The 72089-nt window shown below is 36.7% G+C and overlaps 1 pseudogene; it reads left to right on the plus strand.

Moving 5' to 3' along the window:
• The first annotated feature begins 36791 nt into the window (after positions 1–36791).
• On the plus strand, positions 36792–38811 carry LOC101122130 (tRNA (guanine(37)-N1)-methyltransferase-like; annotated as a pseudogene).
• Positions 38812–72089: the final 33278 nt, after the last annotated feature.

A 72089-nucleotide genomic window follows, 5' to 3' on the forward strand; every position in this document is an offset into this window, starting at 1 on the left:
GCTGGTGTATACAGAATTAGAAATAGGTATATAAATATATGTATAGGTATGATCACATAGATTATCAAACGAAAGATCAATTCTTAAGTTAATCTGACCCATTATTCTCTTTGTCTCTCTCTCTCTTTTTTTTTTTTTTTTTTTCATCTAAAGGAGTTTGGGTAAGCAGAGATAACAGCTAACTATGATCATAAACACACACACAAACACAAAAAAAATATATAGCCATAGAAACTATTATCTTTCATCACCAGTTCCCCAAACTCCAGTTCCCTCAGGGCAAGGTAAAGAGGAAAAAGTGATACCTGTGTATACAGTGGACAGTATAACAGAAAAATATTCTTTAGATTAGGAAATATCTATATTTTATAATAGACAGTAAGCATGCCAACCTTTTCGGAGGAGAAAATGGCAAGCCATTCCAGTATTCCTGTCAGGAGAATCCAATGGACAGAGGGGCATGTTAGTCCACAGTCCATGGAACACAAAGAGTCAGACATGACTGAGCAACTAACATACACAGGCCAACTCTTTAGTCTGAAATGAGACGTTAATTTATTACAACACAGTACTATTATTTTAAATTTATTGGAGTGTAGCTATTTAAAGTGTGTCCTAGTTTCTGCTCTACAACAAAGTGAATCTTTTATACATATATACACCCTTAAAAAATTCTTTCACCATATATGTCTATGCAGTTATAATACCTTCACCTTGTTCCAAGGGAATAAACTATCATTTTCTTCTCAGGGATTTTGCTGTACCAGTATTCTTGAAAAAAATAGTTTGCATCAATTGGCTATTAATGCCTCCTTCATGGATGTGCAGAAGTTTACAGATAATTATCTCACATTAATATGCACATTACAGGGGACTGGAATGCAAAAGCAGGAAATCAAGAAACACCTGGATTAACAGGCAACTTTGGCCTTGGAATATGGAATGAAGAAGGACAAAAGCTAATAGAGTTTTGCCAAGAGAATGCACTGGTCATAGCAAACATCCTCTTCCAACAACACAAGACATCCACTCTACACAAGGACATCACCAGATGATCAACACCGAAATCAGATTGATTAAATTCTTTGCAGCCAAAGATGGAGAAGCTCTATACAGTCAGCAAAAACAAGACTGGGAGTCGACTGTGGCTCAGATCATGAGCTCCTTATTGCCAAATTCAGACTTAAGTTGAAGAAAGGAGGGAAAAACACTAGACCATTCAGGTATGACCTAAATCAAATCCCTTATGACTATACAGTGGAAGTGAGAAATAGATTGAAGGGACTAGATCTGATAGATAGAGTGCCTGATGAACTATGGATGGAGGTTCATGACATTGAACAGAAGACAGGGATAAAGACCATCCCCATGGAAAAGAAATGCAAAAAGCAAAATGGCTATCTGGGGAGGCCTTACAAGTAGCTGTGAAAAAGAAGAGAAATGAAAAGCATAGGAGAAAAGACAAAATATAAGCATCTGAATGCAGAGTTCCAAAGCATAGCAAGGAGAGATAAGAAAGACTTCCTCAGTGATCAATGCAAAGAAATAGAGGAAAACAACAGAATGGGAAAGATTAGAGATCTCTTCAAGAAAATTAGAGATACCAAGGGGGCATTTCATGCAAAGATGGGCTCAATAAAGGACAGAAATGGTATGCACCTAATGGAAGCAGAAGGTATTAATAAGAGGTGGCAAGAATACAGAGAAGACCTGTACTAAAAAGATCTTCACGACCCATATAATCACGATGGTGTGATCACTCACCTAGAGCCAGTCATCCTGGAATGTGAAGTCAAGTGGGCCTAAGAAAGAATCACTACAAACAAAGCTAGTGGAGGTGATGGAATTCCAGTTGAGCTGTTTCAAATCCTGGAAGATGATGCTGTGAAAGTGTTGCACTCAATATGCCAGCAAATTTGGAAAACTCAGCAGTGGCCACAGGACTGGAAAAGGTCAGTTTTTATTCCAATCCCAAAGAAAGGTAATGTGAAAGAGTGGTCAAACTACTGCACAATTGCACTCATCTCACACACTAGTAAAGTAATGCTCAAAATTTCCAAGCCAGGCTTCAGAAATATGTGAACCGTGAACTTCCAGATGTTCAAGCTGATTTTATAAAAAGAAGAGGAACCAGAGATCAAATTGCCAACATCTGCTGGATCATCAAAAAAGCAAGAGAGTTCCAGAAAAAACATCAATTTCTGCTTTATTGACTATGCCAAAGCCTTTGACTGTGTGGATCACAATAAACTGTGGAAAATTCTGAGAGAGATGGAATATCAGACCACCTGACCTGCCTCTTGAGAAATTTGTATGCAGGTCAGGAAGCAACAGTTAAAACTGGACATGGAGCAACAGACTGGTTCCAATAGGAAAAGGAGTATGTCAAGGCTGTATATTGAAACTCTGCTTATTTAACTTATACGCAGAGTACATCATGAGAAACACTGGGCTGGAAGAAACACAAGCTGAAATCAAGAATGTTGGGAGACATATCAATAACCTCAGATATGCAGATGACACCACCCTTATGGCAGAAAGTGAGGAGGAACTAAAAAGCCTCTTGATGAAAGTGAAAGAGGAGAGTGAAAAGTTGGCTTAAAGCTCAACATTCAGAAAACGAAGATCATGGCATCCGGCCCCATCACTTCATGGGAAATAGATGGGGAAACATTTATTTTGGGGGCTTCAAAATCACTGCAGATGGTGATTGAAGCCCTGAAATTAAGAGACGCTTAGTTCTTGGAAGGGAAGTTATGACCAACCTAGATAGCATATTGAAAAACAGAGACATTACTTTGTCCACAAAGGTCCATCTAGTCAAGGCTGTTGATGGATGTAAATGTTGGTCTGTGAAGAAAGCTGAGTGCCTAAGAGTTGATTCTTTTGAACTGTGGTGTTGGAGAAGAGTCTTGAGAATCCCTTTGACTGCAAGGAGATCCAACCAGTCCATCCTAAAGGAGATCAGTCCTGGGTGTAAAGGACTGATGCTAAAACTGAAACTCCAACACTTTAGCCACCTCATGCGAAGAGGATGCTCATTGGAAAAGACTCTGATGCTGGGAGGGATTGAGGGCAGGAAGAGAAGAGGATTACAGAGGATGAGATGGCTGGATGGCATCACTAACTCGATGGACATAAGTTTGGGTGAACTCTGGGAGTTGGTGATGGACAGGAGGCCTGGCGTACTGCAATTCATGGGGTCGCAAAGAGTCGGACATGACTCAGTGACTGAACTGAATTGAACTGAATATGCAAAGATGCTCAGGACTTTAAAATCATAGGAAGATTAAAATGCTAGATAAGTAAGACACTGAGAAATATATTAAAAAATACTTCTGCATGTGGAACAACTTTTGCTGAAAACCATGTGGAAACTGGCACAAAATCTCTTCTAACACCAAGGCTGTGAAGAAAGATCCACATAGAGTCAGGTAGGATAAATAATGAGATCAGGACCCATGTCCCTATCAGAAGACTCAGAATAGGAGTGGGATAACACAGGTTCAGGGATCTTTCCTGGGGTGGAAGGAATTTGTAAGCCACATGTTTGGTATTTCAGCCTTGGGAATCTGACACCAAAGAGATGACTTCTTTTTAGCTAATTTGAAAATCAGAAGGATTTATCAGAAGAAGAACTGCAAAATACTAAGACTTTAATCATGAAGAATAAACACACTATTGCTTACTCCAAATAATAAGGTGGAGAAAGTAGACTGAAACTGGTTAAAGTTCTGATGGACTTGCAAGGACCTTCTTATCATGCATTTTGGCCAACACGAGGCACTGCACCAGCCCCTCTTCAGCCACTGAAGCTATCCTTTGTACTAGGGGTCATACGGAGTGTTGCTCACTTAGACACAATAAAATCAATTTGCACCCAAACTTAAGGCTTCTGCTCTAGCATCTCAGGCCCCAATCACACCCTTGATAGGACAGTGATTGACATAGAGCGAGCATCAGAGAAGCCATAGCTCAACTCTGGCTCAGATTCTAGCCTTCTGTTTCCAACCTACCAAAGTGGCAGCTGCCAGCACACACTGAAAAAAGATATAGCAAATTCTCACTTAAGATCCAGGTCTCCCACCACAGCTATTTGATCACAGGCAGGTTAAAAAGGGATGCTCCCTCAGAGAGACATGCCTTCAAGACAGTATTCATAACCATTTCACATAATTTCACAGAGAAAGAGAATGTCAGATAAAACAAGAAGACAGAAGAATGTTGCAAATGAAAGAATAAGGAAAAATTCTAATGAAACAGAAATAAATAATTTGCCAGATTAAGAGTTCAAAGTATTACCAATAAGAATGCTAATGAAACTTGGGAAAAAAATAGATGAACACAGTGAGGTTTTTAACAAAGAACTAGAAAGTATGAAAAAGAACCTGTCAGATCTGAAGAATACAATAACTGAAATAAAAAAATACACTAGAAGAAATTAACAGAAGACTAGGTGATACAGAAGGATGTATAGGTGATCTAGAAGATAAAGTTATGGAAATCACCCAATCAAAACAATAAAGGTAAACCAGTTTTTTTTTTTTTTTAATGAAGATAGTTTTAAGGGACTTCTGTAATAATACCAAGCCTATGAACATTTGCAATATAGGGGATCCAGAAGTAGATGAAAGAAGGGAGTAGAAAATATATTTTACAAAACTATGATTAAAAGCTTCCTGAATCTGAAGAAAGAAACAGTTCTCCAGGTACAGAAATGAGAATCTCAAACAACGAGACAATGATCAACACCAAGACATATCAGAATTAAAATGGTGAAAGTTGAATACAATGAGAACACTTTAAGGGCAGCAAGAAAAAAAAAAAAAAAGCCACATACACGGGAACCCCCATAAGATATCTACTGAATTTTCTGCCAAAAAACTGATGACAAGAAAAGACTGCAATGATATATTTAAGTGCTGATATGGAAAAACAACATAGGAGGCTCTACCTAGCAAGATTATCATCCAAAATTGAAGGAGAAATAAAAAAATTTTCAGACAAGCAAGCAAAAACTAACAGTCCATCAATACTAAACCTACTTTATAAGAACTATTAAAGTCTTTTTAAATTAGAGAATAATAGCTATAATAATAAGTTAAGAATTTATAGAAAATGAAAAATCCCAGTTATAAGGACAAATAGTAAAGGCTGTGAATCAACCTCATAAATAAGCTACTATGAAGTTTAAAAGATTGCATAATCACCTTTAACTACAATAAATTGTTAATTATAAACATTAAAATATAAAATATGACATCAAAAACACAAAATGTTGAGAAGAGTAAAAATGTGAATGAGAGCTCTTAGAGAATGTTTGAACTTAAATGAGTACACATATTCACCCATACTAACCACATATCAAAAACCTACATTAGAATTAGAGAGAAAGAACACAAGGATAACACTAAAAAAAAAAAAAAAATCAAATCACAAGGGAAGCAACTCAGTAGGGAAAAAAGAGAGAACTACAAAACAACCAAAACATAAGTTCCAAAATGGCAATAAATACATGTCTATTAATAATCACTTTAAATGTCAATATGTTAGAAGCTCCAAGTAACAGATGTTTGTGAGGGAAATGGAAAATAATATTTCCTGCAAACTGCAAATGCAAATGAAAAGAAGGCTCTAATAGCAATGTTGACATCAGACAAAGTATACTTAAAGGCTGTAAAAAAAAGACAAAATATTATATAATGGTAATGGCATCAATATGAGTAGAAGATATAACCTTTCTTATAAAATACATTTGCACTTAATGTAAGAGCAACTACATATATAAAAAATATTAATATACATTATGGGAAAAAATGACTATAATATTAGGAGATTTCAACACACTACTTCAAAGTGGTGTCAATAAATCACTTTGCCAACAAACATTCACATAGTAGTTGCTGAAGCTGCAGCTCCAATACTTGGCTGCCTAATGCAAAGAGTCAACACATTGGAAAAAACTATGATGCTGGGAAAGATTTAAGAAGAAGGGAGTGGCAAAGGATGAGATGTTTACATAGCATCACCAACTCAGTGGATATGAGTTTGTGCAAACTCTGGGAAATAATGGAAGACAGGGAAGTGTGGCATGCTACAGTCCATGGGTCTCAAAGAGTATAATATGATTCTTGACAGAACAACAACAACAACTATTCAGCCATAAAATAAATAAATAAATAAAATTTGCCACTTGTAACAATGTGAATAGATCTGGGGGACATTATGCTTAATGAAATAAGTCAGATGGAGAAAGACAAATACTTTATATTATCACATATATGTGCAATTAAAAAAAAGAGAAAGCAAATGCATGAATATAACAAAACAGAAGCAGACTCATATATAGTAAACAAACTAGTGGTTAACAGTTGGAAGAGAGATGTGAGAGGGGCAGGATTTGGGAAGAGTATAAAGAAATTCAAAATGCTATGTAAAATAAATAAGATAGGGACTTCTTTGTTGGCCCAGTGTTTAAGAATCTGCTTGGCATTGTAGGGGACATGGGTTCGATTCTGGTCAGGGAACTAAGATGGCACATGCCGTGTAGCAACTAAGCCTGCTACCACAAGTAGAAAGCCTGTGTGCTGTAACTAAAACCTGACACAGCCAAACAAATAAATAAATATACATGTATTTAAAGAAATAAGATACAATGATGTACAGCATAGATAATATAGCCAATAATTCATAACTTTGAATGGAGTATAATCTATAAAAATATTGATTCATTATGTTTTAAACCTTAAACTAATACAATGCTATAAACTACAATAAAATATGCAAACATGCTTACTAAAATTTGAGATAAATATAAATATTATGATATAAATGTCTAATAACTTAGAAAACACCTAAATTTAGAAGGTTTTCATATAAAATACTTAAAAGTGTGAAAGAAAGTACAGCCAGTGAGCACCAAGGTGGGATTAGTGGTTGAATATGTGCTTTCATTTTTAACATTTCTTTCTTTCTCTGTTTAGAGGCATCAATGACTTAATGGATGAGGAAGCTTATGGATTTGAAGCAAAGTCCTGGAGTCACATCCTACCATGTGTGGTACATGGCAGGCAGGACATGGTGGCAGTCTTTGCTCTTGTGGGGGAAGGGGAGATTACCTGTTATAGGAAAATTAAAGTCAGGTGGGCTTGTTATTTATTAGGGGAGCCAATATAGGGGCATGCTCTTTACCACCCCATTGATTAGCTAGTATTAGTTAATCCCTGGGGCACGTAAGTAGGATGGTCAGTTATGTGAATAGGGCATAGGTAAAGCAGGCACTGGTCAGACAGGGGATATACAGAGAGCAAGAAAACTGCCATCTTGAATAACCTGACCATACAATCCACCCTTGAACATTATGCATGATCCTTTAATCTTGATCCATTCCTGTTCTCTGCTATCTCTAAGGTGAGGTATGTTGGGGACACTGAAACCAGATATCACAAATAAAATACAGATAGCTGCAGGCAAAGAGTATCAAGAGTAAGTTACACCTTGTATGCTCAGATTGCCCAGGATATGGGCAAATTTTGGAGCCAAGTGCTTACTAGGTCAATGGAAAGAGGGCCAATAGCAGCAGTGCCTTCCCCTGTTTTAAGGGAGGAAAGCCAGCCCTGGTTTTCACAAGCCCAGAGCAACCCACACAGGGAGGGGAAGCTCAGCTTTAAAAGAAACATCTTAGTGGCCTAGCCAGGAGTCAGCAGTCACAGTATAGGTCTGCCAAAGCAGATATACAATACACGTGTGAAAGATGATGAAACAAGCTTTTCTGGTCAGTAAAATTTAAGTTAAGCCAAGCTGACTTTCCATACCTCAATACATGCAGATTTTTTTTTTCCCCCTTTTGATTTCAACTCTTCCAATAGAAAGTATTGATGACCTCAATGCTGGAGTGCTGGCTTTTAAGAAAATTAAATGTGCATTAATTTTTTTTTCTTCCTTGTAGAGAAGGGGAACCAAAAGAAACAAATGTAGAAAAATATGGGAAACCTACTGAAAATGTGTTCATTTCCCCCATACCCCTCAACTCGCCCATCATAAAACACAAAATTAGTGCAGCTCATGTTTTCATCAAAATTGCACTGTAACTCAAAGAGCAATATGACTGGAAGTCTCCTGGTCCCTACATGGGAGTGTAGTTTTAATAGATACTAAACAAAAATCTCTAAATTAAGTTTGCCTTTATATATTCTTTTAAAATATAAAAGCCTCTGGCCCCAGGCAGCTGCCCTCCAAGGCCTTCAATGTCGGTAATGTGACAGTCTACTTCTTGGTTCAAGTTTTAACAAAAATAAAACTCTAGTCCCATGGTTAATTGCACTTTGTAATTTAGAGGAGCATTCTTCAAATAACCAGGTTCAGCTGGTTAGGCAGTTAGAATAGGAAAAAAAGGTCTAAGATGGGAGGTAGACAAAGTGGCAAGTAGAAGAACCATGTGGAGGTCAAACAAAGGAGAGAAAACCCATGAAAGAGGAAACCACAGACTGGAATGAAAGCCTCTGGGCATGAAAACGCTCAGGCGCACCAACTTCCATGATTGGCCTGAGCATACGTTCTCTTTGAGTTCCTTTCACTGTTTGGTCTTGGGTACAAGCCCAATTTTGCATGTACTAGCTCCACCAATTGTTGGGCTGCACCCCACAGGCCTACAAGGCCAGTACTTGCCCAGTTTTATGACTGAAGAGAGAGTCTGGAATTGGCAGTAGCAATATCAGTGGTGTAATGGACCAGTAACCACCTTGTGTGGTGGACAGCAGGCAAGACATGGTGACAGTGTTCCCTGTAAATTTCCCTATATGGAAATCAGTATAGAGACAATTTACAGGATTATTTCACAATTGTTTCTTTGTCTCTCTAACACTTCTGCCACCACTGGAAATTTTAATCTGTTTATTTTTAATCTTTAAATTAAACAAAATTAATCCCTTAATTTGTAATTGTTTAATGCAGCCATATGTCAATCAAGAAAGATGTCATATTCTTATATGACTCCTAACTTCTGGGCTTTAGGTTATTTTTGTAAGCATAACAGTTTAAGCTACTTTGAATAATCACCACTTCCAAAGACTCTCTCTCCTGGCTTCAAGAGGCTAACAAAATATAGAGATCTATTTACCACAGAATAGTATGGCCTGAGGATATAATGAATACTGACTGTGAGCAACGGTATTTGTCAATTGGAAATTTATCAGTTCTACAGAGAAAGCTGCTTCTCAGTAAGTGATGAAATGTCTCGCTCCATTTTTAATGTTTGATTGCTGACAGTTTTCAGCACTCATTTCTCCCCCTTTTCCACTCGGCCCATATCTGGAAAGAGTACACCTGGACAATCTGATAGAAAAATCCCATTGCTCCCTTTTTGATACATTTTTGTTGTTGCTGTCATGTCTGATTACTTGCAACCCCATGGACTGCAGCACAGCAGGCTTCCCTGTCCTCCACTATCTCCTTGAATTTGCTGAAATTCATCTGCATTGAGCCAGTGATGCCATCCAACCATCTCATCCTCTGTTGCCCCCTTCTCCTCAGTCTTTCCCAGCATCAGTGTCTTTTCTAATGAGTCTATTCTTCGCATCAGGTGGCCAGCATTTTGCAAACCCCATCAATCCCAAACCCATGTAGGAATCCTAACTCCAGCAACCAGTGGAATATAAGCAAAATAAAATTTGAAACCTCTTGATTCTTCTTTCACTTAAGTTTGCTGATTACACTCTCCCCAGAATGCCTCAGGTGATATCTTTTCAAATTATTTTGGGCTGCGTGCTATGTCATCAGGCTGAACATCTAAATGAATTTTCAGTGAGAAAGTGATCTGTCCTCCAGCAAACTGCAAGACACATTATAGTAAAGATGGAAGCCATACTAATAGGATTAAGAACACAAAATAGGTAGTGAGGCAGTAGAGAAGTAAAGAAAAATCTGGGAATAAATCTTGAGGTGAAGTGAAAAATAGGAGATACAGTGCAATATCTGTGAAAAGCTAGTCATATTACAGGCATCTGTTTTAAAAGGATGGAGATTATAAAGAAAAACCTCCTTAAGCAGTTGCAATTATTAAAATTATTTTTGATATTTGACATCTAATATCTCATTTCTACTTAAAAACCTATGCAAAATAATTTGTCTACTAAAACTATTGGTGCTTCAATAGAAGTGACTGCAATAAGACTTACTCTGTTGTGTCAGTAATCGTTAGAAAAGTTTTACATGCTAAATTTTGTATGCTAAAATCTTGGATATAATTATATTATTCATTGTTTTGAGATTCACTTTTGGTTTAGCTGGTTACTGGCACTTTTATTTATTTATTTATTTTTACTTTTAGGAAGTGTTCAAAAGTGCTCCATTTCTATGGTTTCCCTAGATATCTTCTAGCATTTGCTTTTTTTTTTTTTTTTTAATTTTAACTGGAGGCTAAGCATTTGCTTTCTTAAATGCCTATTTGACAGGCATTTTACACTCAGTCACTGTATGCCTGCAGAGCTTTTCCAGAAACTGATCTCTTTTTGAAATCAGTGGGGTTTAAATATTTATGGTGCAGCTGTAGAGGTGTGAAAGTATATAAATTTAGTGTTCATAATTTTCACAATTCTCCTCTTGTATACATATTTCTCACAGGGAAAACTTTTTTAAAAGTGTCTTTAATTGTGAGATTGTCATCTAAGTTAACACCTGGATAACTATATCAAAACAAAATGATGAATGGGTTCATTTGTGATTTTTGGTAATGAATTCTTGAAGGTGGTTATATTTGCAATAGGTCTTAATAAGAAAAAGAAAAGAATGAAATCTTTGATTTACTTTGAAATGAGGACAGTGAAATTGTATTTTGGACTTTTCAGATTAAAGACAAAATCAAAATAAATTTAGATGAGCATTCCAAAAGCATAGTAAGGAGCTTACTTGTCAATCCAGTAACTGATAATAACCATTGAATAATTTTAAATGGCACCCCACTCCAGTACTCTTGCCTGGAAAATCCCATGGATGGAGGAGCCTGGTGGGCTGCGGTCCATGGGGTTGCTAAGAGTTGAACACCACTGAGTGACGTCACTTTCACTTTTCACTTGCATGCATTGGAGAAGGAAATGGCAACCCACTCCAGTGTTCTTGCCTGGAGAATACCAGGGATGGGGGAGCCTGGTGGGCTTCCGTTTATGGGATCGCACAGAGTCAGACACGACTGAAGCGACTTAGCAGCATCCCTAAGATAATTAATATATAGAATGATGAATAATTGATAGAGAATAATTAGTAGTGATGGAATAGTTATAAATTATAAATCATAAATCACAAATGCTGTGTTTTACCTTGATCACATCAGTTTCAGATTAAGTTTCTGTCTATCCCAATCAACTGAATATCAAGGAAGTGAAACAAAAGCTGATTAAATGTAGTAACCATAGTTTTTACTACAGTTTTACAAATCAGTGGCAGAAGAAATATGATTATTTAGTTTTACAAATCAGTGACAGAAGAAATATGATTACTATTAGGGAGTGTTTGAAATCTAATGGATGCAAATTATTCTCCAAAGACCACTAAGTTATCTCTAGGATATAAGATTTCAAAATAATTTTGTGGTGAAAATTCACCAAAGATATTTAATCAGCATTACCACATGACAAAGTTTAGTTTTAATCACTTTTATCAGTGGGTAAGTGTCCTGGGAATAACATACAAATTAAGGATGAAAAATAGCACATTCACATTCAGAATGAAAAACAATACAGACATGTTGAAGGCGAGAGCAATGAGTTCCTGAAAGTTTGTTATGAATTATATTTTAAAGGTTACTCAGACATCAACTAGGTTTTGGCAAAGATTACTTTTCTCACAAATAATATAAATATAATTCAGGCATATTCAGTTTGTCCTTCTGTGTTGAGAAGCAGAGAGAAAAGAGAGAGAGATGATAGAGAGAAAGGTGGGGAGGGAGGTAGAGAGAGAGAAAGGACTGGTAGAGAGATACATATATAGATAAAGAAAACTGGGTGTTAGTCATATTCTGTGAACAGTATGACATTATTTGGATCTAGGAGCAAGGAAAGAAAATGTGGTATATAAAATTAGTTTGAATAATCCATGACCTATTTCAGTTCAGTTCAGTCACTCAGTCCAGTTCGACTCTTTGTGACTCCATGAACCGCAGCACCCCAGGTCTCCCTGTCCATCACCAACTCCCAGAGTTCACCCAAACCCATGTCCATCAAGTCGGTGATGCCATCCAGCCATCTCATCCTCTGTTATCCCCTTCTCTTCCTGCCCTCAATCCTTCCCAGCATCAGGGTCTTTTCCAATGAGCCAACTCTTGGCATCAGGTGGCCAAGTATTGGAGCTTCAGCTTCAACATCAGTCCTTCCAAAGAACACACAGGACTGATCTCCTTTAGGATGGACTGATTGGATCTCCTTGGTGTCCAAGGGACTCTCAAGAGTCTTCTCCAACACCACAGTTCAAAAGCATCAATTCTTTGGTGTTCAGCTTTCTTTATAGTCTTACTCTCACATCTATACATGATCACAGGAAAAACCATAAGCCTTGACTAGACGGACCGTTGTTGACAAAGTCATGTCTCTGCTTTTTAATATGCTGACTAGATTGGTCATAACTTTCCTTCCAAGGAGTAAGCGTCTTTTAATTTCATGGCTGAAATCACCATCTGCAGTGATTTTGGAGCCCAGAAAAATAAAGTCAACCACTGTTTTCACTGTTTCCCATCTATTTCCCATGAAGTAATGGGACCAGATGCCATGATCTTCTTTTTCTTGAGCTTTAAGCCAACTTTTCGCTCTCCACTTTCACTTTCATCAAGAGGCTCTTTAGTTCTTCTTCACTTTCTACCATTTGGTTGGCATCATCTGCATAACTGAGGTTATTGATATTTCTCCCGGCAATCTTGATTCCAGCTTGTGCTTCCTCTAGCCCAGCGTTTGTCATGATGTACTCTGCATATGAGTTAAATAAGCAGAGTGACAATATACAGACTTGACATACTCCTTTTCCTATTTGAAACCAGTCTCTTGTTCAATGTCCGGTTCTAACTGTTGCTTCCTCACCTGCATAGAGCTTTCTCAAATGGCAGGTCAGGTGGTCTGGTATTCCCATCTCTTTCAGAATTTTCCATTTTGAGTTTATTTTTGTGTGCGGTGTTAGAAAGTGATCTAGTTTCATTCTTTTACAAGTGGTTGACCAGTTTTCCCAGCACCACTTGTTAAAGAGATTGTCTTTACTCCATTGTATATTCTTGCCTCCTTTGTCAAAGATAAGGTGTCCATATGTGTGTGGATTTATCTCTGGGCTTTCTATTTTGTTCCATTGATCTATATGTCTGTCTTTGTGCCAGTACCATACTGTCTTGATGACTGTGGCTTTGTAGTAGAGCCTGAAGTCAGGCAAGTTGATTCCTCCAGTTCCATTCTTCTTTCTCAAGATTGCTTTGGCTATTCGAGGTTTTTGTATTTCCATACAAATCTTGAAATTATTTGTTCTAGTTCTGTGAAAAGTGTGGCTGGTAGCTTGATAGGGATTGCATTGAATTTGTAAATTGCTTTGGGTAGTATACTCATTTTCACTATATTGATTCTTCCAATCCATGAACATGGTATATTTCTCCATCTATTAGTGTCCTCTTTGATTTCTTTCATCAGTGTTTTATAGTTTTCTATATACAGGTCTTTAGTTTCTTTAGGTAGATATATTCCTAAGTATTTTATTCTTTTCGTTGCAATGGTGAATGGAATTGTTTCCTTAATTTCTTTTTCTACTTTCTCATTATTCGTGTATAGGAATGCAAGGGATTTCTGTGTGTTGATTTTATATCCTGCAACCTTACTATATTCATTGATTAGCTCTAGTAATTTTCTGGTGGAGTCTTTAGGGTTTTCCATGTAGAGGATCATGTCATCTGCAACAAAGATCTAAATGTAAGATCAGAAACTATAAAACTCCTAGAGGAGAACATAGGCAAAACACTCTCAGACATAAATCACAGCAGGATCCTCTATGATCCACCTCCCAGAATTCTGGAAATAAAAGCAAAAATAAACAAATGGGATCTAATTAAAATTAAAAGCTTCTGCACAACAAAGGAAACTATAAGCAAGGTGAAAAGACAGCCTTCTGAATGGGAGAAAATAATAGCAAATGAAGCAACTGACAAACAACTAATCTCAAAAATATACAAGCAACTTATGCAGCTCAATTCCAGAAAATAAACGACCCAATCAAAAAATGGGCCAAAGAACTAAATAGACATTTCTCCAAAGAAGACATACGGATGGCTAACAAACACATGAAAAGATGCTCAACATCACTCATTGTTAGAGAAATGCAAATCAAAACCACAATGAGGTACCACTTCACACCAGTCAGAATGGCTGCGATCCAAAAATCTGCAAGCAATAAATGCTGGAGAGGGTGTGGAGAAAAGGGAACCCTCCTACACTGTTGGTGGGGATGCAAACTAGTACAGCCACTATGGAGAACGGTGTGGAGATTCCTTAAAAAATTGCAAATAGAACTACCTTATGACCTAGCAATCCCACTTCTGGGCATACACACCGAGGAAACCAGAATTGAAAGAGACACATGTACCCCAATGTTCATTGCAGCACTGTTTATAATAGCCAGGACATGGAAACAACCTAGATGTCCATCAGCAGATGAATGGATAAGAAAGCTGTGGTACATATACACAATGGAGTATTACTCAGCTGTTAAAAAGAATTCATTTGAATCAGTTCTGATGAGATGGATGAAACTGGAGCCGATTATACAGAGTGAAGTAAGCCAGAAAGAAAAACACCAATACAGTATACTAACACATATATATGGAATTTAGGAAGATGGCAATGACGACCCTGTATGCAAGACAGGGAAAGAGACACAGATGTGTATAACGGACTTTTGGACTCAGAGGGAGAGGGAGAGGGTGGGATGATTTGGGAGAATGACATTCTAACATGTATACTATCATGTGAATTGAATCGCCAGTCTATGTCTGACGCAGGATGCAGCATGCTTGGGGCTGGTGCATGGGGATGACCCAGAAAGTTGTTATGGGGAGGGAGGTGGGAGGGGGGTTCATGTTTGGGAATGCATGTAAGAATTAAAGATTTTAAAATTTAAAAAATAAAAAACTAAAATTAAAAAATAAAATAAAATAAAATAAAATGCATGAAAGGCAAAAAAAAAAAATAAATAAAGTTGTGACATGCAGAATCTTTAGTTATGACATGTAGAATTTAGTTCCCTAACCAGGGATTAAACCCAGGTGCTCTGCATTGTGAGTGTAACAGCTTAGCCACTGGACCACCAAAGAATTCAGGACAATTCAAGTTGATTCTAGTTTTTGTCTATTATAATAAAGTTACCATGAACATTCAAAAAAAAAAAAAAAAAGAATTTTCCACAGTTTATTATGATGTCCTGGTTAGGAAATTCAATAAAATTTAGTATTTTTGTGGCAGTTTGGGTTTTGTTTATTTTCTTCCTATGGAGATTTTCTCATTTCTGCCAAGATGATGAAAACCACACTCCAAGGGGAATGGGTATAAAAGGCATTGCTAAAAAAAAAAAAAAAAAAAAAAAAAGGCATTGCTTACGCAGGGTTTCTAGAGGATTCCAGGATCTCCAATACACTCTTTAGAGAAATGTATTATGCTCCTGGCTCCTGGTAATAATATTTACTAATAGCTTACATTTCTACTGAGCCTCTACTCTGTATTAGAATTTTCAGCCACCATTGCACCTGTCTACATAAAATTTTGGAGAAACAGTTAGCTGGCCTTCCCTGAAAACCAAACAAAACAAAACAAAATGAAACAAAACACTGATATCCTTCTGTATTGAATTGATTGCAGGAAACTGAGAAAAATAAATAAATCAATAATGGTTTCCTGTTTTAAATTTGTACTATGCTACTGATGAAATTAAACGCTGCTTGCTCTTTGGGAATAAAGCTATGACAAACCTAGACTGCATATTAAAAAGCAGAGACATTACTTTGCTGATGAAGATCCATCTAGTCAAAGCTATAGTTATGTATGGATATGAGAGTTGGACCTTAAAGAAAGCTGAGTTCTGAAGAACTGATGCTTTTGAACTGTGGTTTGGAGAAGACTCTTGAGAGTCCCTTGGACTGCAAGGAGATCCAACCAGTCCATCCTAAAGGAAATCAATCTTGAATATTCATAGGAAGGACTGATGCTGAGGCTGAAGCTCCAGTACTTTGGCCACCTGATGCGAAGAACTGACTCATTCATTGGAAAAGGCTCTGATGCTGGGAAAGATTGAAGGTGGGAAGAGAAGCGGACAACAGAGGATGAGATGGTTGGATGGTATCATCAACTCAATGGACATTAGTTTGAGCAAGTTCTGGGAGTTGGTGATGGATAAGGAGGCCTGGCGTGCTGCAGCCCATGGGGTCTCAGAGAGTCAGACACGACTGAGTGACTGATTTGAACTGAACTGAATTACTCAAGTCATTATATTAATATAAATAAAAAACACTTTTCTGAGAAAAGTCATATCAGTGGGATGTCGCAGTGATAGACAGCTATCTAAATTATTCAAATGTTACAGTAAAATGTAATTTGCTCAATAATTCACCATTAAAATGGGTAAATAAGCCTAAGAATCAGTAGGAAATCTGAACAAAGCTATGCTGGGCATACACACCGAGGAAAGCAGAATTGAAAGAGACACATGTACCCCAATGTTCATCGCAGCACTGTTTATAATAGCCAGGACATGGAAACAACCTAGATGTCCATTGGCAGATGAATGGATAAGAAAGCCGTGGTACATATACACAATGGAGTATTACTCAGCCGTTAAAAAGAATTCATTTGAATCAGATCTGATGAGATGGATGAAACTGGAGCCGATTATACAGAGTGAAGTAAGCCAGAAAGAAAAACACCGATACAGTATACTAACACATATGCATGGAATTTAGAAAGATGGCAATGACGACCCTGTATGCAAGACAGGAAAAAAGACACAGCTGTGTATAACGGACTTTTGGACTTAGAGGGAGAGGGAGAGGGTGGGATGATTTGGGAGAATGGCATTCTAACATGTATACTATCATGTAAGAATTGAATCGCCAGTCTATGTCTGACGCAGGATACAGCATGCTTGGGGCTGCTGCATGGGGATGACCCACAGAGATGTTATGGGGAGGGAAGTGGGAGGGGGGTTCAGGTTTGGGAACGCATGTAAGAATTAAAGATTTTAAAATTAAAAAAAAAATAGAAAAACGCAAATAAAAACCACGATGAGATATCAAAAAAAAAAAACAAAAACAAAAACAAAAAACAAAACAAAAAAAAAATTCTAATTAAGAGATCTGAAGCAGGATGTTGTTCCATGTCCAGTTCTAACTGTTGCTTCCTGACCTGCATACAGATTTCTCAAGAGGCAGGTTAGGTGGTCTGGTATTCCCATCTCTTTCAGAATTTTCCACAGTGCAGATGACACCACCCTTATGGCAGAAAGTGAAGAGGAGCTAAAGAGCCTCTTGATGAAAGTGAAAGAGGAGAGTGAAAAAGTTGCCTCAAACCTCAACATTCAAAAAACGAAGATCATGGCATCCTGTCCCATCCCTTCATGGGAAATAGATGGGAAAACAGTGGAAACAGTGTCAGACTTTATTTTGGGGGGCTCCAAAATCACTGCAGATGGTGACTGCAGCCATGAAATTAAAGGACGCTTACTCCTTGGAAGAAAAGTTATGACCAACCTAGATAGCATATTCAAAAGCAGAGACATTACTTTACCGACTAAGGTCCGTCTAGTCAAGGCTATGGTTTTTCCAGTAGTCATGGATGGATGTGTGAGTTGGACTGTGAAGAAGGCAGAGCTCTGAAGAATTGATGCTTTTGAACTGTGGTGTTGGAGAAGACTCTTGAGAGTCCCTTGGACTGCAAGGAGATCCATCCAGTCCATTCTGAAGGAGATCAACCCTGGGATTTCTTTGGAAGGAATAATGCTAAAGCTGAAGCTCTAGTACTTTGGCCACCTCATGCGAAGAGTTGACTCATTGGAAAAGAATCTGATGCTGGGAGGGATTAGGGGCAGGAGGAGAAGGGGACGACCGAGGATGAGATGGCTGGATGGCATCATGGACTGGATGGACGTGAGTCTGAGTGAACTCCAGGAGATGCTGATGGACAGGGAGACCTCGTGTGCTGCGATTCATGGGGTTGCAAAGAGTCAGACACGACTGAGTGACTGAACTGAACTGAAGCAGGACGACTAGAAGAGGAATACTTTATTTTTTTCAAGAAGTTGTAATGGAATGTGCACCTTTTCCACATTTTGCCCATGTGGTGCACATTTTCTTGGGACTGGTAAATTAAAGCAATCATGCATATGACTATTGTAATCTGTTAAATCCATCTAATAAAATGTAATTAAATATTTCATGTTGATAAACTCAAGAAATATTCTTTGTTGCTTATAGATTGTCTGTCATAGATATATTCATGTTTAATTTTTGTTATTTAGGTTGTAATTCTTGTAACGGTGTATTCTAAATCATCAGTTATAAGGATGCGATGGTGAAAACAGCATTTCAGTAAGCCCTGGAGTAATTCTGAAGAGCATTGTCCTTAAACTACACTGAAACAGACAAAAAAAATAGAGCCAGACTAAAGTTGTTTTTATTTTAACTTTATAAGTTAGGTAGCTTTAGCTTTTCTTTCACAGTATTTCCAACATACAACCATCAAATAAAATAAAAATAGCAAATAACATTTAAATCTTTACTGACAATCAACAATGAGATTGCTATAGTTACTAGTCAGTAACACTTGCCAGGAAGAATCAGAAATTAATAATAAGACTATTTAAACTAGCATCAAAATATCTAATGCCACTGAACAAATCTGAGAAACTATACACAAAACATCTATGGAGAAATATATGCAATTCTATTGAAAGATATTGTTGAAAACTCTAACAAGTGAACATATTTACCAATATCATGACTTGGAAAGCTCAAAATGTCAACTTATATCAAATAGAAATACAGATTATATTTCATACCCTATGATAAATGTCATGTTTTTGGGAGGGTGACTGAAGAAATTTAATACAGTCATTTTAAAATTTATGAAAAATATAAATTTTGAGTCTAACTCAGATAATCTAAAGATGAAAAAGATGATAAAAGTGTTCTACTGAATGATAACATTTATCAGATTCTATAGTTATTAAGTAGGACTTTATCAAGATTAAGCCAGACAGAGATTGGCATCATTTGCTCCACACATGAACCACCACTTTTTAAAAATAGTTTTATTGGAAATCATATATGTATTGTTTATGGTTGCTTCTATGTAACACCCGCTAGTGACAGTTTATAACCCACAATCTAAAATAGTTCCCATCCGACCTTTTAAGATAAATATTGCCAATCCTTGAACAAGACAAATATTCAAAAGCAAGAAGGAAACAAACTAAAGAATCCAGAATAATGCATACATACATATTGATATTAGTTCTAAAAGGTCTTCTAGGTCTTCATAGAACCATTCAACTTCAGCTTCTTCAGTGTTACTGGTTGGGGCACAGACTTGGATAACTGTGATATTGAATGGTTTGCCTTGGAGATGAACAAAGATCATTCTGTCATTTTTGAGATTGCATCCAAGTACTGCCTTTCATACTCTTTTGTTGACTATGATGGCTACTCCATTTCTTCTGAGGGATTCCTGCCCGCAGTAGTAGATGTAATGGTCATCTGAGTAAAATACACCCATTTCAGTCCATTTTAGTTCGATGATTCCTAGAATGTGGACGTTCACCCTTGCCATCTCTTGTTTGACCACTTCCAATTTGCCTGGATTCATGGACCTGACATTCCAGGTTCCTATGCAATATTGCTCTATACAGCATTGGACCTTGCTTCTATCACTAGTCACATCCACAACTGGGTATTGTTTTTGCTTTGCCTCCATCCCTTCATTCTTTCTGGAGTTATTTCTCCACTGATCTCCAGTAGCATATTGGGCACCTAATGACCTGAGGAGTTCCTCTTTGGTATCCTATCATTTTGCCATTTCATACTGTTCATGGGGTTATCAAGGCAAGAATACTGAAGTGGCTTGCCATTGCCTTTTCCAGTGGACCACGCTCTGTCAGACCTCCCACAATGACCCGCCTGTCTTGGGTTGCCCCACAGGCATGGCTTGGTTTCATTGAGTTAGACAAGTCTGTGGTCCTAGTGTGATTAGATTGACTAGTTTTCTGTGAGTATGGTTTCAGTGTGTCTGCCCTCTGATGCCCTCTTGCAACACCTACCATCTTACTTGGGTTTCTCTTACCTTGGATGTGGGGTATCTCTTGGAATGCGGAATGAAGCAGGGCAAAGACTAATAGAGATTTGACAAGAAAATGCACTGGTCATAGCAAACATCCTCTTCCAACAACACAAGAGAAGATTCTACACATGGACCTCACCAGATGGTCAACACCAAACTCAGATTGATTATATTCTTTGCAGCCAAAGACAGAGAAGCTCTATACAGTCAACAAAAACAAGACTGGGAGCTGACTGTGGCTCAGATCATGAACTCCTTATTGTCAAATTCAGACTTAAATTGAAGAAAGTAAGGAAAACCGCTAGACCATTCAGGTATGACCTAAATCAAATCCCTTATGTTTATACAGTGGAAGTGAGAAATAGATTTAAGGGCCTAGATCTGATAGATAGAGTGCCTGATGAACTATGGAATGAGGTTCGTGACATTATACAGGAGACAGGGATCAAGACCATCCCCATGGAAAAGAAATGCAAAAAAGCAAAATAGCTGCCTGGGGAGGCCTTACAAATAGCTGTGAAAAGAAGAGAGGCAAAAAGTAAAGGGGAAAAGCAAAGATATAAGCATCTGAATGCAGAGTTCCAAAGAACAGCAAGAAGAGAAAAGAAAGCCTTCTTCAGCGATCAATGCAAAAAAAAAAAAAAAATAGAGGAAAAGAACAGAATGGGAAAGACTAGAGATCTCTTCAAGAAAATTAGAGATACCAAGGGAACATTTCATGCAAAGATGGGCTCGAGAAAGGACAGAAATGGTATGGACCTAACAGAAGCAGAAGATATTAAGAAGAGGTGGCAAGAATACACAGAAGAACTGTACAAAAAGATCTTCACGACCCAGATAATCATGATGATGTGACCACTAATCTAGAGCCAGACATCTTGGAAAGTCAAGTCAAGTAGACCTTAGAAAGCATCACTACAAACAATGGCAGTGGAGGTGACAAAATTCCAGTGGAGCTATTTCAAATCCTGAAAGATGATGCTGTGAAAGTGCTGCACTCAATATGACAGCAAATTTGGAAAACTCAGCAGTGGCCACTGGACTAGAAAAGGTCAGTTTTCATTCCAATCCCAAAGAAAGGCAACGCAAAAGAATGCTCAAACTACTGCACAATTGCACTCATCCCACATGCTAGTAAAGTAATGCTCAAAATCCTCCAATACAGGCTTCAGCAATACGTGAACTGTGAACTCTCTGATGTTCAAGCTGGTTTTAGAAAAGGCACGGGAACCAGAGATCAAATTGCCAACATCCGCTGGATAATGGAAAAAGAAAGAGAGTTCCAGAAAAACATCTATTTCTTCTTTATTGACTATGCCAAAGCCTTTGACAGTGTGGATCACCAGAAACCGTGGAAAATTCTGAAAGAGATGGGAATACCAGACCACCTGACCTGCCCCTTGAGAAATCTGTATGCAGGTCAGGAAGCAACAGTTAGAACTGGACATGGAATAACAGACTGGTTCCTAATAGGAAAAGGAGTATGTCAAGGCTTTATATTGTCACCCTGCTCATTTAACTTCTATGCAGAGTACAATATGAGAAATGCTGGACTGGAAGAAACACAAGCTGGAATCAAGATTGCCAGGAGAAATATGAATAACCTCAGATAGCAGATGACATCTCCCTTAAGGCAGAAAGTGAAGAGGAGCTAAAAAGCCTCTTGATGAAAGTGAAAGAGGAGAGTGAAAAATTTGGCTTAAAGCTCAACATTCAGAAAACGAAGATCATGGCATCCCGTCCCATCCCTTCATGGGAAATAGATGGGAAACAGTGGAAACAGTGTCAGACTTTATTTTGGGGGGCTCCAAAATCACTGCAGATGTTGACTGCAGCCGTGAAATTAAAAGACGCTTACTCCTTGGAAGAAAAGTTATGACCATCCTAGATAGTATATTCCAATCAGAGACATTACTTTCCGGCTAAGGTCCATAGTCTAAGGCTATGGTTTTTCCTGTGGTCATGTATGGATGTGAGAGTTGGACTGTGAAGAAGGCAGAGCTCTGAAGAATTGATGCTTTTGAACTGTGGTGTTGGAGAAGACTCTTGAGAGTCCCTTGGACTGCAAGGATATCCATCCAGTCCATTCTGAAGCAGATCTACCCTGGGATTTCTTTGGAAGGAATGATGCTAAAGCTGAAACTGCAGTACTTTCGCCACCTCATGTGAATAGTTGACTCAATGGAAAAGACTCTGATGCTGGAGGGATTAAGGGCAGGAGGAGAAGGGGACGACCGAGGATGAGATGGCTGGATGGCATCATGGACTGGATGGACGTGAGTCTGAGTGAACTCCAGGAGATGGTGATGGACAGGGAGGCCTGGCATGCTGCAATTCATGGGGTCGCAAAGAGTCGGACACAACTGAGCAACTGAACTGAACTGAAGCAGGACGACCCGAAGAGGAATACTTTATTTTTTCAAGAAGCTGTGATGGAATGTGCACCTTTTCCACATTTTGCCCATGTGGTGCACATTTTCTTGGGACTGGTAAATTAAAGCAAACATGCATATGACTATTGTAATCTGTTAAATCCATCTAATCAAATGTAATTAAATATTTCATGTTGATAAACCCAAGAAATATTCTTTGTTGCTTATAGATTGTCTGTCATAAATATATTCATGTTTAATTTTTGTTTTTTAGGTTGTAATTCTTGTAACAGTGTATTCTGAATCATCAGTTCAAGGATGCAATGGTGCAAAAAGCATTTCAGTAAGCCCTGAAGTAATTCTGAAGAGCATTGTCCTTAGACTACATTGAAACAGACAAAGAAAAAAAAAGTCAGACTAAAGCTGTTTTTATTTTAACTTTACAAGTTAGGTAGCTTTAGCTTTTCTTTCACAGTATTTCCAACATACAACCATCAAATAAAATAAAAATAGCAAATAACATTTAGATCTCTACTGACAATCAACAATGAGATTGCTATAGTAACAAGTCAGTAACACTTGCCAGAAAAAAAAACCAGTCCATTCTGAAGGAAATCAACCCTGGGATTTCTTTGGAAGGAATGATGCTAAAGCTGAAGCTCAAGTACTTTGGCCACCTCATGTGAAGAGTTGACTCATTGGAAAAGACTCTGATGCTGGGAGGGATTGGGGGCAGGAGGAGAAGGGGACGACCGAGGATGAGATGACTGGATGGCATCACGACCTCGATGGACGTGAGTCTGAGTGAACTCCAGGAGATGGTGAGGGACAGGGAGACCTGGCCTGCTGTGATTCATGGGGTCGCAAAGAGTCGGACACGACTGAGCGACTGAACTGAACTGAACTGAACTGAACTGACATTTTGATATATGACCTAGATAAAACTACAGAATAGTTGTAAAAAGTAGGACCACCACATCAGGGCATAAATACAAACTCTCACACATACACACACAGAGGCACACAACACACAGAGCAATTCTACAGGCCTCATGTTACTAATATTAAAGAGAAAATGATGTCATTAGAAGATACTGTGAAAGAGCAGCAATAGATTTCTTAAATGGCACATTAAAATAATTTACGTATAAATGAAAACATTTGTAAACTTGACTACATTAAGGGCATATAATGAAGATGCAAAATTTAAAAACTGAGAAGCAATCCATATGGTAGGAGAAGAGATTTGCCACAGATTTAACAGTTGAAGGGATTATATTAGTATTATTTTTACAATTTAAATATTTTAGAAAGAAAAATAGATAATCTGATAGAAAAATTCATAGCAAAGCAAAAAGGATGGAAAAATGTGAAAACAGGGACGGTGGAAAGGAGATTTCCTAAAAGGAATCCTTATAAATTCTTCAGAAATAACTACATATAGATGGTCAAATATAAGAACTGGGAACTAATATAGTTAATATTTGATGAATTCTGAAGTAAAACCACAATTATATACACACTGCATATCCAAAAGACTAAGATTTTAAATTACATAGTCTGAAAATATAAAATTGAACAGAATTTGGAGCAATCAGAAATTACACTAAATAGAAATACAAACAAGAAGGGTTGCACATTGATTTTGAAGTCCAAAAACAGATATTATTTTGTATGGTTGAGAATTCATGTATTCTTCAATTCAGTAAATCTATGTAAACACTTTTTTTAAAAAAATTTTTCTTGCAGAAACATGCTTATTTGCACTAAAATGTATGTACTGGTATGTTCATGGTATCATGATAAATTAAGTTGTAGCAACTCAAGATCAAGAATAAAATGGACAAATAATGATTCATTTATACAAAGGAATACCTTGAGCAATAAAAAATTATGAATTATATTTATAATAATAACTTAGATGAATTTGTAATTATTATGCCAAGTGGAAGAGGACAGAAACAAAATTAACACATACTGGAGAATTTAATTGTTATAAAATTTGAAAAAAGATGGAACTATAGAGTAGCTGCATTTTTGCTTGCATTTGTATTTTATACACATTTTGTATAACATTAAAATTTCTAGCAGAAAAAAATGGCAAAAGATATCACACATGATTTAAGGAAGAGAAAATCTGACTGACTGATAAAAATAAAAAGGAATACTCAACATCACTGATAATCAGAAAAATTCAAATTAGAACTAGATATAGATTTTAACACTTGTCAAGCCTGCAAGATTTAAAGTTTAATAACATTTTTTTAAACCAGTGCTGAATATAACATTTAAATTGCTATTGGGACTGTAAATTGTTAAAATAACTTTGGAAAGCAATTCAATTCTGCCTAATCAAAGTTTTGAGAATGTGCACTCTTTGAAATCCAGTTATTCTTCTTTTAGAAATCTACATTGTGAAAATCTTTTCCACATGGGGACAAGGGGACAGATTCATGAATGTTCACTGCAGTACTCTTAGCATTATGAGACAATGTACAACTAATGCAGCCATCCATCAACAGAAGGATGAAAAATAAACACTTCTTTATTCAGCAAAAATGTGTATCAGTTAAAATCAATAAACCAACTCCATGTACACAGACATAAATATATATATTTTTAAAAACCTAACATGGAAAAAATGACTTGCACGCTATTTAGTGTATGACAAACAAACTCATTCCTTCCAACAGTATAAGTGAAAGATTAAATGCATAGTTACAGATAAGTAGGTTTCTTTACTGTCCCAAATAATTAAAAGGAGTTCATCAGGCAAAATGAGGATGGGAAGGCACTGCTAGAGACTCATTTATTAGGAGTAGATGTGGTGACATTTTCTTCTTGGGAAATAGAAGAGTGAATTCTTCAGGAAAATTGTCACTTTTTGCTAGGTGTTTTTGAGTTCCCATTTGAGATTTATGGCACAATTTAAATGGAGCCCAGTCAACAGAGTTCTGTGATTTTCACCAGTCAAATCCAGCTGTTGATATGAAGATAAAAAGAAGGTAAAGTTTGTGCATATTGCTATCTAAGATTTTCCAGGCAAGGTAATAGCATAGGGAGTGAGGTACAACAATAAAGAATTTATAAACTGGATGAAGTCTAAACTAGAAAGTAGGGGGAAAAAATGAAGACATGAATAGTTGAAAAATGGAACAGCTGTAATTGTTGATAGAACAGATATCTTTACTCTGATTGTACTGGTTTAAAGGAGCAGAAACAGTATATTTGGTTTAAAGATTTACATGTGTGAAGTTGGGATTTCAATTATGATGTGATTAGCAAGAAGGACAATGTCTAGGACATGTGAGGCAATTAAAGTGGAATTAAGAAATAGATTACTGGAAGTGGAGATGCAGAAAACCTAGGAGGCCAGGGATCTGGACAGATCATCACTGTAAATTTAGACCTTATCACGAATAATTACAAAAATACTGGTATGAGAGAAGGTGGTAAACTAGGTGAAAGAATAGTTCAAGCATGAAGAGGAATGAGAAATGTTAATAGATGTCAGCATCAAAGAGAACTAGGAGATAGTAAAGTCTAATGGCACCACTTGAAAGAAGCTTTGGTTTTTGATACATAACAAATGGTCTGGTGGGTAAAATGAAATACAAAGGAACTCCACAAGTTGGTAGGTGCCCAATACGTGACAGGATATCAGTGGAGAAATAACTCCAGAAAGAATGAAGGGATGGAGCAAAAGCAAAAAAAAAAAAAAAAAAGAAAAGAAAAGTACTCAGTTGTGGATGTGACTGGTGATAGAAGCAAGGTCAGATTCTATAAAGAGCAATATTGCATAGGAACCTGGAATATTAGGTCCATGAATCAAGGCAAATTGGAAGCGGTCAAATAGGAGATGGCGAGAGTGAACATCGACATTCTAGGAATCAGCGAATGAAAATAGACTGGTTTGGTGAATTTAACTCAGGTGACCATTACATCTACTACTGTGGGCAGGAATCCATTAGAATAAATGGAGTAGCCATCATGGTCAACAAAAGATCCGAAATGCAGTACTTGGATGCAATCTCAAAAATGACAGAATGATCTCTGTTCCTTTCCAAGGAAGACAATTCAATATCACGGTAATCCAAGTCTGTACCAGAAGGAAGTTCATGGTTGATGTATTGCTGAAGCCTGTCTTGGAGAATTTTGAGCATTACTTTACTAGTATGTGAGATGAGTGCAATTCTGCAGCAGTTTGAACATTCTTTGGCATTTCCATGATCTCTATGCTCTTAACAAACTTTTAATCATACAGTCAGTGTTGTCAGGGCTTCCAAAGTGACACTAGTGGTAAAGAACCTGCCTGCCAATGCAGGAGATGCGAAAGACACAGGTTCAATCCTTGGGTCAGGAAGATCTCCTGGAAGATCGCATGGAAACCTATCCCAATATTCTTGCTTGAACAATCCCAGGGACAGAGGAGCCCGGCAGGCTAGAGTCCAGGGAATTGTGAAGAGTCAGACAGGACTGAAAAGACTTAGCATGCACATATGCACAGGATTGTTAACTGTGGACACAATACTGCACAGCAGATCTCTAGAACTTATTCATCTTGCATAAATGAAATTTATACACTTTGAACATCTCCCCATGTCACTGTCCACATGCCCTGATAGCCACCATTCTAAACTGTGCTTCTTTGAATTGACTATTTTAGATAGCTTATAAAAATATAATCATGCAATATTTGCTTTACTGTAACTGACATTTTACTTAACATAACATCTTTCAGGTAGATACAGGTAGCTATATGGCAAGATTTCCCTCTAAAGTTTTCAAATTTAATATTATTTGGAAATGCCTTAAGAGGTTTTCAATTTCTCCAAAATAACATTATGGTTTGCAATGGACATTAATCTTAAAGTCAGATAAGCTGAGAATGAACTACATGTTCTTCCATCTAATAATGATAGTCTCTTTTGAAGATCACTAAACTAGTTCTTCATTAATAAAATGAGAAATATATAATTTTTAGGATTAAATGAATCATGTAGAATCCCTGGTCCTATTTGGTGAATAAGATGTTGGTCCCTCTAAATATCCTGGAAATTAAAAAAGTAGTACCTACTTAGGGTAGTATAAAGAGATTAGATGTTAAGAATATTTAAAGGGAGGACCAGGATTATATTATTGACTTCAGTCTCCACTTGATTCTGACTAGATAGATAGATGTTTTCATTTAGAAAACATTATACATTCAGTGTCTACTTAATAAACTTAAATGTCTGTTAGTGAAAATCAAACAATGACCAGGAGAAAATATTATTCTCCTAACAATATGTAAGGAATTTCTCTTACGGAAAGATGATCTTATACACTTTGATTAGAAAATTCCCATATAAGCCTGCTTGAGTTAGAAGCTGACCTGTATTGGATTCACCTGCCTTAGATATAAGAGATTGCCAGAGGAAGGAGTGTTACTAATTCTTACCGAGTCCAAAGAAAAAAAGGAGATTGAGACTACTTTAATTGAGGTCAAAGGCTTGAACTTGGTAAATTGTGATCTTTCTCTTGCCCCTTAAAACTCTCCAAGAAAGTTACAAACTCATAAAAAATAGATGTAAGAAGCCCCCCTTCCTTTTTCTTTGAATAAAGTAGGGAAAGATGAGTATGTGGCCAAGGAGAGTCAGTACCTCTTTTTTTCTAGAGCAGAGAGAGGGACTTGAGGAGAGAAGTTACCAAAGATCTAAAGTATTGGGAGGGAGGCTCTATAATATATTTGCGAATATCTTAAAGGTCAGAGACTCCCTCTTTTAAGAGGGATGACAGTACTACCCTAAATCTCAATTTCTGCCTCTAAACAGAGAGCTTTTTGAAATACCACACTGTACTTCCCTCTGTTCAACTGTCTTTTGGAGGACTCTCATAGTTGTTCTTTTTTACTTCAGTTAGTTATTATGAACAGTGAATTTCCTCTAGGCATACTCTCTCCACTGCAGCAGTAATTGACCTGTGCAACCAGTCTTTGGGGACACATTGAGGCTTTGAATTCCTTTAAAAGTGTTCTTATAGCAAGACAGAGTCTTAGAACCCCTCCTAGTTCACTTGTACAGATCCCTTGACTCTGGGAGTAGCTATTATTCAATATTATTTTTAAAATCATAAAACCTTCTTATAAATTTCTTCTTATAAACTACATAAAGGAATAAACAAAGCTACATTCTGATTAAGTTCATAAAACACTAGGGAGCTGATATTGAATAAAAATAACATACGTGTTATGCTTTACTGCCAAGAACTGTGTTCATATGCTTTATCTTATTTTGCAACAATCCTGTTAGTCACACATGTGCTTTTATCTTTATTTTACAAGTGAAAAGACAGGTTCAAAATGCAATGGGCTTGCCCAATATTACTACTGAAGACTGAGTAGAAATAAGACTCATCCAGGAAACTGTTTCCAAAACTAAGGTTCTGGAGACAATGCAATGAGTTCTCTCTATGTGCACACAAATGCCATGTATAAACTGCAATGGTCATTTCTGTCAATTAATCAGATTCAGTCTACCTCTTTTCTTACTTTTAATTGTTTGATAAGTATTTAAGTAGAGTAATAATGTTTAAGCATGAAATGATGCCTATTTTTTTCTTATGGCCAGTGTCCCTTTTGACATTTTTAGAGTAATTTTAGGTTTAAAGCCATGTAATGATCTTGTCCTAGGTTGCACAGTTGAGAAAGATAAAGAGGAAGAGGTAAACTAATGACAGATTCTAAAATAAATTTTAAGGGTAGGTTCTTGACTTTTGGTTATTTTGAGCAGCAATAAATTTGCAAAGGAAAATTTGGCTATAAACCAAATAGTGCTTGATTTATAGACAAAAATTCTAGAGTAAAGCAAAATATAAATAGATACAGGAGTTTAAAAAGAATAGCAATGTCCAGCCTCCATTTGGTCAAATGTGTTTTTTTTCTTTTCTTTCTTTTTTTTTTTTTTACTTCTGTTAGGGTATAGAAAATCAATATTGACAATTTTGTTAAGAACATATTTTTATTTTTTTAACTTGTATTAGGTATGAGTTATTTGAAGTCACTCTAGTAAGGTGAATACCATCTCTGAATACCTAGTTGTAAGAACTGAATATGAAATATTAAGTCATGTTCACTGTGTTCATCACTTCATGTCCATTAACTCAAGACTCACAGTAACATAAGATAGATAACATTATTGTCTGAAGATTAAAATAAGAATAACTGGCAATATTAATATTTCATGTCCAGAGTTGGACATTACTGAAGTGACTTAGCACGCCAGGACACATACAGAAATATAAATGGAAAGAGAAGAAGTATAATTTTCATATCTATGTTATTTTCTTAAGAGCTGTGAGATGGACCTATGTAGTTTACATAGCTGTAGTTCATTTGTTTTTATTGCTAGATAGTGTTTCTTGTATAAACATCACACAATTTATTCATTTGTTGTGTTATTGATAGGTAATATCTTCATTCTTTTAAAGTTTTTCACTATTATTATTACTGCAAACATGCACACATTTTGTAAGAATAAACCTAGGAGTTAATATCACTTTTTAATGTTGGTCATTGTGCTCAGTGTTTAAGGTGTATGTTTGGGGTTTAAATTTTTATTTTTCTAATTATTATTAAAGTTGAGCACTTTTTCATAGGACAGTTGGAAATCTTCTTTTTTTTTTAACATTAGATATTTTATTTTTATTTTTTTTATTTTTTTATTTTTTTAAATTAATTTATTTATTTTTTTTTAATTTTAAAATCTTTAATTCATACATACGTTTTGAACATCTCTCTTCATCATAGGCATGCTGCGTCAGACATGGAAATCTTCTTATAAGATGTCTTTTCAAGTTATTTGGACACTTTTTGGGACATGTTTCTTATTTTTAATAATAAATTATACAATCTAATTCAAGTACTTTGCCTGATATTTTTTTTAAAGTAAATATTCCCAAACAGTTCAGAAACATTTTGCTAATGTTTAGCAAATATTTTGCTATGCTGTTAAATTAAAATTACTCCTATTGGGCTAAAATTTAGATTATATAAACTCTAATGAGTTTGGAAAGAATTGCATCTTTTTAATATTGAGTCATCCAATAAATAAATAAATCACAATGTTTATGAATTAATTTTGATCTTTCAACTATGAGTGTATGTCATGTTACTCTTTGTTGATGCTTAGATATTGATGAAAATCTTGGAAGTGGCCACACTAAATCACTAGTATCGCTTGATTAACAAAGGCATAGTCTGATTTTTAGTCATACAGAAATTCAGTCTTTACTATGTTCTTATTTTTTTAATTAATATGGCTTTTGTTATTTAAAATAATCTCTATCAGCCAAAAATCTGATATATGTTGTATTTAATATGTTATCTCTATGACGTTAAAATTAATGTGATCCTTGCAAATAATTTTGGCTCTTCATTCAGTAACTTAACCAATGATGTATTTTCTTTATTTCCCAAACGGAAAAGCAATTTTCTAACTAAAAATAACTTATCCTTTTTAAAATTTTATACTTAATCAGTGTTATTATATGATACTTTATATTTCTTTGGTACATAATTTAAAGTTTAAAAATTAGCAATAGAAGTACAAATGTTATCTAAAATTAAATGATATGGAACAGGATTTGAAATTTTTTTTAATTGTATTTTATTTTACAAGAAAGATATTCATCTTGGAGTTGCTTTTGAAATATTGGCCATACTTATAAAAATGAAATTCCCATAATTTTTTATAGGCTTTAAATAAAAGAACTCTGTATTATTTCAGTTGAGCAGTTACATATCACACACTGAGCAAAACACTATCAGATACTGTGAAGGAGCTAGAGAGGTAAAACATAAAGGTCTGCTGTAATAGGCTTTTACTGAGATGATAAGAAATTAGGTAATTAAATTACATGTAATTTTTCAATCTGCTTTTTCTTTCATTATTTGCTATCTAGACGAAATGGCAACTGGTATCACTTATTACCATATAGTTGTATCATATTCTTCTCCAGAACTATACTCTAAATCAAAAAAAAAAAATTATAAAGGAAGCATCTGTCACTATTAAAAAATGTTTCATTTCTAATAATGACATCTTAAACATCTAAATAGTTAATGAATCCTTAATTAACAATAATTTGTATTGCTTTCAGATGGTTTAGAAGTCCATTTGGAAATACTATATAGATGGAATTAGATCTTTTAAAAAACTAATGACTCTCTCTCCAATTATAAATCTTAGAAATGATCCTAAGGATGTCATAAAATATGTGATCAAATATTTATGCTAAGTAATAATCATAACAATGACATTTATTTTAGTAAATACTGGCAATGCTCTGTATGTCAATTATATATCAACACACTCTTGATTGGTCTATTACCCAGAAAATCCAACCAATACTAGAATATTGTGCAATTTTTAAGTTGATGATTTCAAAGATAACTTATATATGAAATGTTTATGATGTAATTTTGAGTGTAAAAACTATGAAAAAGTGCATATACATTACTGTATTGCAGTTTGTGTGTTAGTGGGATGTGTGCATGTGTGCTTGTATGCTTGCTTCTGTGTGATATGAGAGACACCGAGAGAAAGCTGTCAAAAATTAAGTATAGTCTACCTACTCCTTTGGGATTTATTAAGATGTGCCACTTGGATTCAGTACCCACAATATCAGCTCACTCTTGCAGGAAAGAAAAACTAAAATGGCAAGATAAAACAATCAGTGATAAACTTGGTTGATGATAGCAATGACAGACAATTGGCTTTATTTTCTTGGTTGAATATCCTGTGATGGACAGAAGAAAGAATAAGTACATTAGATCAGCTTAAATCAGTCTTTTCTCTAGTTTGTTTGTTTGACAGGGAGGCACAGGGTTCTTGTGGGTTAACTGAGCACCTCAGAAAGTGTTTGAATAAGACTAGACTTTTTGCCTTAACGCAGAGACCTCAGAGACCAAAAGTTATGGAGTGTGGCCCAAGGAGAAAAGGAAATCAAATAAATCACCCATGTCAGAGAAATATGATATTCAGAAGACACTTGCATGGCCCTCTGAAGGATTAAATGTTCTTTTAACATGTCTGTATTCATTTCTGAGCCTTTCTTTAATTTCTGAACCAAGAAGAGGTTCATGGTTCACCTTTGTAACTCTCCTCTGGCAGTCATGGAATCCATACATTTTCTCAGGAAGTCCTACTTATTTTGAAATGAATGGCATATTTAGAAACCAATATTAAGATGGAGGGATTCTAGATATCTTACTTTTTAAAGGCTACTATACTAAAAATAAGGAAGATCCCATGGAGGAGGAAATTGTAACCCACTCTAGTATTCCTGCCTGGAACCTGGTGGACTATATATCATGGGGTAGCAAAGAATTGGACACAACTGAGCTTGCACTCACACATAACAACAATAGCAAAAATATGATAGACTGGGTGGTTTAAAAAAAAGAGAAAAATTTTCTCACAGTTCTGGATCCTGGGAAGTACAAGATTAAGGTGCCCACATAATCTGTGTCTGGTAAGGTTATGCTTCACGGTTCATAGATGGCCAGCTTCTCACTGTAACCTCACATGGTGGCTTCCAGAGACATGTGTTAATGGGCATTAATCTTATTCATGAGGATGCCACCCTTATGAGCTAGTTACCTCCTAAAGCATGGATCCCCAAACCCTGAGCCACAGACTGGTAGTTGTCCATGACCTGTTAAGAACTGGTTGCACAGCAGGAGCTGAGTAGCCAGTGGGTGAGTTAAGCTTCATCTGTATTTACAGCTATTTTACATCACTTGTCTGAGCTCCGCCTCCTATCACATCAATGGTGATATTAGATTCTCATAAGATTGTGAACTCCACTATGAGCTGCACTTGAGAAGAATCTAGGTTGTGAAATTCTTATGAAAATCATTCTGAAGCCATTCCCCTCTTCCCCTAGGCCTTAGTTGGTGGACAACTGTCTTCCAAAAAGTTTGTTTCTGCCAAAAATGTTGGGGATCACTGTTCTAAAGTTCTCGCTTCCAGATTCCATTGTACTGCAATTAGGTTTCAGCACAAAAATTTAGGGGTAGACAAGCAGTCTACAGTACTAGGTATGCTGCTTTGTTATCATTATGTCTTAGTGTTTTCAACAGACAAAGCTAGGGATTGTATCTCTATAGATGATAAAGCATAATACATATTTAATTATATACCATGCATATGATAATTTTGACATTGAGTTTCTCAGGTGGTGCTAGTGGTAAACAACCTCCCTGCCAGTGCAGGAGACCTAAGAGATGTGGGCTTAATTCCTGGATCAGGAAGATCTCCTGGAGGAATGCATGGCAACCCACTCCAGTACTCTTGCCTGGAGAACCCCATGGACAAAGGAGCCTGGCGTACTACAGTCTATGTGGTGGCAAAGAGTTGGACATGTTTAGCAGAAACACATAATGTATATAATTTGGAATTTGAGGTTTTACTATAAATTCATAATTTATAGATTTATATTGAAATCTCAAATTCCATCTCAATACCAAAAGGCTTTCCCTTGTAAATTTCCCATTACACTTTTGTATCTCTTTCTCCCTTATTTGCTTCCTTGGTGGCTCAGATGTTAAAGAATTTGCCTGCAAGGCAGGAGACACAGGTTTGATCCCTAGGTTGAGAAGATGCTCTGAAGAAGGGAATGGATGCCCACTCCAGTGTTCTTGCCTGGGGAATCCCATGGACAGAGCAGCCTGGTGGGCAATAGTTCATGGGGTCGCAAAGAGATGGACACAACTAACACTTACACTTTTCTCCCACATTTAGAATTCTGGCTGTCAGCTCTACCAGTGTATTTACTCATCTACTCAGCACTACAACATATACAAAAGTTATGAAATTGATAAATACATACATTTAAAATTTTTGAAACTATTAAGTAATGTTCAAATTTCATTGTAGCTCTTTCAAACTTTTATAAGTAGGGTATGTCTTTACTTGGATTATTGAAAATTATTTGATTAGCTATACTTTTTCCTTCTCAGGTATTTGGTATTAATTTGGTACAGGCACAACTTGGAGACATTGCAGATTCAGTTCCAGACTACTGCAACAAATGAAAGTTGCGATAAAGCAAGTCACACACATTTTTTGGTTTCCCAGTGTATAAAAATGTTGTTTATACACCAATCCATTAAATATGAAATAACAATATATGTTAAAAAGTATGTACATAGTTAAAAATCTTATTGTTAAAAATGCTGACTAACATCTGAGTCTTCAAGGAGTCAAAATACTTTGTTGGAGGAAGGTCTTGTCTTGAGGTTGATGACTGCTATCTGATCAGAGTCGTGTTGCTGAAGTTGGGATGGTTCTGGCAATTTCTTAAAATTAGACTGAAAGTTGTCACAGTGACTGATTTTTCCTTTCACGGAGGATTTTTCTGCAATATGCAATGCTGTTTGATAGCTTTTTACCCATAGTGGAATTTCTTTTAGAATTAGAGTAATCTCTTCAAACTCTGTCACTTCTTAACAATTAAATGCATGTAGTATTCTCAATCCTGTTGTTATTTCAACGATCTTCACAGAATCTTCACCAGCAGTAGTTTTCATCTCAAGAAATCACTTTATATCCTCATACATATGAAGCAAATTCTCCTCCCTTCAATTTCTTATGAAATTGTGCAACTCACACACCTTTTGGATTTATTTCTTATCCCACTTCTCTTGCTATTTCCACTGAATGTACAGTTACTTTCTCCACTGAAGTTTTGAACCCCTCCAAATCATCAAGATTGGAATCAACTTTTTCAAAGCTCATTTTAATATTTATATTTGACTGCTTCCTCTGAATCACAAATGTTCTTAAGGGGATCTAAGATGGTGAATCCTTACCATTTAATTTAATTTGTCCAGATATATTAGATATATCAGTATATCTGTGGCAGCTATAACCTTATGAAATGTAGCCCTTGAAGTTAAAATTTTGAAATGTGATCTTATTTCTTGATCTGAGTTACAAATGAATTTATGTCAGTGGACATGAAAGGAACATGAATCTTATTGCACATCTCCACCAGAATTCTTAGTTTACCAGGTGCACTGTTAATAAGCAGTATTACTTTGAAAGGATTTTTTTTATTATAGTAGTTCTTCACAGTAGGCTTAAACTATTCAGTAAGCCATGTTGTGAACAGATGTGTTGTAATCCAGGCTTTGTTTTTCCATTTGGAAAGCATAGGAGAATAAATCTAGCATAATTCTTAAGGGTCCCAAGATTTTCTAGATGGTAAAAGAGCATCAACTTCAACTTTAAGTCACCAAGTACATTAGACCCTAAAAAGAGTGTCACTCTGTTCTGTGAAATGTTTAAGCCAGGCACTGACTTCTCTTTACTAGCTATGAACGTCTTAGATGGCATCCTCTTCCAATATAAATCTGCTTTGTCTGCACTAAAAATCTGCTGTTTAGTATAGCACCTTCGTTTATTATTTTGTCTAGATCTTCTGGATAACTTGCTGCAGTTCTACATCAGCATTTGCTGCTTCACATCGCACAAGATATTATGGAAATATCTTTTTTCCTTAAACCTCATGAATAAACATCTGCTAGCTTCAAACTTTTCTTCTGTACCTTCCTCACATCTCTCAGCCTTCATAGAATTGAAGAAAGTTAGTACCTTGCTCTGGATTCACGTTTGGCTTAAGGAAATGTTGTGATGGGTTTGATCCTACATCCAAACCACTAAAATGTCTCCATTTCAATAATCCATTTCCTTGTCTTATCATTCACATGTGTACACTGGGGTAGCACTTTTAATTTTACTCAAGAATTCTTCTTTTGTATTCACACCTTGGCTAATTGTTAGACACAAGATGCCTACCTAGGCCTATCTCAACTTTCTTCAATCCTTTCTCAATAAGCTTAATCAAGTCTGCTTTTGTAGCACTTTTTCACCTTCTTCATCCAATTCCCCTTCCCTCACCCTCTGTCTCTGGTAATGAAAAATCTGATCTCTTTTTCCATGAGTTTGTTTGTATGCCTTGTTGTTTGTTTTGAAGTATAATTGACCTACCATGCTGTATTAGTTCTTATTATACAACATGAAGATCCGAGCTGCACAAGAGAATGTGGAGCTTATTGAAGCAATTTGGATTTAAGAAGACTTCTCAAAGTGGAAAGCTGAGGAATGACTGAGTCAGCATCACTGATTCTGCTCCCTTGGGCATCACTGATATGGAAGCTTAGCATAGCACCTAGTATTTTCTTGTTGGATCAAAGAGAAAGGTTCTCAACCATGTCTGAAATAGAAACAAATCACAGAGACTCTGAATTGTTTCCCCACCCTCTGATGTTCAAGGAATTACAGAACTTGATAGAACAGCTTTTAAAAAGACAGGCATCATCCCAGAGCTTAAAGAGAGGAAAGAAATACTCAATAAACTGTTGTGATGCCTTGAAAGGGCAACACTGCAGCACCCAGGCCTAAAACATGTGATTGAAGATCCAGAAGATGAAGAAGGTAGATTGTTTCTGTTGGATCCCTATAAATTGTTTACCACTGATGCCTTTGAGGAAGAGGAACTCAGTATTTTAAAGCAGCTTAATGTCAATCCACAGATATTGAAATATAATTAGGAGCTAGCTTATGAAAACTTTAAGTCAGAAGAAATCTTGAGAGCTGTGCTTCCTGAAGGTCAAGATGTGACCTCGGGATTTAGCAGAGCTGGGCACACTGCCCACCTGAAATTTTGAGTTTATAAACTACCTTCAGTTCAGTTCAGTTCAGTCGCTCAGTCGTGTCCGACTCTCTGTGACTCCATGAATCGCATTATGCCAGGCCTCCCTGTCCATCACCAACTCCCAGAGTTTACTCAGACTCACGTCAATCGAGTCAGTGATGCCATCCAGCCATCTCATCCTTTGTCGTCCCCTTCTTCTCCTGCCCCCAACACCTCCCAGCATCAGAGTCTTTTCCAATGAGTCAACTCTTTGCATGAGGTGGCCAAAGTACTGGAGTTTCAGCTTTAGCATCATTCCTTCCAAAGAACACCTAGGGTTGATCTCCTTCAGAATGGACTGGTTGGACTTCCTTACAGTCCAAGGGACTCTCAAGAGTTTTATCCAACACCACAGTTCAAACGCATCAATTCTTCGGCGCTCAGCCTTTTTCACAGTCCAACTCTCACATCCATACATGACCATAGGAAAAACCATAGCCTTGACTAGACTGACCTTAGTTGGCAAAGCAATGCCTCCGCTTTTGAATATGCTATCTAGGTTGGTCATAACTTTTCTTCCAAGGAGTAAGCATCTTTCAACTACCTTACAAATGTTTAATTAGCCAAGTTATGATTGGCAAAAATCCAAGAATCACATCGGCAGTAAACAAAATCAATAATATTGATATTACTGAAATTTCCAAATGGAAATACTATCTGGAGAGGAGAATACAGTGACCAAGGTTTGAAAAAACAATAACACCTATGAATTTGATTTTTCAAAAGTCTACTGGAATCCTTATCTCTCAACAGAACACAATCATATCACAGAACTTCTCAAACCTGGAGATGTCCTATTGATGATGGGACTGGGACCTTGGCCATTCCAGCAGCAAAGAAACACTGTGCTGCGTTTGCTAGTGATGTCAATCCTGAATCTTATAAATGGCTACTGTGCAACTGTAAATCAGATAAAGTGGACCAAAAGGTAAAAGTTGGATGGGAAAGATTTCCTGCAAGGACCAGTCAGAGAAGAGTTAATACAGCAGCTGAAGCCACTGTCAAAATGAAGAAAACACTCTGTGCACATTGTCATGAATTTGACAGCAAAGGCTATTGAGTTTCTCACCACTTTCAAAGCATTCTTAGATGGCAGCCATGTGACAGTGAGATCCTTCCCACTGTGCACTGTTACAGCTTTAGCTAATCCAGCTAAGGATGTTCAGCAACGAACTGAAACTGTGTTAGGCATCTCCTAGGAAGCATGCAGTTCAGTACGCTTAGTCAAAAATGTGGCCCCTAATAAGGAAACGTTATACATCACTTCTCGGATTCCTGCTGCTACACTTTACAAGAACCAGACTGTAAATCAGGACAGTCATGAAGATCCACCTCTTAAATGCCAGAGGACAGATAAAGAATTTTAAGAAGAAAACGCACAAATTACTTCAGTCACTTAATTGGAAATAGTTTCTCCATCTCCCCACTAGACCTTTGTGATAGTGAACTATTGGACACTTTTATTTTACCCTCGCTGGATTCCCACACATACAGCATGGTGTTATTTTCTATGCATTGTCTAAATGATCACCAACATAAACCTAGTTATGTTATATCACCACAAAGATATTATTACTTCACTCTTGGCTATATTCTCCACTCTGTTGTTTTATACTTGTGACTCATTTGTTTTGCAGTGGAAATCAATACCTCTTAACATCCCTTGCTTATTTTTTTCTTCTCTCCCACCAAGCACCATGATAACCACATGTTTTTTCTCTGCATCTATGACTGTTTCTGTTTTGTTATGTCTCTTCAGTATTTTGCCATATAGATTGCACACTCATTTCCTCAGTTCAGTTCAGTTCAGTCACTCAGTCATGTTCGACTCTTTGTGACCCCATGAACAGCAGCACGCCAGGCATCCCTGTCCATCACCAACTCCCAGAGTCCACCCAAACTCTTGTCCATTGAGTAGGTGATGCCATCCAACCATCTCATCCTCTATGGTCCCCTTCTCCTCCTGCCCACAATCTTTCCCAACATGAGGGTCTTTTCAAGTGAGTCAGCTCTCTGCATCGGGTGGCCAAAGTATTGGAGCTTCAGCTTCAACATCAGTCCTTCCAATGAACACCCAGGACTGATTTCCTTTAGGATGGATTGGGTGGATCTCCTTGCAGTCCAAGGGAATCTCAAGAGTCTTCTCCAATGTCACAGTTCATTTCCTACTTTAGCTAAATACCTAAGAGGGTGATTGCTGGACTATATGGTAAGAGTATGCTTCGTTTTGTGCATGAGCTGTTTGCGACCCCATGAGCTGTGTAGCCCACCAGACTCCTCAGTCCATGGAATTTTCCAGGCAAGAATACTGGAGTGGGTTGCCATTTCCTCCTCCAGGGGATCTTCTCAACCCAGGGATTGAATCCGAGTCTCTTGCATTGGCAGGTGAATTCTTTATCACCCTGCCACCTGGGAAGCCCATGTTTAGTTTTGTAAGAAAATTCTGAAATATTATTGGAAGTGGATGTACCATTTTTGTATTCCTGCCAGCAATGGATGAACATTTCTATTCTTCTTCACATTGCTTTCTTACTTAGCAATATATTCACAGAATCACCCCATATCAGCTTTTAGCAATTAGTTTTCTTACCTATTTTAACAAGTTCATAATAGTTTACTATATATATGTACCATAGTTTATGTTCATTTAGCCAAACTAGTGCTTGTGTGCTGGAGAAGTCAATGGCACCCCACGCCAGTACTCTTGGTTGGAAAATCCCATGGACAGGAGAGCCTGGTGGGCTGCAGTCCTTGGGGTCACTAAGAGTTGGACACGACTGAGCAACTTCACTTTCACTTTTCACTTTCATGCATTGGAGAAGGGAATGGCAACCCACTCCAGCGTTCTTGCCTGGAGAATCCCAGGGATGGGGAGCCTGGTGGGCTGCCGTCTATGGGGTAGCTGAGAGTTGGAGATGACTGAAGCAACTTAGCAGCAGCAGTGCTTGTGTGTATTGTGTGCTTGTGTGAGTCCTGCATGGCTACTTCCAAAGTGGGGCTTCCCTGATGGCTCAAACTGTAAAAGATCTACCTGCAATGCAGGAGGCCTGGGTTTGATTCCTGGCTAAACCTAAAGCCAGGAAGTAGATCATAGAGACATTTATTTTTATATAGGATGAACCTGTTCACACAGTCAAAGCCCACTTCAATCATGAAGTCATTCTAAGGATGTTGGCATATTTCCACTGGGTCTGACTCTATATTGCATCCTCTCCTATTGGAATATCTATAAGATTTGATACTATTCCTTATTAAATTTCAGTTCTTATTGGCCCTTTTTACTCTAAGTAACTTATAATATTCTGTGTATGATTGAACATTGATGTTTCTGTAGATAATTCTGTTTCACTGAAATTATGTTGTTATTTTTCCTTTATATTTGTTGTTGGCAGAAACTTTTGTCCTTGTATTGATTTATAGTGCTTAGCTTATGGCAAACAATTGGTTAGACTGCCCTGATTTGCACAACTTGCATTATTTCTGCAATTTGGAGCCCTTAGCATTAGGGCACTCATTTTCTTCCTTAAATTTTCTCTGTTTCTCTCTTTTTGCTAAGCAAATGATAGATAATCTCTATAATGTTAACCAGAAAAAGTTTTTAAATTATATTTGAGTGCTATCTGTTATCTTACAGAGTTTCCTTGGTTGCTTAGATGGTAAAGAATCTGATCACCATGAGGGAGACCTGGGTTCAGTCCCTGGGTTGGGAAGATCCCCTGGAGAAGGAAATGGCAATCCACTCCAGTATACTTGCCTGGAGAATTCCATGGACAGAGGAAGCTGGTGGGTTACCTTACATAAGAATTATTTTTGTACACTTCGGAAAGTGAGTTTAAGGTAGCATAAGTCCTTCTCTTTTCATTTTGTATTTGAACAAGTCTGTTATTTACTCAGTCATGTCCAACTCTTCACAATCCCATGGAATATAGCCCACCAGGCTCCTCTGTTTGGTTTATCTTATTTGTTGCTGCTTTTTCATGTATTAGACTAAAGGAATCAATGTGCAAAATAGCCACTTCTTTGAATTTAAATAATATTGGAAATAGTAAATATTGTTATTTTTACTTAGAGTATATTGGACAGAATGGGATACCAAAATATATGAAGTCATCATTTCTTCCTGTCTTTTTACTTTTGTAGAAGATATTAAGATGAGGTGGCAATAATACACAGAAGAACTATACAAAAAAGATCTTCAAAACACAGATAATCAGAGTGATGTGGTCACTCAACTAGAGCCAGACATCCTGAAATACAAAGTCAAGTGGGCCACAGGAAGCATCACTACAAACAAAGCTAGTGGAGGTGATGGAATTCTAGTTGAGCTATTTCAAATCCTAAAAGATGATGCTGTGAAAGTGCTGCACTCAATATGTCAGCAAATTTGGAAAACTCATCAGTAGCCACAGGACTGGAAAAAGTCAGTTTTCATTCCAATCCCAAAGAAAGGCAATGCAAAAGAATACTCAAACTACTGCAAAATTGCACTCATCTCATACACTAGTAAAGTAATACTCAAAGTTCTCCAAGGCAGGCTTCAACCATACATGAACCTTGAAATTCCAGATGTTCAAGTTGCATTTAGAAAAGGCAAAGGAACCAGAGTTCAAATTGCCAACATCTATTGGATCATTGAAAAAGCAAGAGAGTTCCAGGAAAAAAAAATATCAACTTCTGCTTTATTTCCCGAATTGGGAATGAAGTACTTCAGGGCTGTATATTGTCACCCTGCTTATTTAACTTATATGCTGAGTACATCATGAGAAACACTGGACTGGATGAAACACAAGCTGGAATCAAGACTGCTGGGAGAAATATCAATAACCTCACATATGCAGATGACACCACCCTAATGGCAAAAAAGCAAAGAGGAATTAAAGAGCCTCTTGATGAAAATGAAAGAGGAGAGTGAAAAAGTTGGCTTAAAACTCTACATTCAGAAAATTAAGATCATGGCATCTGGTCCCATCACTTCATGGCAAATAGATGGGGAAAAAATGCTAACAGTGACAGACCTTAATTTGGGTGGCTCCAAAATCACTGTAGATGATGAGTGCAGCTACAAAATTAAGACACTTGCTCCTTGGGAGAAAAGTTATGACCAACATAGACAGCATATTAAAAAGCAAAGACACTATTTTGCCAACAAAGTCCATCTACTCAAAGCTATGATTTTTCTCATATTCATGTATGGATGTGAGAATTGAATTATCAAGAAAGCCGAGCACTGAAAAATTGATGCTTTTGAACTGTGGTATTGGAGAATACTCTTGAGAGTCCCTTGGACTGCAAGAAGATCCAACCAGTTCATCTTAAAGGAAATCAATGCTGAATATTCATTGGAAGGATTGATGCTGAAGCTGAAACTCTAGAACTTTGGCCACCTGATGTAAAGAACTGACTCATTTGAAAAGACCCTGATACTAGGAAAGATTGAAGGCAGAAGGAGAATGGGACAACAGAAGATGAGATGATTGGATTGAATCACTGTTTCAATGGACATGAGTTTGGGTAAACTCTGGGAGTTGGTGATGGACAGGGAGGCCTGGAGTGCTGCAGTCCATGGGATCGCAGAGTCGGACACGACCGAGTAGCTGAACTGAATTGAACTGAACTCATGTGTTCTTTAAGTGTTTATTCTTCAAAATATATACCATTTACAAGATACTGTGTAAGATGCCTCTATTAGGTAATTCTTATATATATTTTGAATATCAATGTTAGAGTCATATTTTCAACATTGAATGAAATAAATTTGTGCATTCTGTTTTTTAGATAGATTTGAATTTACAATATAACAAATCATAGCTTAATATCTATCTCAATGAATTTATAGACTTTGAAAGTACAACAGAATTTTTATTTGACATTATAATGTAGAAGAGCACATGAATTATTTGCCTGTTTTTTTAAAATACATACCTCCCATAAGATGTGGAAATTTTACTTCAGTGGAAATTTACTGTATGATGAAAATGTATTTCCTCTGATCAAGTACAGAGAATCAAGCCCAAGGCGGCTTGCTTCAATTTTCATTTATTTTCCTTATATTGTCATTCATAGCAGAAAAAAAAAAAGAAAAAAAAACTGCAAGCAAAGAACCATTAAATAAAAACACATTTCATTGAAAATATGTGCTTGAAATATGTTATCTGATCTACGACTTGAAATTCTGCATATTATTACATGACTAGGCTCCAAAATCTCAATAAGTAACTTTTCCACTAAATGTATGCAGAAATATAAAGCCTTTAAAGAAAATAGAGGATACTACACTGAATCAGAAAAAATATTTCATGAATCTTGAATATTCTCCTTCTGACCAGGACAGTAAGGTAATTTTTGCCAAAACACTATCAGTTTTCTCTCAAGGAACATTAAATTGTCAAAACTTTACCACCAAAAATGAATTTATTACTTCACACATTTATTTATTACAAGACAGGCATTTAGCACCCAGGATATACAGAACTCTAAGTTAATTGATGAAGTGAGTGTATACCAGGTCCCTCTTGTCAAAAACAATATGGGAAAGCTTCTATCAATCTTGTGTACCTACAGTATATTATCCTGATACAGTGGGGTAATGATGGTAGTAGAAGATTATAGTTTTCAGCAGTGATAGAACTATCATAAAATTCCTCTGAAATTGTGTAAGATAAAAGAGTAGTGTACAATGGCGTATTGAACTTTGGATATGTAACCAGATTGAATTGGAGTTTAACACCTCAATCTTTATATTACTGTGTACCCTTGAGCCATTGATATACTTCTCTCAGCTCTAATTTCTTTGTATGCAATGTTAAATAAGCACATTTCTACTCCAAAACAAATTAGACAATGAAGATTAGAGATTCTGACATTACTTTTGATTCAGTTCTGGTGACACTGCTATCACATATTCATAGTAGTTATCATCACTAATCTCAGCCACCTCATTTTTCTCTCTTCACACTGACATACACCACACATTTCCTACTTGATTAAAGACCCTTTTATTTTTAAAATATGAATTCGTAACTCATCACACACATATATATTTATATATACCTGTATGTATACATATGTTAAATCAGGGGACTGCAACCTCTGAGATCTAATCCCTGATAATGTGGGGTGGAATCGATGGAATAATAATAGAAGTAAAGTGCACAATAAATGCAATGTGCTTGAATTACCCGAACATCATCCCCCTACTCTGATCCACAGAAAAATTATCTTCCACAAAACCTGGTACCAAAATGTTTAGGGACTGCTGTGTTAAATCATCAGTTAAGACACATTGCCACATATATCTGAAAACATCTCACATTCTACATGTAGTTTTCAATACTACATGTAGTATTTGTATCTATAACCTCTCATCATTTAAAATTTAAACCAGTAAAATTTCCATGGACCAAAATAACTAGATCAAATATAATTATATTTATGTACCTAATTATCCAACTAAAGATTTCAAAAATATAATTTAATCTTCAAAATGACTCCCACCATCAAATCACCATCATGGCCCACTGACACAATTCAAGTAACAATCTAAAATTCTAATTCTTTTACATTTTTCACAATACTTTCAAAATCATTCTTAATTTTGAGATATTTAATTATTATTTTTAGTCAGTTTGTGAATATTCCTATATAATTTTAATTTACATAAATCAAACACAGTGCTGTGTGCTTAGATGCTCACTTGTGTCCGATTCTTTGAGATCCTTCAGACTATAGTCCATCAGGCTCCTCTGTGAAAGGGATTTTTCAGACAAGAATACTAGAGTGCGTTGCCATTTCAAAAACCCTAAAGGCCATCCAACATTGTAGATACATATCTGACAATATTTCTTGCTTTCCTTCAGTGTGCTGTATATGATGCTGAATTACAGACTGCCTTAGTGGAGATTATGTAGCAAGGGTTAGTGCATCAAGTCAAACTCTGAACCATTAATATTCTAATATCCTTTAGTCTAAATAATATGATGATTATCATCATCTTGGGACAAGAGAGAACAGCATAGAGATTCTTACACTTTAGAAAACTGCCTCTTGGAACCATGAAAGTATATAGAACTCAATTTATGTCATATATATATTGCCTTCTATATCTTTTTACTGTCTAATTTCAAACAAAATTCTATGAACATGTTAATGGTCAGTCAATTCTACAATATTTGTGATGAAAAATAACAGCTTCTCTGCTTCACCATTTTTTTTTAATATATAACATCATTCTCATCAGAGCAAACCAAACTTTAATCTCTTTCAAGTAATCGTTTTAGAATTTATATGCATGCCTCTAGGAAACATGTAGTGTTGGAGAAGACTCTTGAGAGTCCCTTGGACTGCAAGGAGATCTAAACAGTCCATTCTGAAGGAGATCAACCCTGGGATTTCTTTGGAAGGAATGATGCCAAAGCTGAAACTGCAGTACTTTGGCCACCTCATGCGAAGAGTTGACTCATTGGAAGACTCTGATGCTGGGAAGGATTGGGGGCAGGAGGAGAAGGGGACGGCAGAGGATGAGATGGCTGGATGGCATCAGGGACTCAATGGATGTGAGTCTGAGTGAACCCTGGGAGTTGGTGATGGACAGGGAGGCCTGGCATACTGCAATTCATGGAGTCGCAGAGTCAGACATGACTGAGAGACTGAAGTGAACTGAACTGAACAAACATGTTAATGTTGCCTCTCTAGAGTTTTTAGTTTTAGGCATTCCTCTCCCAACCTCAATCATCAACTTACATATTCTTCTCATTCACCTCTTCTTGAAACTTGGTCATGTTGTAATTTTTGTGAGAACACCATTCATTGTTTACTTTGATATAATGCTCCAAATCTTAGTCAAATATGAGCTATTTTTAAAAAATCATAAATAACTTTCCTTCTGACACATCTCTTTGTTTTCCTGGAAGTCAGTAATTTGTGTGATTTTTGCTACCTTCATATTGCATGCAATTTTCATTAAAAAAAAAAGAAAAAAGAAAAAGAAAAAACTCTTACCAGTTATCTAAATACCCTCTGGAAGTTTAGACATACCACAGAAGTCCACTAGTTAATATCCCTAAGAGAGTCCTTTCTGGAGCCCATTTTCCTACACGGATCAAATTAGGCTGCCTTCTCCATCTGTTGTACCATGGGTCCTCCTTTGCTATAATCTAAACAATTCCTCTACCTATCTTGATTTTTGCATCTTTTGTTTTTGTGTCATATGTATTATTTTTTTCTCACTTGTTGATAGAGTACAATCCTCCAAAAGCTATCTTTATTTTCTTTCAAAATCTGGTGTGTATTGATACTACTTTTGGTCAGAAATAGAATTCCAAGCTGTAAATCTTTTCCTCAGAATTTTGAAGGAAGTGTCCCATAAAATTTCTTTTCCAGTCTTGCCATGAAAATGAAGTCATTCTTGGTATTGAGTTATATGTAGGTTTGTTGTATGTCCCCATTTGCCTGAGACAGTCTTCTTCTATGTCTCTTTTTACAATGTAATTATTAATAGTACCCCCATTTGATGTCGAAAAGGTTATGGTTCATATAATAAGTTTTATAGTTTTTATATGTATATTAACACTTTTACTGATCTGCAAAATCATTCTCATTTTATCTTTGTCCTGTATTTTTGACAGTTTTGTGATGATACAGTCTGTTTTCATTCATTGTCAGTATTGTCTTTCCCTCTTAAGAAATGTTCTTAGTTCCAATATTCTGGGAGGTGGGTCATAGAGGATCCTGCTGTGATTTATGTCAGAGAGTGTTTCGCCTATGTTCTCCTCTAGGAATTTTATAGTTTCTGGTCTTACGTTTAGATCTTTAATCCATTTTGAGTTTATTTTTGTGTATGGTGTTAGAAAGTGTTCTAGTTTCATTCTTTTACAAGTGGTTGACCAGTTTTCCCAGCACCACTTGTTAAAGCGATTGTCTTTTCTCCATTGTATATTCTTGCCTCCTTTGTCACAAATAAAGTGTCCATAGGTGCGTGGATTTATCTCTGGGCTTTCTATTTTGTTCCGTTGATCTATATTTCTGTCTTTGTGCCAGTACCATACTGTCTTGATGACTGTGGCTTTGTAGTAGGGCCTGAAGCCAGGCAGGTTTATTCTTCCCTTTCCACTGCCCAGAATATTGGAAATAAAGATTTTAAAATTTAAAAAATAAAAAACTAAAAAAAAAAAAAAAAAAAAAACAAATCGGACCTAATTAAAATTAAAAGCTTCTTCACAACAGAGGAAACTCTAAGCAGGGTGAAAAGACAGCTTTCAGAATGGGAGAAAATAATAGTAAATGAAGCAACTGACAAACAACTAATCTCAGAAATATACAAGCAACACCTGGAGCTCAATTCCAGAAAAATAAAAGACCCAATCAAAAAATGAGCCAAAGAACTAAACGGACATTTCTCCAAAGACATATAGATGCTAACAAACACATGAAAAGATGCTCAACATCACTCATTATCAGAAAAATGCAAATCAAAACCACAATGAGGTACCATTTAATGCCAGTCAGAATGGCTGTGATCCAAAAGTGTATAAGCAATAAATGCTGGAGAGGGTGTGGAGAAAAGGGAGCCCTCTTACACTGTTGGTGGGAATGCAAACTAGTACAGCCACTATGGAGATGAGTGTGGAGATTCCTTAAAAAACTGGAAATAGAACTACCTTATGACCCAGCAATCCACTGCTGTGCATACACACTGAGGAAACCAGAATTGAAAGAGACACATGTACCCCAATGTTCATGGCAGCACTGTTTATAATAGGCAGGACATGGAAGCAACCTAGATGTCCATCAGCAGATGAATGGATAAAAAAGCAGTGGTACATATATACAATGGAATATTACTCAGTCATTAAAAATAATACATTTGAATCAGTTCTGATGAGATGGATGAAACTGGAGCCGATTATACAGAGTGAAGTAAGCCAGAAAGTAAAACACAAATATAGTATACTAATGCATATATATGGAATTTAGAAAGATGGTAATGATAACGCTGTATGTGAGACAGCAAAAGAGACACAGAGATATAGAAGAGTCTTTTGGACTCTGTGGGAGAGGGAGAAGGTGGGATGATTTGGGAGAATGGCATTGAAACATGTGTAATATCATATATGAAGAAAATCACCAGTCCAGGTTCGATCCAGGATGTGTGGGGCTGGTGCACTGGGATTACCCAGAGGGATGGTATGGGGAGGCAGGTTGGAGGGGAATTCAGGATGGGGAACACATGTACACCTGTGATGGATTCATGTTGATGTTTGGCAAAGCCAATACAATATAGTAAAGTAATTAGCCTTCAATTAAAATAAATAAATTTAAATTTAAAGAGATAAATGTTCTTACATATTTCAATAATAATTTTTTTCCTCTAGATTTTATTTTCTATTTATGAAATTCTCTTATTATTAATAGGATTTGTCTTCTAATTTTTCTGCTTTCTCTTCAACTTTTGTTTTTTGTTTTAAGTTATTTTCTGGGAGGTAACTCCAACTTCATTTTCACAGTCTTTTCCTGAGTTCTCTCTTCATCATGTTTTTTAATGTTCAAGAGCAAAGAACCCTTATTTCTGTTTCCTTAATACAAATACTTTACTTGTTCAGTGGTTGCAATAAATTCTTTATTTCACTGATGAGCCTTAGTTTAAAATTTTTGAGGATACTTTTAACCTTTCATAATTGGTTTCCTGAAAGTTGCACATTTTTCTGATTTTTTTTATTAATCTCTTTTAATGTAAAAGGTTTTTCTTGTTTTTCAGTCACTAACATTTTATTGATTCCCTGAATTAATTATTGAAAGCTAAAAACTTATTACAAGTTCTAAATGTTTGCAGGTAATATATACACTGGGACCTTTCTGACAGGGTGATTTTCCTGGCCCTTAACTTTACAACATTCCAATGCCAGTTTTTCATTATGTTATTACATGGCACTGAGTATACAAGGCATTGAATATACTATATTGTTCATTCTTCCTGTTTGCCTATTGTATTTATAGTAGTATGTATATGTTAATCCTAAACTCTTAATTTATCTTCCTCCCATCTTTGGTAACTGTAAATCTGTTTTCTATGTCTTTGAGTCTATGTATGCTTTATAAAAAAGTTCCTTTATTTTTTCTCCAGTTTGTAGCATCTGTTTACTGTGGGAATATTTTCTTTCTTTCTTTCTTTCTTTTTTTTTTTTTTACTTTACAATATTGTATAAATTCTACAAATAAGTGATGTATATTTAGATTTGTTTTTCTCTAACCTAGTTCACTTAATGTGATAATCTCTAGGTCCATCCATGTTGTTGAAAATGGCATTATTTCTTTTTTATGGTTCAGTAATATTCTTCTGTATAAATATACAATATCTTCTTTATCCATTCATTTATCAATAGATGTTTGGATTGCTTCCATGTCTAGGCTTATTACAAACAGTGCTGCTATGAAAATTAAGGTGCATGTATCTTTTTGAATAACCTATTGAAAAACCCTAACCTACTGAAAAACCCTATTCAGTTTTTTAAAGAATCTCCATAATGACTGCAAAAATCTACATGTCCAGCAAGTGTGTGTGTGTGTGTGTGTGTGTGTGTGTGTGTGTGTGTTGCGGGTGGGGTGGGGGGTTCTTTTTCTTCACATCATTCTTTCTAGTATTTATCATGTAGATATTTTGATGATGGTCGTTCTGACTGGTGTGAGGGGATACCTCATTGTAGTTTTGATATGCATTTCTCTAATAATCAGCAACACTGAGCATCTTTTCATGTACCTTCTATCCATCTTTATGTCTTCTTTGGAGAAATGTCTATTTATGCCTTTGCTCAATTTTTGATTGGGCCGTTTTTATTGATATTGAGTTTCATGCATTTTCTGTACATTTTGGAAATTAATCCATTGTCAGTAGTCTTGTTTGAAAATAGAGTCTCCCAATCCAGAAGTTGTCCTTTCATTTTCTTTATGATTTCCTTTCCTGTGCAAATGCTTTTAAGTTTAATTGGGTCCATTTTTTTTTTTCTTGGTTGCTATTGTCCTTTTTAATTTGCTTGCTTTTACTTTATATTTTATATTTTACATTTTAAAAATGTAGTTTCAGGTTTACAGGAAATTGATTCAGTTATACATATACTCATATCTATTTTTATTTAATTATTTTCCCATGCATGCTCTTACATAATATTAAGCAGAGTTCCCTATGCCATACAGTAGGTCCTTGTTGATTATTCATTTAAAATCTATCAGGTCATACACATCAATCCCAAATTCCCTAACTATTCCTTCCTTCAACTTTGCAACTGGTAATCCTAAATTCATTCTCTAAATTTGTGAGTCTGTTTATGTTTTGTAAATAGGTTCATTTGTACTTTTTAAGATCTTTTATGCAAGCAGTATTTATGTTTATATTTCCATTACCTAGTATTTTTGTTTTTATTTCCATTATCTAGAAGATGGAACCAAAAAATATTGCTGTAATTTATGTCAGTGTTCTGCCTATGTCTAGGGCTTTTATAATAACTGGTTTCATATTTAGATCTTTAATCAATTTTGAGTTTACTTTTGTATATGGTATTAGGCTAATTTCATTGTTTTATAAATAACTATACAGTTTTCCCAACACCACATATTGAGGAAACTTTTTCTCCATTGTACATTCTTGCTCCCTTTGTTGTAAATTAATTGAGAGTAAGTGTGTGAGTTTATTTCTGAGCATTCTTCTATCCTGTTCCATTGACTTATATTTCTGTTTTTGTACAAGTACCATACTATTTTCACTTTCATCAAGAGGCTTTTAGTTCCTCTTCACTTTCTGCCATAAGGGTGATGTCATCTGCATATCTGAGGTTATTGATATTTCTCCTGACAATCTTGATTCCAGCTTGTGCTTCTTCCAGCTAGCGTTTCTCATGATGTACTTTGCATATAAGTTAAATAAGCAGGGTGATAATATGCAGCCTTGAAGTATTCCTTTTCCTATTTGGAGCCAGCCTGTTATTCCATGTCCAGTTCTAACTGTTGCTTCCTGACCTGCATATAGGTTTCTCAAGAGGCAGATCAGGTGCTCTGGTATTCCCATCTCTTTCAGAATTTTCCACAGTTTATTGTGATCCGAAAAGTTGGCTTAAAGCTCAACATTCAGAAAACGAAGATCATGGCATTTGGTCCCATCATTTCATGGGAAATAGATGGGGAGACAGTGGAAACAGTGTCAGACTTTATTATTTTGAGCTTCAAAATAACTTAAGATGGTGATTGCTGCCATGAAATGAAAAGATGCTTACTCCTTGGAAGGAAAGTTATGACCAACCTAGATAGCATATTGAAAAGCAGAGACATTACTTTGCCAGCAAAGGTCCATCTAGTCAAGGCTATGGTTTTTCCAGTGGTCATGTAAGGATGTGAGAGTTGGACTGTGAAAAAGCTGAGCACCAAAGAATTGATGCTTTTGAACTCTGGTGTTGGAGAAGACTTTTGAGAGTCCCTTGGACTGCAAGGAGATCCAACCAGTCCATTCTGAAGGAGATCAGCCCTGGGATTTCTTTCGAGGGAATGATGCTGAAGCTGAAACTCCAGTACTTTGGCCACCTCATGTGAAGAGTTGACTCAATGGAAAAGACTCTGATGCTGGGAGGGATTGGGGGCAGGAGAAGGGGACGACCGAGGATGAGATGGCTGGATGGCATTAGTGACTTGATGGCAGTGAGTCTGAGTGAACTTTGGGAGTTGGTGATAGACAGGGAGGCCTGGCGTGCTGCGATTCATGGGGTAGGAAAGAGTCGGACTCGACTGAGTGACTGAACTGAACTGAACCATACTATTTTGATTACTGTTACTTTGTAGTATTGTTTGAGGTCTTGAATACCTATTCTGCTGATGATCAAAAAATCTAATTCTCATGATTCCTAGTAAATTTAATTGATTTAGAGGTTTTTTTTCAATCAATTAAAAGTAATTACAATTCCTTTTATCATTCTGGTCTTTGACACATGAAGATATTTTCTAATAATCACAATTTCAAGCACTCTCTAAACCTGGAAACTACTAGCACTACATTTCTGGCACTATTAGTTACACATTAAAGTGTAAACTAATTAGTTACACACTAAAGTGTAACTTTAGTTACACATAAAGTTCAGTTCAGTCACTCAGTCGTGTCCGACTCTTTGCGACCCCATGAATTGCAGCACCCCAGGCCTCCCTGTCCATCACCAACTCCCAGAGTTCACTCAGATTCACGTCTATCGAGTCAGTGATGCCATCCAGCCATCTCATCCTCTGTTGTCCCCTTCTTCTCCTGCCCCTAATCTTTCCCAGCATCAAAGTCTTTTCCAATGAGTCAAATCTTGGCATAAGGTGGCCAAAGTACTGGAGTTTCATACACTAGCCTAAATGAGACTATATGCCTGTGCTGTGCCGTGCTGAGTCACTCAGTCATGTCCGACACTTTGCGACCCCATGAACTGTAGCCCTTCAGCAGCCTCCAGGCAAGAATATTGGAGTGGGTTGCCATGCCCTTCTCCAGGGGATCTTCCCAACCCGAGCATCGAATTCAGGTCTCCAGTATTGCAGGTAGACTCTTTACCAGCTCAGCTTCCCAGGAAGCCTGACTATATGCCTAAAACTATGTATATAGTACATACAATATATGTTTTTTAGGTCATGCTTAGATGAGATGAGAATATTGGTAGAATTCCTTCAACATTTACCAAATCCCCATTTGGTAAGCACATAATCTACTTGATATCAGATTCTGTTATTTATGGTGTTCCTAATTATTTTACTGTTAAATTCCTATAGCCTAGATATTTTTATTTAGCTAAGAAGAGAAGGAAGAGGGAATTAATACAGATTCTTTCCTTAATAGGCAATTTTTGCAGTATATTATTTAAATTGAAAGTCAAGATTAAACACATCTTTTTCCAACTGTTCTGCCTCCCTATTTTGTCTCCAAGATGAGGATTAATTTCAATAGGATACAGTTTGTAAAAATATACAATATAAGTATATAATATAATATATAATATTAAATTATATACAAAATGTATATAATGCAAATATAAATTTATTCAACCAAATTATAGCTAACTGCATTTAAACTTCACTTCTCATACCTATCACACTTATACAATAATTTGGATATGATTGATATAAATTTATGTGAAATAATTTTAATTTAATTTAACATCACTGGCAATATTATATCATTACTTTTTATTTTCTATTACCAAAAGTTAGTGAATAATTTTATTATGCAAATTGTATACATGATTCCTGTGGAACTCTCTGAAGGTTTTATTAGCACAAATTTCTAGACGTAAAGCTACTGAATTAAAAGTGAAGAATATATAATTTTCTTCTTGAGATGACAAAATGATTTCAAGACTGGTGTAAGCAATGTACATTGTAAGCAATTTAAGAGGTACTATTTTTTGTAACAACTCCTTACAAAAACTCATAAAAGTAAGGAAGATAATCTCATCAATTTGAATACCTTCCTTACTTCAGAAAATATGCTAATCACTGTGATGGAAACAAATTAGATATAGTGGTGGGAGGTTGAAAAATACAAAGCCCACAGAAACCCTTGTCCATGTGAGTGAGGCATAATATTAACCAAATCAGAATAGACCAATCACAGTATAATAATCAAGTAAACAAATAAATGTATGTGTATTATTCTTTGGATATTTGCTCATGAGATTTAGTGATAAGGACAGAGATTTCAATACAGGTTCCCTATAGACTGAATTTAGTAGATGAGGTTGTGTCTGATCTAATTGACATTTAAGAAGCTTAATCTTTGCCACCTTAACAATATAATAATGGCAGCTGAGATTGATTTTTAATTATCAGCAATCCATCTAAGTGAGATAAGAGCAAGTACTCTGATATATCTGAGGCAATTTTAAAATGCCATGAGGAGTGTCTCAAGCAGAATGTCATAAAAAAGCTTTAATAACTCTGAGTCTATCTTACTTTCCTCATGTTTTTTCCATCAGTCCAATAATAAAAGATGATCAATTCCAGGACAGCAGTGCCAAAGATTAAATACAGAAAAGCAAGGGTATAACCTGGCCTGATCTTATTATGGTATAACCGCAAAACCAGGATTCTGACTAGTAGTCAAAATACCTAAGAAAAATCTAAAATATTATGTGCCAAGTGTTGATTTAAGTGCTTCACATGTGATTAATTCTATTAACTTTCAAGATAGCCCTGTGAGGTATGTGTAAGTATCACATTTGTTTTATACATGATGAAAATACTGAGAGAGTTAAGTAAGTTGCCTAAATTTAAAGATCTGTTGAAAATCTAAAAAGACTAGATTATCTGCTCAGAGTAACCTCTTATATTGGCTTAGTGTGATGATATTGATAAAACAGAACATTGAACACCAAACAGTTTTATAGCTATATTTATAATTTCCCACTTAGATTAGCCTGTGTATTTCTCACTAGAATAATATCTACACATTCTAGTAAAATCTATTGACATAGTCATATTGGCATACAGGTCTGCAAAATTATCTGTCTTGACAGACTGTACCTTCACAAACAAATGTAGCTTTAACAAGTAACATTCGTTTAAAAACGGACTGAACTAAAACTAGAGGAAATTTCTATCATATGAATTACAGAGTTCATCTGAGGACAGCACTATGCAATTTTAAATTCGAATCCTCAACTATTCATAGAAAGAAAACAATTGTGAAAGAATATTTAGGAAAATTTACTAGATTTTTAAAACTGTATAAACACTAACTGATGTATTCATTTTGCATTTTGTAAGGTGCTATGAATAAGTCAAAATTAAGCATACTTAACTAACTAGCCTCTAAACATATTAGAATTGGTAAGTACTGTTCACCTGGAATGGAGGAAGATTGCCTCTGTGTAAATCTGTGTAAACTTGACTTGAGATGGTGCATTTGGTCAACACTTGCCCATAAAGAGACTCCAGTTCCCAGATTAAAAGAGCCTTCATTTCAGCTCAGTTCAGTCTCTCAGTCGTGTCCGACTCTTTGCGATCCCATGAATCGCAGCACGCCAGGCCTCCCTGTCCATCACCAACTCCCAGAGTTCCCTCAGACTCACAGCCATCGAGTCAGTGATGCCATCCAGCCATCTCATCCTCTGTTATCCCCTTCTCCTCCTGCTCCCAATCCCTCCCAGCATCAGAGTCTTTTCCAGTGAGTCAACTCTTCGCATAGGTGGCCAAAGTACTGGAGTTTCAGCTTTAGCATCATTCCTTCCAAACAAATCCCATTTGTGAGAATGACATAGAAATATGACATATCAAACTAAACAAAAATCAGATTAATTCTTTCTTGAAAGCATTGTGAAATGAATCCCATTAATTGAATTCTACTAATAAGTAGAGGACCCACCAGTGAAGCTAATGATAGAAAACCATTGGAAAATACTGTATCACACTCTCATACTATTCTCTGAAGACTAAGTCATTTTTCTGGTTGTCCAGAAGATCTTTTTATATTTTTTTTTCCTCCAAAGGTATAGTTGAATGTGGATAAAGAATTTGCAAACCATCTGCTTCTGGGTACACTTGAGCTTCATTAATAATCAGGAAATAAATGAAGAAGAAAGGTAAAGTACTTAGGTCTGTTCTCCTAAGATATATCCTTCTAACTAGACCCTAGACTTTAAAAGAAATCCAATAAAATAAATGAGTTGTCCTTAAAACGTAGAGCTGACTTCATAGCATAGCTGAAATTGTTGAGAATAACCACAGTTCCAAATTCTCCTTGGCTTGAAAGATGAAGAAAATGAAGAAAGTGATCAGATGAGTAATGAGATTATTTGTTGTTATCTGGCCATGTGAAAGTTAAAGGTGATCTTAATTTCAGAAACAATGATCAAGGCTGGTTGGATATATGTAGTCTTAGAAGTACATATGTATAATATCCCTGTGCCTTGTAAAGCAGTCTATCTGCTTAGTCTAGGCCACCACACAATTGTCCTTCCTATTTACACTCTTCCATATGTCTTTCATTTCAGCTCTTTACAGATTTAATTCCAAATAAAGTGTTCATAAACATATAGTATAATTGAAAGTGAAAGGCAAATTTTATCATGTTTGCTATTCCCAAATAATACAAGAGAATGCTAAAACAACTATGCACTTTGCAGAGAGAATCACTTTGGCTTTTAGAAGACTAATCATATAGCTTGATGAGAATTGTTGGCGAGCATATCATTTTCATACCACTGTCATAATTCCAAAGTACACCCTACTAAAACTACTTAAAATAAAAAATAGGCCCTAACATTAATAGTGTTACTTGCTATATTTCACATTCATACATTATTAACTAATGTTAGAAAAATTTTCTAAGCATTTATGCCTATAAAATTGAACATCTAAGTTTTTTTTTTTTTATTTTTTGAAGAGGCAACTCTAAGTAGTATTTCTTAAATATGCATTTCCTGTTAAGCAAAAACTAACATAATGCCCTGTGTTACCAGACCCTGTGCAAGGAAATTTAGATCCCATTTCTAATGAAATCCATGCAAAAGTTTGACAGGATAGATAGTATTATCCTCATGGTACAGTTGGAGAAAATGAAACACAGAGAGCAATGTACCATGATTCAAATAGTAATAGTGGGCAAAATACTTATCCCATGTTACATTAACCTAAGTTGAAAGTATTTGTTTAAAAATACTGTGATCTGGGACCCTGGGTGGGAGGGTCAGGGAGGGGAAAAAAAAAATAAAATAAAAAATAAAAATACTGTGACTTAATTATTCTACTTAGTAGTATATGTGGCACATTCTATGTAGTATAAAGTAGTATAAAGACTTTATGCATAAATGATTGTGTGTGTTAGTCGCTCAGCCGTATCTCACTCTGCTATGCCATGGACTGTAGTTTGCCAAGCTCCTCTGTCCACGGGATTTTCCAGGCAAGAATATTGGTATGAGTTTCTGTTCCCTTCTCCAGGCGATCTTCCTGAGTCAGGGATTGAACCCAGGAATTCCCCATTGCAGGCAGATTGTTTACAGTCTGAACCACCAGAACAGCCCTATATGTGAATACCCTTTAATAATTTATTTTTACTCTATTTGATGTGACAATCATCTTGAAAAATGTTTTGCTATGTACCTTGTATTTATTTCAAATAAAATAACAGATATTTGGAATAAAATGACTTTTAGATTAGTGATGAAGTGTACATTTTAAATAAAGTTAGGATAAGGCATTTTTAGCTTGATAAAATCTTATAATGTGGTATAATTAACATAATTTTATTACGGTTTCCTTTCAATGTTTTCATGACATGTAAATAGTTTAGCTATCACTATATGCAGATGCTTATGAATTATTGATCTAGTCTCTGTTTAACCGAAATTATTTTGCTCCAGTTTTTCTTAAATGGCATTTATTATGTAGAAATGCGAAGTACTCTATTATTTATGAATTAGAATGATGCTTTCAAAATATACCAACATTCCTTAAAAATATTTCAAGAAATGTTCTGTTTCATAAGCATTATTTAACCTCTAAAATTATATATTGTTCATCTTTATTTGACATAGTTTGTGAGGTTAAAACAACACAATGACTATAGAACAAGAGAAGATTTGGCTACTGAATGAAATGATTTATACTCAGGTAAAATTTTCTCAAGCCTAACTTCCAGTTCTGGAGAAGGCAATGGCACCGCATTCCAGTACTCTTGCCTGAAAAATCCTATGAATGGAGGAGCCTGGTAGACTGCAGTCCATGAGGTCGCTAAGAGTCGGACACGACTGAACGATTTCACTTTGACTTTTCACTTTCATGCATTGGAGAAGGAAACAGCAACCCAGTCCAGTATTCTTGCCTGGAGAATCCCAGGGACAGGGGAGCCTCTGGGCTACTGTCTATGGGGTCGCACGGAGTTGGACACGACTGAGGTGACTTAGCAGCAGCAACAGCCACTTCCAGTTCATCTGTATATAAAATTTAAGGTAGAGTGCAATGAATCGGTATAATGGAGATTACTACAGGTTGAAGCAAAATATGCAAATATTAAAATTAGATTCATAAAATGTTAACTGTGAGCCTGAGCCATAAACCTATTTTGGAAATGCAAAAGTTGGTTTTCCTTTAAACTTTTGTTCCACATGAAATCCTCAAGAATATTCAAGGACAAAAATGTTTCTCTTTAATTTAAAGGGCTATTTTTATATGCATGTGAACAGCTTCATGCAGCTTTTCTGCCTAATTCAATCCCTCAGTATGCTGCAAAGTCAGTTTGAAAATCTTTGTTTCTTCATATCACACTGAAGGTTGCTTTCAAACAGAACTTCCTGCAAAGAAAATTTGAGTATGTAGGAGAAAAGAAAAACACTGATTAGTTGGTTGGATAAGAAATAAGTGTGACATACTGTTCTTTCTTCTTATTTAGATGGAGAAAGATGAATATATGATGCTTCTTTTCCTTCCAGAGCAATGTCATGTACTATCAATAAATACCAGCATATGTATTGCTGCTCAAAAACACATTTGGTGAAAGATCACAAGTTCCCACCTATTTCTTGATTTGATAAAAATAACTTCTAAATAATAGCTCAGCGAAGAGAATCAGGAAGTATTAGGTCTGAACCTTTGATCTGAAAAACATTAAATGTTGAAAACAGAGTAGAGGAGAATGAAGATCCACATAATTGTAGAGAAAGGAGCAGGGAAGCATGTAAGGAGTGAGGAACAGAATACACACTATAGCTGGTTCTCTTTTTAAGGAAAAAGGTTTATTGCCTTTATGAACACTCTCTTTGGTGAACTATCTTTTATTACACACCTATTTTTCAAAATATGACTTATGATAATCATCATGTTTAATCCTTGTAACAAAAATGTTTATTATGTAGATGCACTGATAACTAAATATTAAGTAATTTGCTCCAGATTACAGAATCGGGATGCAAACATACTTCCTAAACAGTCTTTACCCATTATATCAGTAAGTCTAGTTTGGGACTCTGTGTTTTCTGAGACATAGATGCATTCACTTATTCTTCAGTCTTGTGTTTGCATATTAAAATTTATGGCTTTCAATATCCTATCAAGTCTCAGCTCAAATGCTATACTGTCAATGGAATGCTCCCCAATACTTCACGATTGAAAGAATTATTTTACTTCAGAACTCATCACTCAGTTAAGTTTCTCATTGCACTGTACCCTGTACTACAGTTAATTTTACAAATATCTAAATTGTAAATACTAAATTGTAACTTATTTGAAGGTTGTACTCATCTCTCATTTTTCAATTCTCTACATTTCTACAATTGTCAGATACATCATAATTACTAAGGAACTGACTCATTCTAGAATGAAAGGACAAAAGAATTGACAATGCAACAAATAAACCAGTTAACAAATTGTCTTTCAAATAGTTGATCTGATCACAACATCTTTAAAATTCAAAGTGGGGTTTGATTTTGTATGACATTTCAGATTTTCAAGATTTTTGATAGCTTTGGTTTTGCATAAAACGTGCATATTTGAATAAAATATTTCCCTGGTACTATCAAATATTTTCACCATATTTAATCATCAAATAATAAAATCGCTTCTATTTGTTAGTATTAAAGAAGAATTTACAATTCTTATTTAATTACAATCTTAATAGAAAATTTCTGAATGGTAAGCAAAAGTGACATTTGTCTACAGAATCATTATTTATATTGATTTAAATTGCTATATAGACAAAAAGTAGTAAATGTAATAGACAATAAAATTACTGGAGTTGTCAAGTAAGTTTCATAGAAACATTGTAATTATTTCAACTCAACTTAATTTGAAAGTTTTATTCTAATAGTAATATGGAAGTAGTTTCTGTCTCAGATCCATAGATTTTAAGTGCTTATGTATAAAATGTATTGATGATGACGTATATTAAGAAACATTTGATTATAATGAATACATTTTAATTTATAAGCAAATTATATGCCACTATATGAAAACAAAGAAAAGTTTATTATTTATAAAATCAACCTTTCCTCTTGTTTGCCTCCACTGAAGATAAGAATCTTATATCTGGACATACTTTTCATGGAGTTCTCATGGCAAGAATACTGGAGCATTTTGCCATTTCCTCCTCTAGTGGAAAATGTTTCATCAGAACTGTTTACTATGACCCATTTGTCTTGGGTGGCCCTGCACAGCATGGCTCAAAGGTTCTAAGTTACACAAGCCCTTTTGCCATGACAAGGCTATGACCTGTGAAGGGGATTGTCATGCTGAAGGACCTTGCATAATTCAATGAAGTGCTGAGCCATGACATGCAGAGCCACTCAAGATAGGCAGGTCAAAGTGTAGAGTTATGACAAAACTTGATCCACTAGAGGAGGAAATAGCAAACCACTTCCATATTTTTGCTTTAAGTACCCGATGACCAGTATGTAAAGATAAAATGATATGATACTGGAAGATGAGATACAGAGGTCAAAAGTTATCCAGTATGCTACTGGGGAAGAGTGGAGGGCAACTACTAATAGCTCCAGATAGAATGAAGTGGCTAGGCCAAAGCATAATGATGCTTTTTTCTGGATGTATCCGATGGTGAAAGTAAAGTCTGAGGCAATAAAGAACAACATTTCATAGAACCTTGGAATACTGGTCCACGAATCAAGGTAAACTGGGCATGGTCAAACAGAAGATGGTAAGATTGAACATTGATATGTTAGCAATTAGTGAACCAAAATTGGGTAAATTTAATTCAGATGACTATTATATCTACTACTGTGAGCAAGAATCCCTTAGAAGAAAGGGAGTAGCCCTCATAGTCAATGAAAGTGTCTGAAATGCAGTACTTAGTGCAACTTCAAAAAATACTGGGTTTTGGTTCATTTCCAAGGCAAACCACTCAACATCATAGTGATCCAACTCAAGGCACAATCAACGATGCTGCAGAAACTGAAATTGGTGGGTTTTATGAAGACCTACAACACCTTCTGGAATAATTTAAAAAGGAATGACATTTTCATCCTTGGTGATTGGAATATAAATGTAGAGGGTAGAGAGATACCATGAATAATAGGCAAGTTGGGCCTTGGAGTACAAAATGAAGCATGGCAAAAGCTAACCGAATTTTGTCAAGAGAACACAATGGTCATAGCAAGCACCCTTTTCAAACAACACAAGAAACAATTTTACACATGAACATCACAAAATGGTCAATATTGAAATCAGATTGATTATAGATTGATTATATTCTTTGAAGCTGAAGATGGAGAAGCTTTATACAGTCAGCAAAAACAAGACCTGGAGCTGACTGTGGCTTAGATCATTAGTCCTCATTGCAAAATTCAGGTTTAAATAGAAGAAAGTAGGGAAAGACACTAGGCCATTCAGGAATGTTCTTCCTGTGTGTGTTAAGTTGCTTCAGTTCTGTCTGACTCTTTGTGACCCTATGAAACATAGCTCACCAAGCTCCTGACCACACAGGTTTATTCAGGCAAGAATACTGGAATGGGTTGCTATGCCCTCCTCCAGGGGATCTTCCCAACCCAGGCATCAAACCCACATCTCTTATGTCTCCTATGTGGGCCAGAGGGTTCTTTACCATTAGTGCCACCTGGGAAGAATGACTTAAATCAATCCCTTATGATTATAAATTGAGATTATTAATAGAATCAAGGATTAGATCTGGTAGAGAAAGTGCCTGAATAACTATAGATGGATGTTTGTAACAATGTACAGAAGGCAGTGACCAAAACTTACCAAAGAAAGAGAAATTAAAGAAGGCAAAGTTGTTGAGGAAAGAAACAAAAGGCAAGGGATAAAGGGAAAGACATACCCAACTGAATGCAGAGTTACGGAGACTAGAAAAGAAAGATAAGAAGGCCTTTTTAAATGAAGAGTGAAAAGAAAAAGAGCAAAATAATGGAATGGGAAAGACTAGAGATCTTTTCAAGAAAATTGGAGATATCAAAGCAATATTTCATGCAAAGATGGGCATATAAAGGACAGAAATGATAAGGACCTAACAGAAGCAGAAAAGATTAAGAAGTGGTAAGAATACACAGAAGAACTATACAAAGAACCATCATAATGATCAGGATAATTATGAGTTGTGGTCACTTACTTAGAGCCGGATATCCTGGAGTGTGAAGTCAAATGGGACTTAGGAAGCATTACTATGAACAATGCTAGGGGAGCTGATGGAATTCCAGCTGAACTATATCAAATCCTAAAATATGATGCTGTTAAAGTGCTATACTCAAAATGTCAGCAAATTTGTGAAACTGCAGTGGCAATAGGATTGGAAAGCTTAGTTTCATCTCAATCCCAAAGAAAGGCATTAACAAAGAATGTTTGAACTACTGTACAATTTTGCTCACTTCACATACTAACAAGGTTATGCTCAAAATCCCTCACCCTAGGCTTTAGCAGAATGGAGGTCTTCTGGGTGTACAAGCTGGATTTAGAAAAGGCAGAGAAACCAGAGACTGATTTGCCAAGATCCATTGGATAATACACAAAACAAAGGAATTCCAGAAAAAAACCATCAATGCCTGCATCAGTGATTACACTAACACCTTTGTGAGGATTTCAACAAAACATAGAAAATTCTTAGATAGATAGGAATACCAGACCACCTAACCTGTCTCCTGAGAAACCTGTATTCAGGTCAACAAGCAACAGTTAGAAATGGATTTGATCTAACTGCCTGGTTCCGAATTGGGAAAGGAGTATAACAAGACTGTGTACCGTCACCCACTTATATAATTTATATGCAGACTACATCATGTAAAATGCCAGGCTGGGTGAATCACAAACTGGAATCAAGGTTCCCAAGAGAAATATCAACACCCTCAGATATGTAGATAATACCATTCTAAGGGCATAAAGTGAAAAGGAACTAAAGAGCCTCTTGATGAGGGTGAAAGAGGAGAATGAAAAAGCCTGCTTGAAACTAAACATTAAAAAAACTAGGATTCTGGCATCGGGTGCCATCAGTTCAGTTCAGTTCATTTCAGTCAGTAGGTCATGACAGACTGTTTTTGAAACCGCATGAATTGCAGCATGCCAGGTCTTCCTGTCCATCACCAACACCCAGAGTTCACTCAAACTCATGTCCATTGAGTCGGTGATGCCATTCAGCAGTTTCATCCCCTGTACGTCTCCTTCTCCTCCTGCCCCTAATCCCTCCCAACATCAGAGCCTTTTTCAATGAGTCACCTTTTCACGTGAGGTGGCCAAAGTATTGGAGTTTTAGCTTTAGCATCAGTTCTTCCAAAATATACCCAGGACTGATCTCCTTTAGAATGGACTGGTTGGAACTCCTTGCAGTCCAAGGGATTCTCAACAGTCTTCTCCAACACCACAGTTCAAAAGCATCAATTCTTCAGCGCTTAGCTTTCTTCAATCCAACTCTCACATTCACACATGACTACTAAAAAATCCCATAGCCTTGACTAGACGGACCTTTGTTGGCAAAATACTGTCTCTGGTTTTGAATATGCTATCTTGGTTGGTCAAAACTTTCCTTCCAAGAAGGAAGTGTCTTTTAATTTCATGGCTGCAATCACCATCTGAAGTGACTTTGGAACCCCCCAAAATAAAGTCTGACACTGTTTCCACTGTTTCTCCATCTATTTCCCATGAAGTGATCGCACCAGATGCCATGATCTTTGTTTTCTGAATGTTGAGCTTTAAAGCCAAATTTTTCACTCTCCTCTTTCACTTTCATCAAGAGGCTTTTTCATTCCTCTTCACTTTATGACATAAGGGTGGTGTCATCTGCATATCTGAGTTTATTGATATTTCTTCCAGCAATCTTGATTCCAGCTTGTGCTTCTTACAGCCCCACGATTCTCATGATGTATTCTGCAAATAAGTTAAATAAGCAGGGTGACAATATACAGCTGTTGTTCCATGTCGAGTTCTAACTGTTGCTTCCTCACCTGCATACACATTTCTTAAGAGGCATGTCAGGTGGTCTGGTATTCCCATCTCTCTCAGAATTGTCCACAGTTTATTGTGACCCACACAGTCAAAGGCTTTGGCAATAGTCAATAAAGCAGAAATAGATGTTTTTCTGGAACTCTCTTGCTTTTCCCATGACCCAGCAGATGTTGGCAGTTTGATCTCTGGTTCCTCTGCTTTTTCTAAAACCAGCTTGAACATCAGGGAGTTCATAGTTCATGTATTGCTAAAGCCTGGCTTGGAGAATTTTGAGCATTACTTTACTAGCGTGTGAGATGAGTGCAATTGTGTGGTAGTTTGAGCATTCTTTGGCATTGCCTTTCTTTGGGATTGGAATGAACGCTGACCTTTTCCAGTCCTGTGGCCACTGCTGAGTTTTCCAAATTTGCTGGCATATTGAGTGCAGCACTTTCACAGCATCATCTTTCAGGATTTGAAATAGCTCAACTGGAATTCCATCACCTCCACTAGCTTTGTTCATAGTGATTCTTTCTAAGGCCCACTTGATTTCACATTCCAGGATGTCTGGCTCTAGGTAAGTGATCATACCATCATGACTATCTGGGGTCGTGAAGATCTTTTTGTACAGTTCTTCTGTGTATTCTAGCCACCTCTTATTAGTATCTTCTGCTTCTGTTAGGTCCATACCATTTCTGTCCTTTATCGAGCCCATTTTTGCATGAATTGTTCCCTTAGTATCTCTAATTTTCTTGAAGAGATCTCCAGTCTTTCCCATTCTGTTCTTTTCCTCTATTTCTTTGCCTTGATCTCTGAGGAAGGCTTTCTTATCTCTTCCTGCTATTCTTTGGAACTCTGCATTCAGATGCTTATATCTTTCCTTTCTCCTTTACTTTTTGGTTCTCTTCTTTTCACAGCTACTTGTAAGGGCTCCCCAGACAGCCATTTTGCTTTTTTGCATTTCTTTTCCATGGGGATGGTCTTGATCCCTGTCTCCTGTACAATGTCATGAACATCCTTCCATAGTTCATCAGGCACTCTATCTATCAGATCTAGTCCCTTAAATCTATTTCTCACTTCCACTGTATAATCATAAGGAATTTGATTTAGGTCATACCTGAATGTTCTAGTGGTTTTCCCTACTTCAATTTCAGTATGAATTTGGAATCAGGAGTTCATGACCTGAGCCACAGTCAGCTCCTGGTCTTGTTTTTGTTGACTCTAGAGAGCCTCCTCATCTTTGGCTGCAAAGAATAGAATCTATCTGATTTTGGTGTTGACCATCTGGTGATGTCCTTGTGTAGAGTCTTCTCACTTCATAGCAAATACAAAGGGAAAAATGTGAAACAGTGGCAGATTTTTATTTTCTAAGGATCCAAAGTCATATAAGACAGTGATTCATCCATCAAATTAAAAGATGCTTGCTCCTTGGAAGGAAAGCTGTGACAAACCTACTGGTTATTCAATCACCAAGTCCTGTCCAACTCTTTATGACCCCATACACTGCAGCATGACAGGGTTGTCTGTCCTCCATCATCTCCCAGAGGTTGCTCAGGTTAAAGCCATTTGAGTAAGTGATATTATCCACCTATCTCATCCTCTGCCAACCTTTTTTGCTCCTGCCCTCAATCTTTCCCAGCATCAAGCTCTTGTCCAGGGAGTCATCTCTTCACATTAGGTGCCCAAAATATTGGAACTTAAGTTTCAGCATCAGTCTTTCAAAGAATATTTAGAAATTATTTTCTTTAGGACTAACTGGTTTGATCTCCTAGTTGTCCAAGGGACTCTCAAGAGTCTTCTCCAGCATCACAATTCGAAAGCATCCTTTCTCAGCACTGAGCCTTCTTTGTGTGTGTGTGTGTTTAACCATTTATCATTTATTTATTAATATCTTTTTTCTTTACAATATTGTATTGGTTTTGCCATACATCAGGTACATATACACAGTGGAGTATTACTTAGCCATTAAAAAATACATTTGGAGAGGCAGGGAAAGATGGCGGAGGAATAGGACGGGAAGATCACGTTCTCCCTCACAAATTCCTCAAAAGAACATTTCAACGCCGAGCAAACTCCGCAAAACAACTTCTGTAGGCTGGCAGAGGACATCAGGCAACCAGAAAAGCAGACCATTGTCTTCAAAATCAGGTAGGGAAAAATATAAAAGACGAAAAAGGAGACAAAGGAGGTGGGGAGGGAGCTCCGTCCCGGGAAGGGAAGCCCGTCCCGGGAAGGGAAGCCCGTCCCGGGAAGGGAACTTTAAGAAGAGAGGTTTCCAAACACCAGGAAACACTCTCCCTGCCGAGTCTGTGGCGAGCCTTGGAAATACAGAGGGCAACATAACAGGAAGGAAAAATAGATAAATAATTAAAACCAAGAGATTACAAGCCCACCAGTAACTCCCCCAGCGGAAAAGCAGCACAGACGCCTGCATCCGCCATTGGGAAGTGGGGGCAGGGCAGGGACGCGCGGGAGGCGCGGGCTGCAGTGCTTTGTAAGAATCGGGCACGAACGCCCCACGCTCCACCAGAACGATCTAACTTGGGCTAGCAACCCAGACTGTGGGATAGCTACCACGCGAAAAGCTCGAACATAAGACACCGCCAGGACCCAGCACAGAACAAAGGACGGAACGGAAAAAGCCGGCTGCAGACCATTCCCCGCCGGGGACAGGCAGCCAGAGCCGTAAGGACTGGAAAGGGCAATTGCAGACCCGGAGAGACTTTACTTACCTAACTGCAAGCAGGCTCCTTTGCTAAGACTTCTGGGGGTGCTGGACAGTCACAGTCTGCCTCACGGGGTGCGCCAGCGGTCCACCCAGAGAGCTGAGCAGCAGCGGCGGAAAAGGTGACAAGCCGCGGCAATTGCGCTCGCCAAACTCCTGAGCTACTCGGACCTGGGAAGGGCACAAAGCGCAGTCCCAGCTGCATTTGTGCCTCTGAGGGCTGCCTGAGGGCCGAACCTGAGCGGCTTGGACCGAGGAAGTGCACGCAGCCTAGGGCCGGCCCCAGACGGTTCCCGGCTGAGCATCGTAGAGCCGGAGTGGTTTGTGCGCCGTGAGAAAGGACAGGTCAAGCGGGGCAGAGATACTGTGTACACACGACAGTGCTATTTGTTTGCAGCATCCCCCTCCCCACAGCGCGACTGAACTAGTGAGCCTAAAACCCAGCAAACAGAAGAAGTTAAATAGAGGAACCACCTTGGAAGTGAGCCCACACGGCCCATAACATCAGAGAAGAGCCAGATATATTTTTTATTTTTTAATATTTTTAAAATCATTCTTTTTTTTGCCTTTTGCATTTTTTTCTTTTTTTCCGAGCTTTTTTTAATTGTTAAATCTTCTATTTCTCCTCTAATTTTTATTTCTATAACCTAGTATTACTATTTAAAAAAAAAAAAGACTTTTTTTTTTTTTTAAGGCAAACACCATATATACTCTTTGGATGGTTGTTGGTGTTTTGTTTTTTTTTAATAATTCTTTTTTTTCTTTCTTCCTTTTCCTTCTGCTTTTCTTTAATATTGTATCTTTGAAAATCCAACCTCTACTCCAGATTTTGAATCTTTGTTGTCAATTTTGTACATTTAAAACCCAAACTTCACTACCCAAGTTTACCTGAGAGCAAGATTACTGGCTTGTCCACTCTCTCCTCCTCTGGCCTCTCCTTTTTCTCCACCAGGTGGCCTCTGTCTCTTTTCTCCCCATCTCTTCTCTATCCAACTCTGTGAATCTCTGTGTGTTCCAGACGGTAGAGAACACCTAAGGAACTGGTTACTGGCAGGATTTGTCTCTCTCCTACTCATTCCTCTCTCTTATCCTCCTGGTCACCTCTGTCTACTTCCTCCTCTCCTCTTCCCCGTATAACTCTGTAAATACCTCTGAGCGGTCCAGACTATAGAGCGCACATAAGGAAGTGACTACTGGCTAGCTTGCTCTCTCCTCTCTTGATCTCACCACATCTCATTCCAGTTACCTCTAACTACCCCTCCATCTTCTCTTCTCCTTGTAACTCAGTGAACCTCTCTGAGTGTCCCTCAAGGTGGAGAAACTTTCATCTTAACCTAGTTGTTTTATCATCGGTGCTGTATAGATGGAGAAGTCTAGAGGCTACTGTGAAAATAAAACTGAAAACCAGAAGCAGGAAGCTTAAACCCAAAGCCTGAAAACATTAGAGAACTCTTGAATTCAGGGAACATTAAGCAATAGGAGCTCATCAAAGCCTTCATACCTACACTGAAACCAAGCTCCACCCAAGGGCCAACAAGTTCCAAAACAAGACATACCACGCAAATTCTCCAGCAACACAGGAACACTCCCCTGAGCCTCAATATACAGGCAGCTCAAAATTATCCCAATACCTTTGATGTCTCATAACCCATTACGGGTCACTCCACTGCACTCCAGAGAGAAGAAACCCAGCTCCACCCACCAAAACTCCAACACAAGCCTCCCTAACCAGGAAACCTTGACAAGCCACTGATAGAACCCCACCCAAAGTGAGGAAGCTCCATAATAAAGAGAACTCCACAAATTATCAGAATATAAAAGGCCACCCCAAACGCAGCAATATAACCAAGATGAAGAGACAGAGGAATACTCAGCAGGTAAAGGAACAGGAGAGTTGCCCACCAAATCAAACAAAAGAGGAAGAAGTAGGAATCTATCGGAGAAGGAATTCCGAATATTGATAGTGAAAATGATCCAAAATCTTGAAATCAAAATGGAAACACAGATAAATAGCCTAGAGACAAGGATTGAGAAGATGCAAGAAAGGTTTAACAAGGACCTAGAAGAAATAAAAAGAGTCAAAATATAATGAATAACACAATAAATGAGATCAGAAACACTTTGGAGGCAACAAATAGCAGAATAACAGAGGCAGAAGATAGGATTAGTGAAATAGAAGATAGAATGGTAGAAATAAATGAATCAGAGAGGAAACAAGAAAAACGAATTAAAAGAAACGAGGACAATCTCAGAGACCTCCAGGACAATATGAAACGCTCCAACATTCGAATTATAGGAGTCCCAGAAGAAGAAGACAGAAAGAAAGATCATGAGAAAATCCTTGAGGAGATAATAGTTGAAAACTTCCTAAAATGGGAAGGAAATAATCACCCAAGTCCAAGAAACACAGAGAGTTCCAAATAGGATAAACCCAAGGCGAAACACCCCAAGACACATATTAATCAAATTAACAAAGATCAAACACAAAGAACAAATATTAAAAGCAGCAAGGGAAAAACAACAAATAACACACAAGGGGATTCCCATAAGGATAACAGCTGATCTGTCAATAGAAACTCTTCAGGCCAGGAGGGAATGGCAAGACATACTTAAAGTGATGAAAGACAATAACCTACAGCCCAGATTACTGTACCCAGCAAGGATCTCATTCAAATACGAAGGAGAAATCAAAAGCTTTACAGACAAGCAAAGCTGAGAGAATTCAGCACCACCAAACCAGCTCTCCAACAAATTCTAAAGGATATCCTCTAGACAGGAAACACGAAAGGGTGTATAAACCCGAACCCAAAACAATAAAGTAAATGGCAACGGGATCATACTTATCAATAATTACCTTAAACGTAAATGGGTTGAACGCCCCAACCAAAAGACAAAGACTGGCCGAATGGATACAAAAACAAGACCCTCTATATGCTGCTTACAAGAGACCCACCTCAAAACAAGGGACACATACAGACTGAAAGTGAAGGGCTGGAAAAAGATATACCACGCGAATAGAGACCAAAAGAAAGCAGGAGTGGCAATACTCATATCCGATAAAATAGACTTTAAAACAAAGGCTGTGAAAAGAGACAAAGAAGGCCACTACATAATGATCAAAGGAACAATCCAAGAAGAAGATATAACAATTATAAATATATATGCACCCAATATAGGAGCACCGCATTATGTAAGACAAATGCTAACAAGTATGAAAGGGGAAATCAACAATAACACAATAATAGTGGGAGACTTTAATACCCCACTCACACCTATGGACAGATCAACTAAACAGAAAATTAACAAAGAAACGCAAACTTTAAATGATACATTAGATCAGTTAGACCTAATTGATATCTATAGGACATTTCACCCCAAAACAACGAATTTCACCTTTTTTCAAGTGCTCATGGAACCTTCTCCAGGATAGATCACATCCTGGGCCATAAATCTAAACTTGATAAATTCAAAAAATCGAAATCATTCCAAGCATCTTTTCTGACCATAATGCATTAAGATTAGATCTCAATTACAGGAGAAAAACTATTAAAATTCCAACATATGGAGGTTGAACAACACACTTCTGAATAACCAACAAATCACAGAAGAAATCAAAAAGAAATCAAAATATGCATAGAAACTAATGAAATGAAAACACAACAACCCAAAACCTGTGGGACACTATAAAAGCAGTGCTAAGAGGAAAGTTCATAGCAATACAGGCATACCTCAAGAAACAAGAAAAAGTCAAATAAATAACCTAACTCTACAACTAAAGCAACTAGAAAGGAAGAGTTGGAGAACCCCAGAGTTAGTAGAAGGAAAGAAATCTTAAAAATTAGGGCAGAAATAAATGCAAAAGAAACAAAAGAGACCATAGCAAAAATCAACAAAGCCAAAAGCTGGTTCTTTGAAAGGATAAATAAAATTGACAAACCATTAGCCAGACTCATCAAGAAGCAAAAGAGAAAAATCAAATCAATAAAATTAGAAATGAAAATGGAGAGATCACAACAGACAACACAGAAATACAAAGGATCATAAGAGACTACTATCAGCAGTTGTATGCCAATAAAATGGACAACGTGGAAGAAATGGACAAATTCTTAGAAAAGTACAATTTTCCAAAACTGAACCAGGAAGAAATCGAAAATCTTAACAGACCCATCACAAGCACGGAAATTGATACTGTAATCAGAAATCTTCCAGCAAAGAAAAGCCCAGGTCCAGATGGCTTCACAGCTGAATTCTACCAAAAATTTCGAGAAGAGCTAACACCTATCCTACTCAAACTCTTCCAGAAAATTGCAGAGGAAGGTAAACTTCCAAACTCATTCTATGAGGCCACCATCACCCTAATACCAAAACCTGACAAAGATGTCACAAAAAAGAAAACTACAGGCCAATATCTCTGATGAACATAGATGCAAAATCCTCAACAAAATTCTAGCAATCAGAATCCAACAACACATTAAAAAGATCATACACCATGACCAAGTGGGCTTTATCCCAGGGATGCAAGGATTCTTCAATATCCGCAAATCAATCAATGTAATTCACCACATTAACAAATTGAAAATAAAAACCATATGATTATCTCAATAGATGCAGAGAAGGCCTTTGACAAAATTCAACATCCATTTATGATAAAAACTCTCCAGAAAGCAGGAATAGAAGGAACATACCTCAACATAATAAAAGCTATCTATGACAAACCCACAGCGAACATTATCCTCAATGGTGAAAATTGAAAGCATTTCCCTAAAGTCAGGAACAAGACAAGGGTGTCCACTTTCACCGCTACTATTCAACATAGTTCTGGAAGTTTTGGCCACAGCAATCAGAGCAGAAAAAGAAATAAAAGGAATCCAAATTGGAAAAGAAGTAAAACTCTCACTGTTTGCAGACGACATGATCCTCTACATGGAAAACCCTAAAGACTCCACCAGAAAATTACTAGAGCTCATCAATGAATATAGTAAAGTTGCAGGATATAAAATCAACACACAGAAATCCCTTGCATTCCTATACACGAATAATGAGAAAGTA

Source organism: Ovis aries, chromosome 15 (genome assembly GCF_016772045.2).
Source record: "Ovis aries strain OAR_USU_Benz2616 breed Rambouillet chromosome 15, ARS-UI_Ramb_v3.0, whole genome shotgun sequence".
Classification (NCBI taxonomy): Eukaryota; Metazoa; Chordata; class Mammalia; order Artiodactyla; family Bovidae; genus Ovis; species Ovis aries.